Genomic DNA, 60,948 nt, shown 5'->3' on the forward strand with positions numbered 1-60,948 from the left:
CCTACTCAAAGAAATAATTGATGAGAACTTCCCAAGCCTATAGAAAGAATTGGACTTTAAAACAGAGGAAGCTAACAGAACACCTAATTATATCAATGCAAAAAACACCCTCACCATATTTTATTCAAACTGTCAAAAATGACAAAGAAAGAATTCTAAGACAGCCAGTGGGGGGAGGGGGGGAGACTGTACCCTGCAAAAGAAACTCCATTAGATTATCGTGAGATTTCTCAGTAGAAATAATACAAGACAGGAGAGAATGGAAGGAAATATTCAAAATATTGAAAGAGTGGAACCATCAGCCAAGGATAACATATCCAGCAGTTATCCTTTAGATATGAAGAAGAAATAAAAGCATTCTCAGACAAACAAAAGCGGAGAGAATTTACCACAATACCTGTATTACAAGTGTTGAAAGGAGCTCTTCTACCAAAAAGAAAAAGAAAAAAAATGTATAAAACTTTCAGTAAGATGACTAACCGACAGAGGAAGGAAACTGCAAATCTACTTTGGAACAGGATATTAAACAATTGTATCATAAAAGCTAAAGGAGGAAAAAAGGGATCATCACAAAATAACTATAAATACTACAATTTGGTAACAAAGGCACAACATAAAAAAAGGATAATTTGTCACAACAAAATAATAAAAGGGGAGGAAGAAAAGGACTGAATGGGCACAAGTGAATGAAGAGAAAAAGGAATATTGTATGTATGTGACATTTTACACAACCCTAATGTTAACCACAAAACAAAATCCAGAGCTGACACATGAAACACTAAAAAAAAAAAAAAGGGCGCGAGGGACAGAGAAAAAAAATCATAGAAAACCACCAAACTAAAATGTCAGACAGAATCACAAGGGAAACAATGGAGTTACAGAGCAACCAGAAAACAAAAGATACAATGGCTGTAGTAAGTGCACATATACCAATAAGCACCCTAAATGTAAATGAACAGAACTCACCAACTGAAAGGCATAGAGTAGCAGGATGGATTAAAAAACAACACCCAATTATATGTTGCTTACAGGAGACTCATCTCAGCTCCAAAGACCAACAGATCCAAAGTGAATAGGTGGAAGATGATTCCTCAAGCAAATGGCAAGCAGAGAAAACAGGTGTAGCAGTACTTATATCAGATAAAAGAAATGTCAAGATAAAAAAACAGTAACAAGAGACAAAGATGGACATTTTATAATGCTAAAGAGAACAACTCATCAAGAGGATATAACACTTATCAATATATATGCACCCAACCTGAGAGTACCAAAATACATATATAAGCAAATACTAACAGACCTAAAGGGACAACATGACCAAAACACAATTGTAGGTGACCTGAATACCTCCATTGCATAGATTATCCAAACAGAAAGTCAATAAGGAAACAGCCTTAAATGACACATTAGACCAAATGCACTTAATCAACAAATATTTTCCAACCTCACTAGTATTACACTGGAAATTAACTACAAGAAGAAATCTGGAAGAACCATTTCACTCATGTGGGATATAAAACTGAAAGCAACAAGCAAACAAACTCCTAGGCACAGACAACAATATGGTGGCTACCAGAAAGTAAGGAGGGGAGGGGGAAAGTAGAAAAGGGTAAAGGGGTCAAACATGGTGATGGACTGACTCTGGGTGGTGAATCACAATGTGATATATAGATGATGTAGTACAGAATTGTACACCTGAAATCTATGTAATTTTATTAACCAGTGTCACCCCAATAAATTTCATAAAATTTAAATTAAAAAGGCACTTGGCACATAGCAGGTGCCCGATTTTTTTTTAATGTAAAGAAAAAAGCTTACAAATTTTAAATTGAGTAGTTTAAAATAACATTTATTAGCTCACAGTTTCTGTGCATCAGGAATCCAGGTCCTTAGCTGGGTCCTCTGGTTGAGGGTCTCTCACAAGCTACAGTCAGAGATTAGGTTAGGGCCGCTGTCATGTGTCTCGCTGAATGAGAGGAGCATCCATCTCCCAGCTCACTGTAAGGCTGCTGACAGGATTCTGTCCACTGTGGGCTGTTGGACTGAGGCCCCCTCAGTACCTTGCCATGTGGGCCTGTCCACCAAGCAGCTTGCTTTATCAGAGCAAGCAAATGAGAAGTGTCAGAGTGTTGAAACAAGATGGAAGTCAGTCTTTTGTACCCTAATCCTGGATATCCCATTACTTTTGATTTTATCCAATGAAAGCAAGTCTGTACTTCCAGCTCACACTCAAGGGAGAGGAATACACAGAGCCTGAGTACCAGAAGGTGGGATAACTGGAGCCATTTCAGAAGCTGCGCCAAATACCCACAAAGTATACTTTTCATTTTAGACACTGTAGTTTGCATCTCTATAAGTTTTATATGGGTCATTTTTATATTTTCCATGTCAAGTTAGTATTAAAAATCTTTCCTCTAGCTTTGTGAACATATGGAATAGTTACAACGTTTAATGCCCTGTGTACTAATTCTATTATCTGGATCATTTCTGAATCCATTTGGTTTCTTTTTTTCATTGAATCGTATTTTCCAGGCTCTTTGCTTGCCTGGTAATTTCTGATTGGATGTCAGACATTGTACTTTATTGGTTGCTGGATACTTTTTGAATTGCAATAATTAGCTTTGCTCTGGGATGGTGTTAAGTACTTGGAAACAGTTTGATCCTTTCGGGTCTTGCTTTTAGACTTCATTCGACAGGACCAATGCAGCATTAGGTTAGGTCTACGTTTCCACACTACTGACGCAAACCTTCTGAAAACTACAAGATACCCTGTGGTTTATGGGGTTGTTCACTCTGGCTGGTGGGAACAGGAAAAGGCCAGGCCTTGGGTAAACTTCCTGATCCTTGAATGCGGTTTCTTCCCAGCCTCAGGTACTTCCTTACATGCATGTGCTAACCCGTGCTCAGGGGAAGAATCGAGGGACTCTAGGCAAATCTCTATAGTTCTTTATGCAGGTCTATTTGGTACTTTGTCCCTGCAAAAATCTTATATAGGGAGGAGGAAACAAGTAGAAAGAGGGTTTCAGGAAGTGGGATGAACGGGAATGGCATGGTCAGTCAGCAGATCATACAGTATTTTACCCTGAGTCTAGCCTGTTGTCAGGAGGGGCTGTCGGCTAAGGATGAGCCAACCCGGGGAACTGGGGGAAGGAGAATCTTAACCAAGGTTTGGGTAACAAGCATTTTGTTCCAACTGATCATGTCTTCATGACCTACGCCTGTGTGCCTTTCTTTTAGGAAGCAATCCTGCTTTGTCTCTTTTCCTTAACACCATTTTTTTCATATCAGCAATAATAGAAAAACAGTCCAAAGACATTTTTCAGAGTAAAGAAACTTACCATTAAAGACCCAAGGGTCTTTAGACTAAGGAGCTATTAGAAGAGGAATCCAGTCTCCCAGAAATACCAGAAACGTGTTTTAGAAGAGAAACAAGAGGTCATTCACTCAGAGATTATCTACCAGGAGCTATGTGCACTGGTTTCCTAAGGAGGCGATGAGCTTCAGGTGACCGACAGGACTAAACGCGGTGGGTGCACACAGTGAAGGCAGCACTACAAATGCTCAAACTCGTCCCTCTGTCTGGACTATCCACCCCCAGCTCCCAGGGCCTGGCCCGTCAATACCTCCACCAAGTGGCAATTCCTCTCTTCTCGTCGCCCGTCACTCCTTTGGGGACATGTGGGCTCCATCTCACTCCTCCCCTGCTACAAAGTGGGGCCTCGATGGATGGTTGTCATCCAGACATGACCCATGCATATGACAAGGTACAAGGACATCGATAATGAAGTGTGGTTAAATGGTCCATTTGTTAATTCAGGAGAACATTAAGATAAATATTCCTTAAATATTACAAATTTTTATATACAGGAATGAACTCCCCTATGACTACTCAAGTTTGAAAAGACCAAAAAATACAGTCCCACCTACTTTTTAAAACCAAGTTCTTGATGCATTTTATTCCACACAGTCAACAGATATTGAATCTCCATCAGTTTGGCCAATGCTAGAGGAAAGCACATGGATATAGAAATGGAAAGAAAATGTTACACTGAAAATCCCTTTTCCAGTGTTGGTCTGAGCACCCAGCCTTCACCTGCGTGACTCCATGGTCATCACTTCCGGAAGCGCTTGAACAGTGGGTGCACGTGCTTGGTGGCAGTCCTGCTCCGAGCCGAGTGGTACTCCATGTACACGGTATCGTCGGCCCCAGACATGGAGCTCATTGTACCAAAGCGCCGAGACACCTGTGGGGGACCCGGCCCACTGTCAGTTTCCAGGGGGAAAGACATTCCTTTTATAACATTCATAATAAGTTTATAAAATTTGTAAGTTTAACAAATTTTATTATTTTTTGAGTATAGTTTATTAACCACTTACTATGTCTCAGGTATGGTTCTAAGCAGTATTTACAATGTATTAGTTTATCTAATCCTCACAACCGTTGTAATCTCCATCTTACAGAAGAGAAAACGGAAACACAGAGAGGTTAAGTAGCTTGTATAAGATCACACAGCTCTTAAATAGATGGGACTTGAACCCAGGTGGTCTGGCTTCTACCTCTCTTAATGACAGTTTCTGGAGAGAATTTTTTAACAATGAGGGCAGAAGCCCCTCAAAATTTCTCGAGACTCCACCATAAGTTTTTGAATCAGGTGGAACCTTGGGCACATAATGAATGCCCACACCTCAGTGACGTCAGTTGTGAAGTGGGGAGAGCCACATCTGCCTGGACACAGGCTGTGAACAGAAACCCCTCAAGTCGAGGATGTGACCCAGAGCCTGGCACAGCACTCACACCAGATCACAACGGGTACGCAGGCAGGCACTGAGTCAATGCCTGTGACAGCCTGACTAGGTGACCCCCTGTGATGTGGGACCGACCAACCGCACCTCAGAACGCGGTCAGAGGCAGAAAGTTTCTCTGGGGCTTCCGTGTCGGGTGCCAGAGAGAGATCGAGCCCCCAGCCCAGGTATGAGAGGAGAAAGGTGTCAGGGAGGAGGAATGGCAGCAGCCCCCAGGTGATGCTAGCTCTCTCTCCTTGCTCCAGTCATTGCTCACCTTTTGGCTCTAATACCGATTCATTTCCAAAGCACCTAACTAAACTATATTTTTCTCCTTGGAGGGTCTGATAACTTCTCATAATGACACTTTCATTAATTATACCATATTGTACTGGCCTGGCACATAGTAGGCATTGAATAAGTATTTGCAGAATAAATGAGAAGTTGAGTTTTTCCAGAGAACTCTAAATTTTTCCAAGTGTTGAAACTACAATATGAGTTGATCATCAGACCCGTCTTACAAGCTGGAGGCTCAGCCCCATGACTGAGGAGGAAATCAAGATGCAGCGAATTGCCCAGGCCCCAGCGAGAGCGGCAGCCCAGGCCCATCCCAGCCCTTCCTGCAGCCACCCCAGTGAGAGCCTGTGGTCATATTTGTCCTCCTGGGCTCCTACATCATAATACTAACACACTTACACCAGACTGTGACACGAACAGGGCAAGAGTCCATTTAAGAAACCGTGGGCTAAGCCATGTGAAACAGTATGTACAGAAGCAAGGACACACACGAACAGTTAACAGGTTGTTACTATCCTCTTCTCCACAGTTGCCTGTGTTTTCCAAGTTTTTCAGAAAATTGCACAGATGCACGCACACGCACACACAACTGCACGTCTGCGTGTCTAAGAATTCGGTCCTTCGGGAGAACTGACACCTGGAGCCACAGCCACTCACCTGGTTGGATCTGGAGCCAACTTCTCCTGCCAACACCTCTTCTTCCGCATCCAAGTCGGTGGCTGCCAGGACTTTCTGTAAGAGCTGCTGTTGTTCCTCTTTTGTTGAAAATGCCAACTCTTCCTCCTCCATGCCAGCAAGCTTTGTGATCACCTGTGAAGCCAAAACCAGCAGGCGACATGTCCTCTTGTTTTCTCTCCCTTGGCCCTACCCCCTCTCCACTGGGTTTCTTCCCTTAGGCCCGCAGAGCAGGGAGCTGACAGTGGAGAGCTCCTCTGGGCAGTCCAGAGACCAGTTTCAGCAGCCGCTGTCAGCAAGGAACATTGTCAATGACTGAGAGGCAAGAGGTCACAAAGATGCTAGAGAAATCTGCTCCCAACACACAGCCGCTAAATGACCGCTTATGGAAGATCCACAGGGATCTTGGTGATTTTGAAACACCTACTCTGGTAGTTTTCCCATCTTGCACCAGGGAAAGGAAGGTACCAGAGGTTAGATGACACAGCCTGCTGCCCCCAAGAAGGGGCTTCCACCTCCGAGCTTGGACCCAGCGCTTCCAGCAGGAGGGAGCACTTACGAAGAACAAAATGACGAGAACGAACTTACAAGGTTTTTTCTAAAAGAGTAAGATGACGAACGACCTGGTTTTCATTTCTTTGAGCATAACTTACTACTACAAGGCCTACTTATCCATGCAGAAAGCTTGGATTAATTGTGTAAAGGGAACTTTTTTCCTCTCTTTAATTTTTCTCAGAGTTTTAATTAAAAAAATATTCCTGAGAGGGGGAAAAAAAGGCGGCGTGAGGTGAGCCTCTGTAACGCTCCCCTGGAATTTACAACGAATCGGACAATAACTCCACAAAGGACTCCTTGCACAGCAGACAGGCAAGACGAAGAGGCCCACTGCTGAATTCACCTCCAGGTGGGTGAATCGCGCGAACGGGGGAGGAGGGAAGGGAGAAGGGTGGAGACGGAGCCGCGCGGGCGCAGGACGCAGACCTAGCTCAGTGCTCAGAGCTAGCATTCACAGCTCCCGGATCTTCCGCAGCTGTGGGAGAGGGAAGGACTCGGACTGCTAGGGCTCCGCTTACGGCCAACAGGGCTGAGGGGGCAGCATACAAAACCGCTGAACCCAACGCTCACGGCAGACTTCGGAGCAAAGACTGAGGGAAGAGGGCTGAAATCAGTGGTTTAAGCCCTCACTGCCCAGTGGAGAACGGAAGCCTTAGGCACAGAGACTAGCCGCCCCCTCCCTACCCTCCCAGAGCTCGCCCCACCCCCACCTGCCTGGTACTAGAAGCGATAAAGTAGCAGTGTCAGATCAAAGGACAGAATATTTGCTGCCCTGAGAACTGTGGACCGCAGACACAGATTCGCAGCTCAACTAGTTCCGGCAAAGGGGAGGGAGCTGTGGAAGCAGGACTGGCTGTGGTGGTGGTCGCCGCCATTGCTCTGGGCCACCTCTCACAACTCACCCCGCCCCTGGCCCCACCTATCTGGGCGGATCCCTGCAGGAGTAAACAGAACTGCTGAAACATACAGTCTCTGAATCTGGTGCAGAAAGAGCTTTGGAACTCCAAAAGCTCTTCACATACCTATCAACCTGTTGCAGAAGCCACTCCTGTAGATGTCTAGGAAGAGAAATAGTAAATCAGTGATTGCCATGAATAACCAAGGCAACAAGATAGCTCAGAAAGAAAGTGAAAAGTCTCCAGAAAAGGAACTTAGAGATATGGACATTTGTGATTTAAATGACAGAGAATTCAAGATCGCAATTCTGAAAAAACTGAACGAGATGCAAGAAAACACAGAAAGTCAGTTTAATGAACTCAGAAACACAATCAAAGAACACCATGAGCATTTTACAAAAGAGATTGAAATCTTGAAAAAAACCAAATAGAATTTCTGGAGATTAAGAACTCAATAGAAGAAATTAACAATAAAATATCCAGCTTAGGTAGTAGAGTTGACCAGATGGAAGAAAGAATCAGTGACATCGAAGATAGGAACCTGGAATTTACACAGAGGGAAGAAGAAAGAGACTTGAGACTTAAAAGAAATAAAAGAACTCTACGAGAACTTTCTGACTCCATCAGAAAGAGCAATATAAGAATAATGGGCATACCAGAAGGAGAAGAAAGAGGGAAGGGAACAGAGAATATATTCAAACAAATCGTCAATGAGAACTTCCCAAACTTGTGGACAGAACTGGATCCTCGAATCCAAGAAGCAAATAAAACACCTAATTACCTCAATCCCAACAGGCCTTCACCAAGGCACATTGCATTGAACCTGTCTAAAATCAATGACAAAGAAAGAATCCTCAAGGCACCCAGGGAAAAGAAGACGGTAACTTACAAAGGAAAGCCCATTAGATTATCATCAGATTTTTCAGCAGAAACTCTACAAGCTAGGAGGGAATGGAGCCAAATATTCAAACTATTGAAAGAGAGAAATCATGAGCCAAGAATAATATATCCAGCAAAGACCTTTAGATATTAAGGAGGAATAAAGACCTTTCCAGACATCCAGAAGCTGAGGGAATTTTCTAATACACGACCTGCACTACAAGAAATACTAAAGGAGGCTACTCGACCACCATCAACAGGGACAACTTGTGGCAACCAAAACATAAAAAGGGGGAGCGTAAAGGCCTGAACTGGAATATGGGAATAGAGAAAGTAAGCGTGCTGAAGAAACTGGAATACTCTAAATATCAAACTTTCTTTTACATAAATTCAAGGGTAACCACTCAAAAAACATCCAAATCTGAAATACATACTGTAATAAAAGAAGAAACAGAGGGAAACATCATAGAATACCACCACACAGAAATAATAGACAACAACAAAAAGGCAAAGAAACAATGGAGACACAGCCTTACCAGAAAACTAAAGACAGAATGACAGGAAATCCTCACATATCAATAATCACCCTAAATGTAAATGGACTGAACTCACCAATAAAGAGACACAGAGTAGCAGATTGGATAAAAAAAACTAAACCCAACCATATGCTATCTACAAGAGACACATCTCAGCTACAAGGACAAGCACAGACTCAAAGTGAAAGGGTGGAAATTGACACTCCAAGCAAATGGTACCCAGAGAAAATCAGGTGTAGCCATAATGATTTCCGATGAAACAGACTTCAGGGTGAAAAAGATAACAAGAGACAAAGATGGACACTTCATAATGGTAAAGGGGACTATACAACAAGAAGACTTAACAGTCATCAATATTTATGCCCCCAATCGGGGAGCACTGAAATATACCAAGCAACTACTAACAGAACTAAAAAGAGAAATTGACCAAAACACAATTATACTAGGGGACTTAAGTACATCATTGACAGCTATGGATAGATCATCCAAACAGAAGATAAATAACGAAATAGCAGCCCTAAATGACACATTAGATGAATTGGACATATTTGACATATATAGAGCACTGCATTCTAAAACATCAGACTATACATTCTTTTCTAGTGTACATGGAACATTCTCAAGGATAGACCATATATTGGGACACAAAATCAGCCTCAGCAAATTTAAGAGGATTGAAATCATACCAAGCATATTCTCTGATCACAAAGCTTTGAATTTGGATATCAACTGCAAAAAGAAAGCAAGAAAAAACACAAATACATGGAGATTAAACAACATACTTTTAAAGAACGACTGGGTCAAAGAAGTAATTAGAGGAGAGCTCAAAAGATACATAGAAACAAATGACAATGAAAATATATCCTACCAAAATTTTTGGGATGCCGCGAAAGCAGTTTTAAGAGGGAAATTTATATCATTACAGGCCTATCTCAAGAAACAAGAAAAATCCCACATAAATAACCTCATGTTACACCTTAAAAAACTAGTAAAAGAAGAACAAGCGAAACCCAAGGTCAGTAGAAGAAAGGAAATAACAAAAATCAGAGCAGAACTAAATAAAATAGAGAACAAAAAGACAATAGAAAAAATTAATGTGACAAAAAGCTGGTTCTTTGAAAAGATTAACAGAATCGACAAACCCTTGGCTAGACTCACTAAGATAAAAAGAGAGAAGACACTAATTAACAAAATCAGAAATGAAAAAGGGGAAGTTATCACAAACACCACAGAAATACAAAGGATTATCCAAGAATACTATGAAGGACTATATGCCACCAAATTTAATAACTTAGAAGAAATGGACAAGTTCTTAGAAACATATAGCCTTCCAAGGCTGAATCATGAAGAACTGGAAAATCTTAACAGGCCGATCACCAGTAACGAAATTGAATCAGTCATCAAAAACCTTCCCAAAATCAAAAGTCCTGGACCAGATGGCTTCACCAGTGAATTCTACCAAACCTTCAAAGAGGATCTAATACCAATCCTGCTCAAACTCTTCCAAAAAATTGAAGAAGAGTCAGTACTCCCTAACTCTTTTTATGAGGCCAACATTACCCTGATACCAAAACCTGGTAAGGACAACACAAAAAAAGAAAACTACAGACCTATATCTCTGATGAATACAGATGCTAAAATCCTAAACAAAATTCTAGCAAATCGAATACAACAATGCATTAAAAAGATTATTCATCACGACCAAGTGGGGTTCATCCCCGGGGCACAAGGATGGTTCAACATTCGCAAATCCATCAATGTGATTCATCACATAAACAAAATAAAGGACAAAAATCATATGATTCTATCCATTGATGCAGAAAAAGCATTTGATAAGATACAACATCCATTTATGATTAAAACACTTACTAAAATTGGTATAGAAGGAAAATACCTCAACATAATAAAGGCCATATACGACAAGCCCTCAGCTAATCTCATAATTAATGGTGAAAAGCTGAAGCCCTTTGCTCTACGTTCAGGAACACGACAAGGTTGTCCCCTATCACCTCTGCTTTTCAACATAGTGTTGGAAGTCCTCGCCAGAGCTATCAGGCAAGAGAAAGAAATAAAAGGCATCCAAATTGGGAATGAAGAAGTTAAATTGTCACTCTTTGCAGATGACATGATGCTATATATAGAAAACCCTAAAGACTTCACCAAAAAGCTATTAGAAACAATCAATGAATACAGTAAAGTTGCTGGCTACAAAATCAACGTACAAAAGTCCATTGCTTTCCTATATACCAACAATGAAATCTCAGAAAAAGAGATAGAAAAAACAATTCCTTTTGCAATTGCAGCAAAAAGAATAAAATACCTAGGAATAAACTTAACCAAGGATGTGAAAGATTTATATGCTGAAAACTATAAGACATTTTTGAAAGAAATTGAAGAAGACACAAAGAAATGGAAAGACATTCCGTGCTCATGGATTGGAAGAATCAACATAGTTAAAATGGCCATATTACCCAAAGCCATATACAGATTTAATGCAATGCCCATTAAAATCCCAATGGCATTTTTTAAAGAAATAGAACAAAAAGTCATCAGATTTGTTTGGAACCACAAAAGACCCCGAATAGGCAAAGCAATATTAAAAAAAAAGAACAAGTGCTCGCTTCGGCAGCACATATACTAAAATTGGAACGATACAGAGAAGATTAGCATGGCCCATGCGCAAGGATGACACGCAAATTCGTGAAGCGTTCCATATTTAAAAAAAAAAAAAAAAAACAATACTGGAGGTATCACACTCCCTGATTTTTGCTTGTACTACAGGGCTACAATAATCAAAACAGCTTGGTATTGGCGGAAAAACAGACACATAGACCAATGGAATAGAATTGAGAACCCAGAAATAAAACCACATAAATATGGACATAATTTTTGACAAAGAAGCTAAAAACATACAATGGAGGAAAGACAGCCTCTTCAATAAATGGTGCTGGCAGAATTGGATAGCTACGTGCAAAAGAATGAAACTGGACTGCTATCCGTCACCATGTACCAAAATTAATTCAAAATGGATCAAAGACTTAAGCATAAGACCTGAAATAATAAACTGCATTGAAGAAAACATAGGTACTAAACTTATGGACCTTGGGTTCAAAGAGCATTTTATGAATCTGACTCCAAAGGCAATGGAAGTAAAAACTAAAATAAACGAATGGGATTATATGAAAGTGAAAAACTTCTGCACAGCAAAAGAAACTATTGACAAAATAATGAGGCAACCAACTGAATGGGAGAAGATTTTCGCAAACAGTTCCTCTGATAAGGGGCTAATATCCAAAATATACAAGGAACTCATGAAACTCAACAACAAAAAAACAAACAACCCAGTTGAAAAATGGGCAGAGGACCTGAAGAGACCTTTCTCCAAAGAGGATATACAAATGGCAAATAGACATATGAAAAAATGCTCAACATCGCTAATCATCAGAGAAATGCAAATGAAAACCACAATGAGATATCACCTCACCCCAGTCAGAATGGCTTTCATCAACAAAACAAATAGTAACAAGTGTTGGAGAGGCTGTGAAGAAAAAGGAACTCTCATACACTGTTGGTGGGTATGCAGACTGGTGCAGCCGCTATGGAAGGCAGTGTGGAGGTTCCTCAAGAAATTACGAATAGAATTACCATATGACCCAGCAATCGCTCTCCTGGGTATCTACCCCAAAAATATAAAAGCATTTCTCTATAGAGACCCGTGTACTCCAATGTTCATTGCAGCTTTGTTTACGGTGTCCAAGACATGGAAACAACCAAAATGTCCTTCGATAGATGAATGGATAAAGAAGTTGTGGTACATATACACAATGGAATACTATTCGGCCTTAAGGAAAGATGATATAGGAGCATTTGTGACAACATGGATGAATCTTGAGAGTATAATGCTAAGTGAAATCAGTCAGACAGAAAAAGCAGAGAACCCTATGATTTCACTGATATGTGGTATATAAACCAAAAAGAACAAGACAAACAAATGAGAAACAAAAACTCATAGACACAGACAATAATTTAGTGGTTACCAGAGGGTAAGGGGGTGGGGGGAGGGTGATGAGGGTAAAGGGGATCAAATATATGGTGATGGAAGGAGAACGGACTCTGGGTGGTGAACACACAATGGGATTTATAGACGATGTAATACAGAATTGTACACCTGAAATCTATGTAAATTTACTAACAATTGTCACCCCAATAAATTTAATTTAAACAAAACAAAACAAAAAGAATATTCCTAGAAGGAGGATCTGGCTGAGCTCTTCTAGTGGCCGCACATCTGGAGTACAGACATGGGATACCTCTGCCCTGACCAGGCCTGGTCACCCCGCTAGGGTCATGACTCTGGGAATTCTAACCTGGCAGCTCTCAGCGGCACCACTGAAGGGAGGAAGGTCAAAGCTGCTCCTGCAAACACAGACAGCTGGTGCTCAGGTGTCTTTTGTCGAGCTCACCCTTCAAGAACCCACTGCACTTCCTGACTCTGTGCTTCTCCCACGACTGTGACTGCCCGAGGCATCAGGAAGCAGGAATGCTGTCATCAGCACCCACTTTTATACAGAAAGGTCACAATGCAAATCCTGCAAACACTGCCCCAAGAGTCCTATCCTTTAGCCCAGCATGAGGAGTCTGAGACTGTCACTGCCTCTGGCTAAAAGATGAGGTATCAGACAACCAGCCTTGTCTAAGGCTAACAGGCTCTCGTTAACTTACAAAAAGACCCACTCTGAAGTAGCCAACAAGGCAGCCCAGTCTGCCTCAAATCAAGAATCCAGGAATCTTTATACACGAGTTCTAGTGAAGTTCTTTCAGTCCCCTGCTTCCAGCATCCTCCACCCACCCTCAAAAAAAAAACCCTTGAGAACCAAATCCTGATGTAAACTATTTGTGTCAGCAGGAAAGAAAGCAAAAGCCCAGCCAGTAAAAGCCAGACAAAGATTTAAAATTTCACAAGTCATTCAAATACCTAATTTGTACACTGAATAGCTCTAATGCCTGTGAGGCCCGGGCTTACCACCTGGGAAACACTGTCCCAGCCGCCTGGAGTGGGCACCCCCTGACAAAGTAACCCCAGGGGCTCAGACTTACATAGTGAGGGCCACAGTTCCTTGGCACCTCAAGTCCTGCGAGGCTTGCACATGACCCCCAACATCTAATGGTCTTTGCACAGGACAACTGTACCAAGTTCACAGGCAGAGATTCCTGCCTCTTGCGTCAGAGGATCTCTCCTTTGACCGTTCACTGTGGGAAGCTGGAGGCAGGAGGAGATCCTGCACTATGTTCTCCCTCAAATCGCCCTGCAATCATGCAAAGGGAGTCTGCAGCAGGTCCTCCAGCCCCCTCACGTGCTGTGCCTGCCCAAGCTCCATCCCACACTGGTGCGAACAGTGGTCCCACTTCTGCTGGAGGCCTGGGTACCAAAAAAAAAGCCATGGTCCTACTCTGACCAGACACCAAATGGACACATACCTTAAAGCTATAGCCCTGGTCTACCAAGAACCTCTGCCGCTTGGTTGAGTAGGCCATTTCCTGTGTGTCCTGGGATACCAGCGAGTAGAAGAAGGCATTGTACTCCTCTGCAACCATCCCTGGGAAGAGAGCAGAAAGGACAACATTAGCTGTGAGAATGCGGGAACTAAGGGTCAGGACTCAAAAGCAAGGAATGCAGTAGGAGAGCTTTGTAGTCAGGGGTGACTGGCCTGACTTTGTAGAGGGACTTCATCAAAAGGGAAAATCTGTGTGCTTCAAAGGACACATCAAGAAAATGAAAAGACAACCCCATTATAAAATGGGTGAAGGATCTGAATAGACATTTCTCTCAAGATATACAAACCCACTCCAACTCAAGCCCCTGCAACAGCTTCCGAATCGGCCTCACCCCATCAGCCCTTGCCCACAGTGTACCTAAGGAGTGGTGTTAAAAACGCAGCCCTGGGGAGGTGAGTCCAAGATGGCGGATTCGGTAAACACTATGCCTGTTGCCTCCTAGGATCACAGCAAAACTACAACTAAATTACACAACAATCCACCTCAAGAATCATATGAAGACTGGCGGAACAGAATCCCTACAATTAAGGATATAAAGAGGCCACATTGAGACTGGTAGGAGGGGCAGACACAAAACGGGCTGACCCTAAACCCACAGGTAGTGGTTGAAAGCTAGGAGGGACACGTCAATGGCAGAGGGCCCCCCTGGATAGGGCGGGGCTCCCTAGACCAAAGGTCTTGCGCCAGGAAGAGGACTTCCCACAACATGTGGCACTGAAAATCAGAGAGGACTCTATCTCTCCATGCTGGTGAGATGGAAGGCAGCAGGAAACCCTGACACTCTCTTATAGAGCCTGGACACAGACTCATTCGCCTGCAAAGACTCACCTGGTCTCTGGTGGAGGGATTGCAACTCAAGAGGCCCAGAGACATACAGGGAAAGACTGAATTGTGTGACTTAGGGGAAAAGGCTGGAAGGACAGGAGCGATTATTATCTCTGTGTGGAGCCTGACACACATGTAGCCTACAGAAGCACGCCATCTTTTCTGTGTTGAGCCCAACCCAAAAGGGCAAAACCTGGGACTGCATTGGTCTGGCGAAACTTGCGTGTGTGCACTGCCTTGGGGATGCCCTGAGTCCCCAAGCCCCACACAGTTGGTGCTGCATTAACTGGGACACTCTTCATTGCTGGGCTGCTGGCTCCACTCCCACAGGCTGCAGAAGGCTTTAGGCAGTGATGAATGGCCCATGCAGGCCTGGGAAACATTTGGTGATAGGCAGTAACACAAGACCTGCACTGCAGCCACTCTTGGGCAGCTCTCAGGGATTTGTGAGCCTGTAGCAAGCGGTGGCTGCCTGCAGTGTTCTAAGAGCATTTTGCGAAGTGATCACAGGTCAGGAAGTGCTCCAAGGAGAGCAGCAGCTGGCTATGGTGTTCTAGGGAGCTGTGCAAAGTGATCACAGGACAGGCATTGGTGAAAGAAGTGACCTTGCATTAACTCTGTAAAAACTACCACTAGCATTTTTTGACTCCAAGACTCCACCCCCCCAGGTAGGGCTACATCACAGAAGGATACTCTCGATTCCGGGTCAAACAGGCAGCCCGCGCACCAAAGGGTACTCTTTCAATAGCTGAGCCTTACAGGTTCCTGACAGGTGGCAATAGAACTAAGGGACCCTGAGCTTTTCCTAAGTGGCCCCACGTCCAATATCGGTGGCAGCCAGCCTCGGTTCACATCGAGCCCACCACACATGACTCCAGGTCCAGCACAGGCAGCAGTCAACCACATACAGTTATTTGGCTCCTACAAGGTAGGCACAGGTAAGTCACAACATGGCTGAAATTGCCCTGCATGGAAGCCCCAGAAAACACACACACAGAGGCCAGAGTCAGAACATACCACAGCACTGGATGGCCCCACAAGCAGCACACCCAAAGGGGGTCTCAACAGGCATAAGAGCCCACAGAGGTGAAGCCTCCTCTGAGGGGTCAGCGCCCACACAGCAGATCATACACTGTGGGCACAGCCAGTCAGACTGGGAGTCAACCCCACCCACTGATGCGCCAAAAGCAATCAAGGCTCAACTACAACAGAACACACACAACACACTCAAGGGACACTCCTGGAACACACACACAGGAGATTAGGGAGATTGTGCCATTGGAACACACAGGACACATACTACACAAGGGCATCCAGCAAAGACTTGAGAGACATAAATGACCTACCTAATACACAGAAGGAAACACAGAGCAGCAGCCAGAATGAGGAAAGAAAGACACATGTCCCAAATAAAGAACAGGAGAAACCTCCAGAAATACAACTAAATGAAATGGAGGCAAACAACCTACAAGAGACAGAGTTTCAAACACTGGTTATAAGAATCCTTAAGGAACTTAGTTAGAATTTCAACAAAGAGATAGAAAACATAAAGAGGACACAGAAACCATGAAAAAGAACCAGTCAGAAATAAAGAATACAATAACTGAAAGGAAGAATACACTAGAAAAAATCACCAGCAGATTAGATAAAGCAGATCAAATCAGCGATTTAGAAGACAAGGTAGCAAAATACACCCACTGGAACAGCAAAAAGAAAAAAAGAATGAAAAAAACAAAGATAGCTTTGGTGACCTTTGGGACATCAAACGCAACAACATTGATTATAAGAGTACCAGAAGGACAAGACAAGAAGCAAGGGATTGAGAACCTATTTGAACAAATAATGACCGAAAACTTCCCTAACCTGATGAAGAAACTTGACAAGCCCAGGAATTGCAGAGTCCCAAACAAGATGAACCCAAACAGGCCCACACCAAGACACACCACAGTTAAAATGGCAAAGGTTAAAGACAAAGAGAGAATCCTAAAAGCATCAAGATAAAGACAACTAGTTACTTACAAGGGAGCTCACATATCAGCTCAACTTTGCAGGCCAGAAGGGAGTGGCAGAAAATATTCAAAGTATTGAAAAACAAGGGCCTACAAACCAAGACTACTCTACCCAGCAGGGCTATCATTTAAAATCAAAGCACAGATAAAGCGCTTCCCAGGTAAGAAAAAGCTAAAGGACTTACCACCAACCCAGTATTACAAGAAATGTTAAAAGGACTCCGTTAGGCAGAAGAAAGGAAAAAACAAAACACCAAGATCAGAAATATGAATAATAAAATGGCAATAACTATATACCTACCAATAATCACTTTAAACATAAATGGATTAAATGCTCCAATCAAAAGACACAGGGATAGCTGAATAGATAAGAAAACAAGACCTATGCATATGCTGTCTACAAGAGACTCCCCCCACCCCGAGATCAAAAGAAACATACATACTGACAGTAAAGGGATGGAAAAAGATATTCACACAAATGGAAACAAGAAAAAAAAGCTGGGCCAGCAATACTTATATCGGACAAAACAGGCTTTAAAATGAAGAATATAGTAAGAGACAAAGAAGATATTACATAATAATAAAGAGATCAATCCAACAAGAGGACATCCTCCTAGTAAACATTTATGCACCCAACATAGGAGCACCTAAATATATAAAAACAGATACTGACCAACAATAGAGACAGAGATCAACAGTACCGCATAGTAGGGGAATTTAACATGCCATTGACACCAAAGGACAGATCTTCCAGATAGAACATCAACATGGAAACAGTGGCCTTAAATAACACAATAGAGCAGATGGATTTCATTGTTCTTTTTAGATCATTTCACCACAAAGCAGCAGAATATACATTCTTCTCAAGTGCACATAGAACATTTTTCCAAGACAGACCACATGCTAGGCCACAAAACAAGTCTCAACAAATTTAAGAAGATTGAAATCATATCAAGAGTGTTCTCTGACCACAGTTCCATGAAACTAGAAATCAATTACAAGGAGAATAAAAAAAGAAAAACACACAAACACATGAAGACTAAATAACATGCTACTAAATAATGAATGGTCAACAATGAGATCGAGGAAGAAATCAAAAGATACCTTCTGACAAATGAAAATGAAAACACAATGACCCAAAATCTATGGGACACAATGAAAGCAGTCCTAAGAGGGAAATTCATAGCAATGCAGGCTCATCTAAAGAAACAAGAATAGTCTGAATTTACACCTAAAGGAACCAAAAAAAGAACAAACAAAGCCCAAAGTGAGTACAGTATAAAATAAATAGAGTGGAAATAAATGAAATATAAACTAAAAAAAAAAAGAAACCAACAACAAAAAAAAACAATTCAAAAGATCAATTAAACCAACAGCTGGTTTTTTGAAAACATAAACAAAACTGACAAACCTTTAACCAGACTCATCAAGAAAAACAGAGGGGACCCAAATAAATGAGAAGTGACAACCAACACCACAGAAATACAAAATTTTTTAAGAAAATACTACAAACAACTATATGACAACAAATTGGACAAACTGGAAGAAATGGATAAATTCCTAGAAGCATACAATTTTAGAAGGCTGTATCAAGAAGAAACAGAAATCTAAATAAACCAATTACTACCAATGAAATTGAATCAGTAATCAACAAGCTCCCAACTAACAAAAGGTGAATTTTATCAAACATTAAAAAAAGAATTAACATCTATTCTCCTCAAACTATTCCAAAAAATCCAGAAGGAGTGAAGGCTCCCAAGGTCATTTTACGAGGCCACCATTACCCTCATTCCAAAACCAGACAAAGACGTTATACAAAAAATTATAAGCCGCTATCCCTAATGAATATAGATGCAGAAATCCTCAACAAAGTATTAGCAAACCAAACTCAGCAATACGTTAAAAAGATCACACACCATGATCAAGTGGGATTCATGCCTGGTATGCAAGGTTGGTTCAATATCCACAAATCGATTAATGTGATACACCACATAAAATGAAAAATAAAAATCACATGGTCATATTAACAGATACAGAAAAAGCATTTGACAAGATCCAACATCCATTTATGATAAAAACTCTCAGCAAAGTGGGAATAGAGGGAACATATCTCAACATAATAAAGGCCATATGTAACAAACCCAGAGCTAATATCATAATCAATGGGGAAAAGCTAAAAGCATTCTCCTTAAGATCAGGAGTAAGGCAAGGATGCCCACTTTCAATTTTACTCAACATACTACTGAAAGTTCTAGTCACAGCAGTCAGACAAGTAAAAGAAATAAAAGGCATCCAAATTGGAAAGAAGGTAGGAAATCTGTCATCATTTGCAGATGACATGATACTATATATAGAGAACTCCAAAGATTCCACCAAAAAAACAAGTAGAATTGGTAAATGAACTCAGTAAAGTAGTAGAATACAAAATTAATACTCAAAAATCGGTTGCATTTTTATACACCAGTAACAAACTATCTGAAAGAGAAATTAAGAAAACAATTCCATTGACAATTGCATCCAAAAATAAATAAATACTTAGGAATAAATTTAACCAAGGAAGTAAAAGACCTGTATTCAGATAATTATAAGGCATTGAAGAGATAAATTAAAGAAGATACAAATAAATGGAAATATATACCATGCTCATGAACAGGAAGAATTAATATAGTTAAAATGTCTATTCTACCCAAAGCAATATATACCGTGTTTCCCCCAAAATAAGACCTAACCGGAAAATAAGCCCAGCATGATTTTTCAAAATGACATTCCCTGAACATAAGCTCTAATGTGTCTTTTGGACCAAACTTTAATATAAGACCCAGTCTTATTTTGGGGGGAAACGCAGTAGATTCAAAGCAGTCCCTATCAAAATACCAATGGCATTTTTTACAGAACTAGAACAAATAACCCTAAAATTTACATAGAACAATAAAAGACCCTGAATAGCCATGGCAATCTTGAGAAATAAGAACAGGAGGTTCTTATTTCATCAAATTTACTACAAGGCCATAGTAATCAAAACAGTTTAAAAACAGACACACAGATCAATGGAACGGAATAGAGAGCCCATAAATAAACCCATGTCTATTTGATCACTTAATCCATGACAAAAGAAGCAAGAATTAACATTGGGGTAAAGAAAGTCTATTTAATAAATGACGCTGGGATGACTGGACAGATACATGCAAAAAAATGAAGCTGGACCACCTTCTTACGTCGTATACAAGAGTAAACTCAAAATAAATTAAAGACTTAAATGTAAGACCTGAAACCATAAAACTCCTAGAAGAAAATATAGGAAGTAAACTCTCAGACCTTACTCTTAGTAATATTTTTACTGATCTATCTCTCCTCGGGAAAGGGAAACAAAAAATAACAAATGGGACTACATCAAACTAAAAACTTAGTGCACAACAAAGCAAACATCAACAAAACAAAGACATTCTACTGAATTGGAGAAGATATTTGCCAATTGTACATCTGATAAGGGATTAATATCCAAAATTTACTTTAAAAAATCATACAATCCAACACCAAAAAACCAAACAATACTAAAACTCCAAAGATTCCACCAAAAAATAAGTAGAATTGGTAAATGAATTCAGTCAAGTAGTAGAATACAAAATTCTACTACAATTTAAAAAATGGGCAGAGGACCTGAACAGACATTTCTCCAAAGAGGACATACAGATGGGCAACAGACATATGAAAAGAAAGATGCTCCACATCACCAATCATTACAGAAATGCAAATAAAAACCACAATGAGATATCACCTCATTCCTGTCAGAACGGCTATCATCAATAAATCAACAAACAAGTCCTGGCGAGAATGTGGAAAAAAGGGAACCCTCATGCACTGTAGGTGGGATTGCAAATTGGTAAGCCACTATGGAAAACAGTATGGAGTTTCCTTAAAAACTTAAAAATAGAACAATCTTATGACACAGCAATTCCACTCCTGCCTAATTTATCCAAAGAAATCCAAAATACTAATTCAAAAAAATATATGCACCCCTATGTTTACTGCAGCGCTATTCACAACATCCAAGACATGGAAACAACCAAAATGCCGATGACTAGATAAAGAAATTGTGGGGGTGGCCAGATGGCTCAGTTGGTTAGAGCATGAGCTCTTAACAACAAGGTGGCCAGTTTGATTCCCACATAGGCCAGTGAACTGTGCCCTCCACAACTAGATTGAAACCAATGGCTTAAGCTTGGAGCTGAGCTGCCAGTAGGCGGCCAGTTGGCTCAGTAATTAGAGAGCAGTGCTCATAACACCAAAGTCGCTGGTTTGAGTCCCAAATGGGCCAGTGAACTGCGCCCTCCATAACTAGACTGAAGACAGTGAGCTGTAGATGAGCTGCTGGAGGAGCGGCCAGATGGCTCAGTTGGTTACAGCACGAGCTCTCAACAAAAAGGTTGCTGGTTCAATTCCCACATGGGACGATGAGCTGCGCCCCCCACAACTAAAGATTGAAAACGGCGACTAGACTTGGAGCTGAACTCCACCCTCCACTAGACTGAAAAACAATAATCTGGACCTGATGGGCCCTGGTGAAATACAGTGTTCCCTACTACTCCCCAATTAAAAAAAAAAATATATATATATATACATAATGTCACGAGATGTCAAGTTCAGCATAGGGAATATAGTCAATGGTATTAAAACAGCTATGTACAGTGTCAGAGGGGTACCAGACTTGTTCGGGTTATCACTTATGAGGGTTGTACATGTCTACTCATTATGTTGTTTTATACACCTGATAAATTAAAGAATAAAAATGTTAAAAATGTTTTAGAAAGGGCCAATAAGAATACGAAAAATGCCCAATATAATTAGTCATCAGGGGAGATATTACCTGGTACACATTAGGATAACTAGAATTTTTAAAAGACAGATAATTATAGCTGTTGTGAAGGATGTGAAGAATTGGAATCCTCACACGTTGCTGGTGAGAACGTAAAATGGTGTAACCACTTTGGAAACAACCTGGCAATTTATTAAAATGTTAGAGTTAGGCTGTGACCCAACAATTCCACTCATACTGTGTTAATGAAAGACCAGATTTTACATTAAGTTTTGCTCCAAAAGACACATTAGGGCTTATGTTCAGGGGATGTCCTTCTGAAAAATCATGCTAGGGCGTATTTTCTGGTTAGGTCTTATTTTCAGGGAAACAGTAGATACATGCCATAGAGAACTGAAAATACGTCCACACAAAATTTGCACATGAATTTCATAACAGCATTATTCTAAGAGCCAAAAGTAGAAACAATCCAAATATTAATTTATCAGATTATTTATTAGATGAATGGATAAATAAAATGTAGTGTGTTCATACAATGGAATATTATTCAGCAATCAAGAACAAAGTTCTAACACATGTTGCAATATGGATAACCCTTTTGAAAACACTGTGGTAAATGAAAGAAGACAGAAGAGGCCCAAATTATGATTCCATAGATATGAAATGTCCAGAATAGGTACATTTATAGACTAAAGATTAATGGCTGCCTGGTATTGGGTTTTGGAAGGTAAAGGAAAATGAGTTATTGCTAATAGGTTAAGGGATTTTTTTGGGGGGTGAGGAGAATATTCTAAATACAAATTGTGGTCACTGGTGCAGATAAGCTAGCATGGTGACATTAATTCTAAAAAATGTTTTTAATTTTCAGTCTGGTAGGCATAATATCTGTTTTCTTGTTTCGGCACAGTTCTTTGGGGCACAATGTTGCTTTAGGTTCAGTCCTAAGATTATTTTGCCCCGCTTTAACATTCCAAAGTTTTCAGGCATAAACCGTGCAAGGCAGCTCTGGGAAGGCAGCTCCGACTCCATTTTAAAGTAACTCCTTTTACATTATTTTTTTACAACTACGATCATCATGTTGTACATTACATCCCCAGCATTTATTTACCTTGTAACTGGAAGTTTAACCCTTTTGAACACCTTTATCCAATGACCCTACAGCTACCCTGTGCCTCTGGCAAGCACAAATTTGAACTCCTTTTCCTATGTGTGTTGTTTTTTTTCTTTTTTTAAGATTTCACATGTGAGATAAGGTATATGTCTTTCTCTGATTTACTTCACCTAGAATAATGCCCTAAAGGTCCATCCATGTTGTTGCAAAGGGCAAGATTTCATTTATTATTGGTAAATAAAAAAGGAAATTGTAGTAACATATATACCACATTCCAGTGTAATGTATACCACATTCTCTTTATATAGTCACGTTTTGATGAGCACTAAGATGGTTACCATATCTTGGCTCTGGTAAATAATGCTGCAATTAACATGGGGGTGCAGATAATCTCTTTGACATAGTGATTTCATTTCTGTCACACATATACCCAGAAGTGGCACTGCTGGATGATATGGTAGTTCTATCTTTTTGAAGAATCTTTATACTGTTTTTCATAGAGGCTGTACCAATTTGCAATCCCATCACACGAGGGTTGTCTTTTGTTCACATACATGGCACCATTTATTTCTTGTCTTTTTGGTAATACTCATTCTAACAGGCATGTGATGGTATCTCATTGTGGTTTTGATTTTCATTTCCCTCATGATCTGTGATGTCAACAATCTTTTCATGTACCTATTGACTGGCCATTTGTATATCTTCTTTGGAAAAATATCCATTCAGCTCCTCTGCTCCTTTTTATTGGATTATTTGGGCCTTTTGCTATTGAGTTGTGTGAGGTTTTTATATATTTTGGATGTTAACCCCTTATGATTTGCGAATATTTTCTCCCATTCCATACGTTACCTTTTCATTTTGTCAATCACTTCCTTTGCTGTGCAGAAGCTTTCTAGCTTCATGTAATCACAACTTGTTTATTTTTTATTTTTTTATTTGTTGCTTTAGGTGTCATATCCAAAAAATCACTGCCAAGACCCACATCAGGGACCTTCTAGGAAGAAGGAATGTTTTCTTGCAGGAGTATTATATTTTCCAGTCATACGTTTAAGTCTTTGATCCATTCAGAGTTAATTTTGTGAGTGGTATAGGATAGGGGTCTAGTTTCATTCTGTTACATTCAAATATTCAATTTCCCCAGCACCATTTACCGAAGAGACTATCTTCTTTCCATTGACTATTCTTGGTTCTGTTGTCAAATTAGTTGACTATATGCTTGGGATTCTTTCTGGGCTCTTGATTCTGTAACATTGGTCTATTTCTGTTTGTTTGCCAGCACCACACTGTTTTGATTACTATAGCCTTATAACATAGCTTGAAATCATAAAGTGTGATGCCTACTTTGTTCTTCTTTCTAAGGATTGCTTTGGTTATTTTGAGGACTTCTGCGACTCCATATAAATTTTAGGATTGTTTTTTTCTACCCCTGTACAAAATGTCGCTGGAGTCTTGATAAGGATTGCATTAAATCCAAAGATGGCTTTGGGTAGTATGGACATTTCTACAATAATAATTCTACCAATTCATTTACATAGAATATCTTTCCATTTACTGGTCTTTGATTTCTTTCATCAGTGTCTTGTACTTTTTAGTGTAGAGATCTTTTCACCTCCGGTTAATTTATTCTTAAGTATTTTACTGTATTTGATGCTATAGTAAACGGGATCATTTTATTTACCTTTCAGATAATTGTTAACGTATAAAAACACTACTAATTTTTTTTCTTTAAAGTTTTGGGGGGAAACAATTGTTAGTAAAGTTACATAGATTTCAGGTGTACAATTCTGTAATACATTAACTATCTCTCACATTGTGTGTTCACCACCCAGTCAGTTACCTTTCCATCACCATACATTAGACCCCATTTACCCTCTTCTATAACTCCCCTCCACCCTTACCATCTGGGAACCCCGAAACTATTGTCTATGTCTATGAGTTTTTGTGCTTTCAGTTCTTTGTCTTGTTCTTTTGTTGTTGGAAGTTTATATACAACGTATCAGTGAAATCATACGGTTCTCTACTTTTTCTGTCTGACTTATTTCGCTTAATATTATAATCTCAAAATCCATCCATGTTGTCACAAATGGTACTATTTCATCTTTTCTTACCACAAAATAGTATTCCATTGTGTGTATATACCACAACTTCTTTCTATCGAAGGACATTTAGATCGTTTCTATGACTTGGCCGTAAATAAAGCTGCAATGAACATTGAAGCACACATCTTCATAGATAAATGTTTTCATTTTGGGGGGTAGATACACAGGAGAGAAATTGCAGGATCATATGGTAATTCTATTTGTAATTTTTTTGAGGAACCTCCACACTTCCTTCCATAAGGGCTATACCAGTCTGCATTCCCACCAACAGTGTATGAGGGTTCCTTTTTCTCCACAGCCTCTCCAACACTTGTTACTATTTGTCTTGTTGATGATAGACATTATGACTGGGGTGAGGTGATATCTCATTGCGGTTTTTATTTGCATTAATCTGATGATTAGTGATGTTGAGCATTTTTTCATATATCTATTTGGCATTTGTTTGTCCTTGTTGGAGAAATGTCTCTGCAGGTCCTCCGCCCATTTTTCATTGGGTTGTGTTTTTGTTGTTGAGGTGTATAAGTTCCTTGTATATTTTGAATATTAGCTGCTTATAAAAGGCGTTGTTTGCAAAAATCTCCCATTCAGTTGGTTGCCTCTTTGTCAATGGTTTCTTTTGTTGTACAGAAGCTTTTAAGTTTGATCTAGTTCCATTAATTTATTTTAGCTTTTACTTCCATTTCCTTCAGAGTTAAATTCATAAAATGCTCTTTGAACCCAAGGTCCATAAGTTTAGTACCTATGTTTTCTTCTATGCAGTTTATTGTTTCAGGTCTTATGCTTAAGTCTTTGATCTATTTTGAATTAATTTTGGTACATGGTGACAGATAGCAGTCCAGTTTCATCCTTTTGCACGTGGCTATCCAATTCTCCCAGCACCATTTACTGAAGAGGCTGCCTTTGCTCCATTGTATGTTTTTTTGCTTATTGTCAAAAATTATCTGTCCATATTTATGTGGTTTAATTTCTGGGTTCTCAATTCTATTCCACTGGTCTGTGTGTCTGTTTTTCTGCCAATACCATGCTGTTTTGATTATTGTAGCCCTGTAGTACAAGCTAAAGGCAGGGAGTGTGACACCTCCGGTATTGTTCTTTTATCTTGGAATTCCTTTGGCTATTCATGGTCTTTTGGGGTTCCACACAAATCTGATGATTTTTTGTTCCATTTCTTTAAAAAAATGCCATTGGGATTTTGATGGGGTTTGCATTAAATCTGTATATCGCTTTGGGTAATACGGCCATTTTAACTATGTTGATTTTTTCCATTCCACAAGCAAAGGAGTATCTTTTCATTTCTTGAAGTCTTCACTTTCTTTTAAAAATGTGTTATAGTTTTCAGCATATACATCTTTCACATCCTTGGCTAAGTTTATTCCTAGGTATTTTATTATTTTGCTGCAATTGCAAAAGGAATTGGTCTATATAATTTCTTTTTCTGAGATTTAATTTTTAGTATAAAGTAATGCAATGGACTTTGGTATGCTGATTTTGTAGCCGGCAACTTTACTGTATTCGTTCATGTTTCTAATAGCTTTTTGGTGGCGTCTTTAGGGTTTTCTATATAGACTATCATGTCATCAGCAAAGAATGACCATTTAACTTCTTCATTCCCAATTTGGATTTCTTTTATTTCTTTCTCTTGCCTGACTGCTCTGGCAAGGACTTCCAACACTGTTTAAAAGCAGAGGTGATAGGGAACAGCCCTGTCGTGTTCCTGAACATACAGCAAAGGGCTTCAGTTTCTCACCGTTAATTATGATATTGGCTGAGGGTTTGACATATATAGCCTTTATAATGTTAAGGTATTTTCCTTCTAAACCTATTTTATTAAGAGTTTTAATCATAAATGGATGTTGTATCTTGTCAAACGCTTTTTCTGCATCAACTGATATAATCATATGCTTTTTGTACCTTATTTAGTTTATGTGATGTATCACATTGATGGATTTCCATACGTTGAACCATCCTTGTGCCCCTGGAATGAACCCCACTTGGTCGTGATGAATCATCTTTTTAATGTATTGTTGCACTCTATTTGCTAGAATTTTGTTTAGGATTTTGGACTCTGTATACATCAGAGATACAGGTCTGTAGTTTTCTTTTTTTCTGTTGTCCTCACCAGGTTTGGGTATCAGGGTAATGTTGGCCTCATAAAATGAGTTAGGGAGTACTGTCCCTTCTTCAATTTTTTGGAAGAGTTTGAGCAGATTGGTATTAGATCCTCTTTGAAGGTTTGGTAGAATTCACTAGTGAAGCCATCTGGTCCAGCACTTTTGCTTTTGGGAAGGTTCTGGATGACTGATTCAATTTCGTCACTGGTGATGGGTCTGTTTAGATTTTCCAGTTCTTCATGATTCAGCCTAGAAAGGCTATATGTTTCTAAGAAGTTCTCCATTTCTTCTAGGTTATTGAATTCGGTGGCATATAGTCCTTCATAGTATTCTTGCATGATCCTTTGTATTTCTGTGGCATCCGTGATAACTTCCCTTTTTTCATTTCTGATTTTATTAGTGTCTTCTCTCTTTTTATCTTAGTGAGTCTAGCCAAGGGTTTGTCGATTTTGTTAATCTTTTCAAAGAACCAGCTCTTTGTCACATTAATTTTTTCAATTGTCTTTTTGTTCTTTATTTCATTTAGTTCTGCTCTGATTTTTATTATTTCCTTTCTTATGCTGACCTTGGGTTTCATTTGTTCTATTTCTAGTTCTTGAAGTTGTAACGTGAGGTTATTTATTTGGGATTTTTCTTGTTTCTTGAGATAGGTAGGTAATGATACAAATTTCCCTCTGAAAACTGTTTTTTCTGCATCCCAAACGTTTTGGTAGGATGTATTTTCATTCTCATTTGTTTCTATGTATCTTTTGATCTCTCCTCCTATTTCTTGTTTCATCCAGTCATTCATTAAAAGTATGTTGTTTAATCTCCATGTATTTGTGTTTTTTCCTGCTTTCTTTTTGCAGTTGATATCCAATTTCAAAGCCTTGTGATCAGAGAATATGCTTGGTATGATTTCAATCTTCTTAAATTTGCTGAGGCTGATTTTATGTCCCAATATATGGTCTATCCTTGAGAATGTTCCATGTACACTAGAAAAAAATGTATACTCTGATGTTTTAGGATGAAGTGCTCTATAAACATCAATTATGTCCATTTCATCTACTGTGTCATTTAGAGTTGCTGTTTCTTTATTTGTTTTCTGTTTGGATGATCTATCCATAACTGTCGATGTATTTAGGTCCCCTAGTGTAATTGTGTTTTGGTCAATTTCTCCCTCTAGTTCTGTTAGTAGTTGCTTGGTATATTTCGATGCTCCCTGATTGGAGCCATAAATATTGCTGACTGTTATGTCTTCTCGTTGTATAGTCCCCTTTACCATTATGAAATGTCCATCTTTGCCTCTTGTTACCTTTTTTATCCTGAAGTCTATTTCACCTGATATCAGTTAGGCTACACCTGATTTTCTCCAAATATCATTTGCTTGGAGTGTCAATTTCCACCCTTTCACTTTGAGTCTATAATTTGTCCTTTTAGCTGAGATGTGTCTCTTGAAGGTAGCGTATGGTTGGGTTTAGTTTTTTGATCCAATCTGCTCCTCTGTGCCTTTTTATTGGTGAGTTCAGTCCATTGACGTTTAGGATGATTATTGATATGTGAGGATTTCCTATTATTCTATCATTAGTTTCCTGGTAAGACTGTGTCTCCATTGTTTCTTTGTCTTTTTGTTGTTGTCTATTATTTCTGTGAGGTGATATCTATGATTTTTCCCTCTCTTTCTTCTTTTATTACATTATATATGTCAGTTCTGGAGTTTTTTTGAGTGATTACCACGATGTTTATGTAAAAGAAAATTTCATATTTAGAGTATTCCATTTTCTTCAGCATTCTTACCTTTTTCCATTCCCATATTCCGGTTCAGGCCTTTACTCTCCCCCCTTTGTTTTGACTGCCACAAATTATCCCTATTGTTGCTGGTCCAATAGGCTCCTTCAGTATTTCTTATAGTGCAGGTCATGTGTTAGAAAATTCCCTCACCTTCTGTATGTCTGGAAAGGTCTTTATTCCTTCTTCATATTTTAAAGGATATCTTTGCTGCAGATATTATTCTTGGCTCACAATTTCTCTTTAAATAGTTTAAATATTTGGTTCCACTCCCTACCGGTTTGTAGAGTTTCCGCTGAAAAGTTTTATGATAATCTAATGGGCTTTCCTTTGTAGGTTACCGGCTTCTTTTCCCTAGCTGCCTTGAGGATTCTTTCTTTGTCACTGATTTTGACAGCTTCAGTACAATGTGCCTTGGAGAAGGCCTGTGGAGGTTGAGGTAATAGGTGTTCTATTTGCTTCTTGAATTCGAGGATCCAGTTCTTTCCACAAGTTTGGGAAGTTCTTATTGACTACTTGTTTGTATTTATTCTCTGTTCCCTACTTTCTTTCTTCTCCTTCTGGTATGCCCATTATTCTTATATTGCTCTTTGTGACGGAATCAGAAAGTTCTTGTAGAGTTCTTTCATTTCTTTTAAGTCTCAAGTCTCTTTTTCTTCCATCGTGTCATTTCCAGGTTTCTATCTTCGATGTCACTGATTCTTTCCTCCATGTGGTCAACTCTACTACCTCAGCTGGCTATCTCATTCTTAATTTCTTCTACTGAGTTATTAATCTCCAGAAGTTTCATTTGGTTCTTTTCTCTAAATTTTAATCTCTTTAGAAAAATGTTCATTTTTTTCTTTGATTGTGTTTGAGTTCATTACACTGCCTTTCTGTGTTTTCTTGCATCTCATTGAGTTTTTCAGAACAGCAATCTTGAATTCTCTGTCATTTAAGTCACATATTTCCGTATCTTTAAGTTCATTTTCTGGAGACTTTCCATTTTCTTTCTGAGCTGTCTTGTTGGTTTGGTTATTCATGGCAATTAATGGTTTATTATTTCTCTTCCTAGACATCTACAAGAGAGGGTTCTGCAACAGGTTGATAAAAAGAGGTCTTTCTTTTGTTTTCCAGTAGGTGTTGGTAGAATGTTTTATTCTCTCACACTGTAGTGTTATGTTTCCTCTATGCTATTCTGGCTTCTCACACAATGGGGTGATTCCCTGGAAGGCGGGCTTCTCCTCTGTGAACAGTTCACCTGGGTCATAGGGCACCGCCTCTGTGGGGGAATATGGAGAGCTTCTGAAGTTCCAAAGCTCTTCCTGCGCCAGATTCAGAGCCCGTGTGTTTCAGTAGCTCTGTTTATTCCTTCAGGGATCCACCCAGATAGGTGGGGACAGGGGCGTGGTGACTTGTTGAGAGGTAGCCACAGCAATGGAAGTGACCACCACCACAGCCAGTCCTGCTTCCACAGCTCCCTCCCCTTTGCCGGAACTAGCTGCACTTCGAGTCCGTGTCTGCCGACCACAATTCTCAGAATTGCAAATATTCTGTTCTTTTGATCTGACACTGCTACTATTCCGCTTTTAGCACCGAGCAGGTGGGGGTAGGGCAAGCTCTAGGAGGGTAGGTAGGGGGCAGCTAGTCTCAGTGCCTAAGGCTTCCGTTCTCTGCTCGGCAGTGAGGGCTTAAACCACCATTTTCAGCTTTCTTCCCTCAGTCTTTGCTCCGAGGTCTCTGCTGTGAGCATTGGGTTCAGCTGTGTTATATGCTGTCCCCTCAGCCCTGTGGGCCATAAACGGAGCCCTAACAGTCCAAGTTCTTCCCTATCCCGCAGCTGCGGTAGTTCCTGGATGCAGCGAGCTCGGAGCACTGAGCTGGGTCTGCGTCCTGTGCCCGCACGGCTCTGTCTCTGTAGTTCTCCGTTGCCTCCTCCCTCTCTCGCACAATTTGCCCATTTTTAGGTGATTTCAGTAGTGAGCCTCTTTGTCTTGCCTGTCTGCTGCGCAGGGAGACCTTTGTGGAGTTAAAGTTGTTCAATTTGTTGTAAATTCCAGGGGAGATTTCAAAAGGCTCACTTCACGCTGCTATTTTTTTGTTAACTTTGTATACTGAAACTTTACTGAATTTGTTGATTAGATCTAACAATTTTTTGGACTTTCTTTATATAAAATCATGTCATCTATAAACAAAGTCAATTTTACTTCCTCCTTTCCAATTCTGATGCCTTTTTTTATCCTTTTTTATCTGACTGCTTTTTTTAGAACTTGCAGTACTATTCTGAAGAAAAGTGATGACAATGAGCATCTTTGTCTTGTTCCTAATCGTACAGTAAAGTTTTCAACCTTTAACCATTGCTTGTTTGCTATCATTTGGTCCGCCAGTATTTTATTGAGAATTATTGCATCTACATTCATCAGGGATATTGGCCTATAATTTTCCTTTCTATACTGTTCTTTTCTGGCTTTGGTATCAGGATAATACCGGCCTTGTAAAATGAGTCAAATGATATTTAAAAGAATAAGAGTCTAATCAAATTTCAAAGGGGTTTTCCAATTATATTTTTATCTTTTTTGGTGTGTGGTGAAGAGTAAGGAATAAGTGATGTATTACTTTCACATATGCTACTCGGAAATTACAAGCTTGTCAGTTTAAAAAAGCTACAATTTATCCAGCAGCCTTCTATATTTTGTTATGCAAGTCTCGTTCCTCATAATAATCCTGCAAGGAAGGATTGCCACTCCTACATTAGATAGGAAACCAAAGGTCAGACAAATTACTTGCCCAAGGTCACACGGTTGGTCTTGTGCCAAATTCCATGCTTGTTATTTATAAGTTACCCTGTCAGTATTTTAAACATCAATGAGCTGCTTCTTAAGCATATTTGAATACAGCACGATTCCAGCATGTGCCTTGTCATTTTCAAACATCCTAGTAGTCCAGATGCCTCCTAAGTGAATTCCTTGAGGACAGGGCCTGTGTCCCTGGAGAATGCCTTATCTTAGCAACCATGTCAGTCTCTGCCATGCCCACAATTGAGGTGTGAGCCTTTACCACAGTTAACAAGCAGAGAATCCACGCCTTTTGCTTCCTCATTCACTGGGCCTGTGATGCCCCGTTGCAAGCTATGTCTCAGCGCACCACGTTTCACAGGCGAGAAGGGAGGTATCTACCTGTGCTTGCCCAATCTGTTCCTAGCAGGCCCTCCCCTTACGCCTAACTGGAGGTCCAGGGGACTGCTTCCAGGTCTCACCCTTCCACTGGAGGCCCAGCTCTGCTTTCTCCCTTCTAGGTCCACATCACTAAGCACTGCTAACCAGGCTCCTCTTACTGTCTACCAACACAAGTGCTCAGCTTAGAGAATATTCATGTGAGTTCCAGGCAGCTGCCATGGAAAATACCCACATAGTCACCCCCAAGGCATGAGAAATAGCACGGGCCCAGGAGACCTCGGTCCTTGCTTTGGGACCCCCTCCCTGAGAGTATACCTAGCCCAGGAGCTCAAGCTTGCCGTCATGAACGCACAAGCAGTTTTTCCCTACCCTCTTCCTTTCTGAGATGGACCAAAAGGAGAGACCTCCTGGAGCAAAATGGGGAAGACCGTCTTTACCTTTTTTGGCTCGGAGCACTCGCCCTAGCCTCTGAGCCTCCTGTCGCCGGGAGCCACCGTGAGATGAGATCTGAATGAGAACATTTGCTTCTGGGAGATCAAATGATGTATCACCCACCTACAGAAATGAAGCAGCTATGTGTCTGGGAAGGTTTTTACATATGAGACAAACAAAAAAAATTCAACTGGCCTCAAACTTCAAATTTAAATTTAGAAAAACAATCATCATCCTCTTCTCTCTGTACCATGGTCTTTTGGAGGCATGAGGCCTCCAAAGTGTGAATTCTCCTGAGAGCTGTCCTAAAGCTGTCAGGAGCCACAGTCACCACCATCTGTCTCAGCCACATTTCCAGTGTGGCTAGGGGCCCAAAGACAAGAGGACCCTATCAACAGAGGCTTTGTCAGTGATTCTTATTTTTTGCTATAAAATTAGGACTGCAGAAAACCATCCACACTATTAACTGGAGACCAGCAGCACATGTCAGACACATGACCTAGTGGGGGCCACTGCCTGCACTGGGTTGGATTCTGACTGGGAAGCTGCCTTAGCTTGGGGGCTCCAACCATCTAGGTTCCCCCACAGATGTCCAAGTTTGGTGCTTATAGACACAGCCATGATCACCTGAGGTAAACCTCATTTCTTTTGGACTCTGGGTCTGTTTTAATCTGAATGACTATTCTAAACAGTTGGGCCACAGCTTCTAATTGCACATTAAAACCATCACCAAGCTGGCCATATACGAGTTTGCACTATGCTTAGCTTCACCACCACGAAGGCTCACCGGGAGACTGGGCAAAGGCTGCCCATGACCCACAGGAATCTCCCAGCAACACAAGGAGAACCTCATCCAAACACCTACTTCGGCGAGAGTAGGTAATGAACTATTTTCCCTTTTATAAAGTAAATACAACTTAAAATTCCTGTACCCCAAAGAAGGGTGGGAAAAACTTTAGTCAAGCAAAAGGACTTTATAGATTATGCATAATACATAAAACCCTAAATGTGATTCTTCCATTCCCCAGATACTGAACATGTGAAATGAAAACTGACACATGATGCTTCTTCAACAAACACCAATTCACTGCCCAGAAATTATCCAGTGTCCCCCAGATCCTGGGGTTGCTGATACCTCACCACCATCCTGCATGCCACACGGACCTTGGATATGAAGATGGTGTTGATTTTGGGATTGTGCTTGAAATTCTGCAGAATCTGCATCCTTTCTCCCTGGGAGGTAGGACCATAGATATAGGGTCTAGAGAAGAACAAAGCTGTATTAGGAAGACCAAAGAATCATTCCTCAATTATCCTGAAAAACACATCAGGGGAAAAAGAGCTCCTACAAAGTTCTCTCTCCCAGGAAGTCCCCAGTCATGCAAGAATATCAGGAGACCCTTAAAAATAAGTGGCAATACACCCTCCCAACCCCCCTTCCAACACACACACACGCACGTACGCACACACACACACTTCATCGCCTTCCCACTGAGCTGAGGTTCAAGTTACCATTCCCTTTGGGATTCCCTTCTTTACATTTTTGTTTTTGGACTGTGCTCTTTCCTGCTTCAACGCCTTTAGCTCTAAGCTCAGCGTCTATAAAAAGAGAATCCTCCAGATTTCATGAAGCCCAATGGGAGTGGCAAAGGAAATATTGTTATTTGCAAACAAGTTTGGAAGCAACTGTTTCCTAATGACACAGGCATTCCTCAAGGCAGGAGCAGATAGGAACAAACTTTTCCCCACTGACCTCCTATAACACTAAGTTCACAACTCTTTAATTCCCAGCTCTCTGCCAAAGGGCACAACCCTACCTGACGGCCTCACTGGTCATCACCTGTTGGCACCTGGCAATGCCATTCTTCTGCTGTTCATGGAATGACCTGGTTTCTGTAGCTTCTCAGTGGTAATAACAGTGATTACGATGACAACGAAAAGAACAGCTATCAGGTGTACAGGTCCCATCCACAGCAAACAGTGCCCAGGGAAGGATCAGAAGGCTCAAGTTTTGATCCTCCAGTCAACGCTTCCCACCACTGTGCCAGAAACTGCTAATGGATGTACCTGAAATAGCGAACCCCTTGCCTGTGGGGAAGTTGGGCAGGACCTTGGGATAGCTGGAGACAAAAGGCTGATGTCCTCCTTCAGTCACCCCAACCACTGCAAGCCTATTACACGAGTGTTCAGGACACCACACTAATCTTATTATTTTCTATGTGTCTTATACTGTGAAAAAGGTTGGGAAACTCCACTCTTCAGAAGAGCCTGTCTCTCGATACCCAGGTTTTCAGGTGTTTTTTTCACCCCCTCTATCATCAGGAAAACAAAACAGAGCTCTCCGTTTCTGAAGGTTTCCCAGACAGGAAATGAAACAGAAGATGAATTCTTCAGAAGAGCACCTAACATTTGTTGAACACCTACTAGATGATAGGCACATGATCTTCCAAGGTAGGTGGTGGTAAGTGCACCTGACAGAGCAAGAGGAGGCTGAGACAGGTGAACATTACTCTCGAGGTCACACAGCTAAGAGGAGTTGCTGGGAGTCACACCCAGCATGTCCGACTCCAAAGTAGGTGTCCCACCCACTGCTTTACATACCACATCACCTAACAGGCCCTCCTGTGAAGTACATTAGTGACACCTATTCCTTCTTATTAAGACCGGGAGGAAACCGAACCTCAGAGACTCCCTGCTGCTCAGGATCCTCAGAATCATTTTAAAGCAAGAAAACAAGACAGATAAGAACACTTCTTACATTTAAAGACCAGAGGTACACAAAACAAAGGTAAGTCAAAGCTGTAATTCTCTTTCCGGCATCCATGAGACTGCCACAACCCACTGCCCTTCACTATCCAGATAGGCTCAGATTCCACAGTGCTGGTAAAATCGCTGTCCCTGACCAGGCAGACACTCAGGAGGCTACAGCCAAGGTGCAAGCCTCAGGCGTGCTCAAACGCAGGTGTGGGGATGAAACCTGAAGGGGGCTCCAGGAAGAATCTGGACAGAGTACTAAAATGGGGGGTGTGCTGAGGGGGGTAAAGAGGGAATAGGACACAGTAAATATATGCACTGTCTTACTGTCCTCTCGAATTGACACTAATGTGGCAGTAAAGGACTAAAAAGACACAAATTCATTTCCGGTCAAGATTGCAGAGTAGGTCCATGCTGTGCTCACCTCCTCTCAGGACATCAATCACAACTAAACTACAGAACAACCATCACTAAGAATCACCTGAAGTCTAGCTGAACCAAAGCCCTACAACTACAGACATACAGAAGAAACTACCTCAAGACTGGTAGGAGGGGCAGAGACACAGAACAGTCTGGTCCCACACCCGCATGTCACCATTAAAAATCGGTACGGATGTCTCAGCTGTGGAGGTTCCCCCCAGAAAAGAGAGGGGTTCCCACCCCATATCAGGCTCCTTGGCCCAGGGTTCCAGTGCTGGGAAGAGAAGTCCCCACACTTCTGGCTGTGAACACCAGTGGATACTGTGGCTGAGTGACACAAGAGAGCAGCTGGAGTCCCAGGCCCGCCTGTTAAAGGGCCCGTGTACAAACTTACTCGCTGACAGACTCACTCGCTCTGACCTACAACGCTGGTGCAGTAGCTCAAAAGGTGCCAGGGACACACGGGGAGGAACTGAACAACCTGGCTTTAGTGAGGGCTGAAGGAAAAGCTTTCTTTAAGACGGAAGAGATGGCAGGAGTCATTATTTCTTTGTTCAGCCCTCTCCTCTCCCGGTATGCAGATGCAGGCAGACCCCACATCTGACTCTCCATTAAACTGGCTATCACCTTTCATCTGTCCTGCCCTAGTGATTCCAGGAGACCCCACTCCACCCAACTTTTGGGCAGCCCATGCCACTTCCAGTGACTTTTGCGTACAAGCAATCTGTTTTAGCTCATGCTGCTAACTTTCATAAAATCTCTCACAGGTTCGCAAAACCCAAAGCAGCAGCATCTGGCTTCAGCATGACCCATACCTGTGGTGAGCAGCCCTAAGCCTGGCACTAGCAACAGGCAGACTCGCTTCTCAAATTGGTCTCTCAAGGCACCTCTAAGCCCAGTGTGGGCAGTGGCCATCTGCGGGTTGCTATGTGGCTCATATCAGGTGGCCTCAGGCAGGGCACAGACTGCTGCTAACCTTGGCCTGCAGCAGGCTGCTCCCAGGAGGCTCCAGGGCTAGCACACTGGGTGGCGACCTTCAGAATAAGCCAGAGCATCACCTGGCTTATTCTTATTACACACCCAAAGAGCAAACGGCGTAGGCACCAGCACCCTGCTAAAGTGAAGCCTGCTCTACCTGTAGAGTCAGCCCTTGCACTACAGCTTTTCCACTGTAGTCACAGCTAGTCCTCACAACCAATCAGCCTGAGGGCCAATCCCTCCCACTGACGTACAAACACTGAGCAAGGCACAACTATAATAGGAGGGCACACACAACCCATACAAGGGATAAACATGGAGTACTCGGCTCTGGTGACCAGAAAAACTGTGCCATTGGTCCCCACAGGACACCTACTACATAAGGCCACCTTGCCAACACTGGGAGACATAGCAGATTTATCTAATACATAGAAACAAACACAGGAGGCAGCCAAAATGGGGAGACAAAGAAACATGTCCCAAATAAAAGAACAAAACAAAGCTCCAGAAAAGAACTAACCAAAATGGAGACAAGCAATCTACCAGACAAGATGGGGAAAGGATAGTTCATGAAAATGGAAACAATAGCTGAGGTAGCAATGCTCATACCAGACAAAATAGACTTTAAATCAAAGACTATAACAAGAGACAAAGAAGGACCTGGTAATCCCACTTCTGGGTATTAATCTGAAGAAACCCAAATGCTATTTTGAGGGGACATGTGCATCCATATGTTCATTGCAGCAGTGTTTACAGTGGCCAAGAGGTGGAGGCGGCCTGGGTGTCTGTCAATAGAAGAACAGATAATGAGTAGGTGGTACATATGTACAATGGAATACTGCTCGGCCATAGATGGGAATGGGTTCTTGCCATCTGCGGCGGCATGGATGGACCTGGGGGGAGGGTGTTGTGCTCAGTGGAGTATGTCAGACAGAGAAAGACAGATGCAATGTGATTTCGCTTATATGCAGAATCTAAAGAACAAAAAACAAAACAGAAACAAACTCATAGATACAAAGAACATTTTGATAGTTTCCAGACTGGAGAGGGGTTGAAGGTGAGTGACAAAGGGAACGGAATTAAGAAGTGCAGATTGGCGGTTATACAGTAATCATGGGAATATAAAATACAGCATAAGAAATACAGTCAATAATATTGTAATAACTATGTATGGGGTCAGATGGGTGCTGGATTTGTTGGGGTGATAGATGGGAGTGGCTTGGGGGTCAAGGTGAAAAGGATGAAGGGATTAAGAAGTACAAATTGGTAGTTACAAAACAGTCATGGGGCTGTAACTAAAGCATGGAGAATATAGTCAGTAATATGTTAATAACTATGTACAGTGCCAGGTGGATACTAGTCAGGGGAATCACTTATTAAATTATACAAATGACTAACCACTATGCTGTGCACTTGAATTAATGTAATATTTAATGTCAAAATAAATAAATAAAGTGTGAAAAAGACGCAAACCCACAGGGCAAAGATAACAGGAGAAGAAGTAACAGCAGAATAGGCAGTAACACCAGGGAAGTCAAGAAGCATGGTAAATGAGCTAGGGACTAGAGAAAGCAGAAGCCCAAAGCTGGCAGGAGGGAAGGCCAATAGAAACCAGTGCACCTTCTGTGCAGCACACCAGATCATTTGGGAACTATTCACCAGCTTCCTCTAAAGGAACATGGTGGGGAGCCTGAAGACAGAGCACTGGCAGAGTGTGTGTATGAGGAATAGCAGCCAGGAGTACTTCCTCGCACCTGGAAACAACCTAGAGGCTCACTTCCTGGACTCTGAGCCGGAGCGCTGTACTTAGGGATCTCAGGCATTGCTAAGGGCAGAGGCAATGAAAGTAATGCAATGAAAGAATGAAGAGGACCTCCCACCACCACCAAATGAAGAATGAAGAGACCCCACCCACACATAAAGAATGAAGGGGACCCTCCCCCACCACATGGAGAATGAAGGGGATCCCACCACATGAAGAATGAAGGGAAGAAAAGAAAAAAAAAAAGGATGAAGGGGAAGAAGGGGATCCCCCACACACATGCTGATGGCCAGGAGACCAGAAGATACATGTCTGGAGAAAGTGTCCCCCACAAGAGAAAAGACCCAGAGATTTAGCACTTGGAAGCTCTTGACCAGTTGCCAGGTCCCTGCCCAGTCATGCCACGGTGAAGTGCACAGGTCCGCAAACCCGCAAAGCTATGCAGGAAGGTCAATCAACTTTCTAGTGACTGGCTCTTAAACAAGAAAATACAACCAAGGGATACCAAAAATCCAAAGGGCTCTGAAGGTGAAACAATCAAAACAAACAAAAATTTGAAAAAAAGACAGACTGTGTAGGGAACAGAAGAAAGCTTTAAAAGCTTTAACAGCCCCCACCCCAGAGAAGACACTGTACTCATGAAACAAGAACAGTTAGCAATAAACAACACTTGGAAATTCACAAAAGCTTCAATAGAAGGGTTGGAAGACAAAAGGGTAAAAAATAGGGGGAAAAAGATCAATTTGGAGAAGTTGTTTAGAAGATCTAACACCTTACCAGCAGGGATTCAAAAAAGAGAGACCAGAGAAAACAGAAGATGAGTAACAAAGAAAAGATAAACTGTTGACTGAAGCACATGAGTTTCCATACTGAAGGGGTCTACTGAGGGCCCACCACAAGGGGAAAAAAAGACAACACTAGGTAGACAATGTTTTGAAATCTCAAAACAGAAAACAAAGATTCTGAAAGCTTCCTGAGAGGGGAGTGCACAGGCACAAGCGACGACATGCAGAGAGAGGAGTCAGCAGGGCAGCCAGCTTCCCAGCAGCTGCACTTGGGGTCCCGAGAGAAATGAGCTCTGCCTGGAACACTTGGAGGCCCAGTCAAAGTACTGATCAAGTGTGATGCTGAATAAGGACATCTGCAAGCAAAGTCTTCAAAAATTTTCCTCCTACATAAGTTCTCTCCGGAATCTACTGGCGAATCAAGTCACTCATCAAAATAAGTGACCAAAAAGGAGGAAACGGGAGATATAGAAACAGGGGCGGGAGCACAGGGAATTCACAGGACGATGACAGAGGGGAGCCCAAAGATGACGGCTGGGCAGCATCTCTAGTCCTAGGGCCAGAGCGGAGCAGGACCAAGTGCGGCAGGGATCCGACCAGGGAAACAAAGAAGAAAGGGACTGAGAGACTAGCGGACAGGTCTGAGCCAACTGAGAGGGAGTTTATGGCTGCATGAAGGGTCTGAAGAGGAGTAATGAAGTGGAGAGAAAACCAAACAGAAGCAATAATGAGGCAATTATTAACTCCAGAAAAAAACAAATGTTTACAAAAAAAGAACATGTAACCCTAGTATGCTTGGTTTGAACAATGTGTACACCATAAAACAGTGTAACATTGAATACTAACTTAACCCCAAACATATTTGGGAACACAGGGGTCAGAGGAATGGTGTATGTAAGAGCTAAATTCTCAACTGCCGTAGTAGGAAGTTAACAGGTCGCTTCTATAATTAATAATCAAGAAATTGCTATATAAATTATTACTTAGCAATACGAAGGTAAACAGAGAAGAGTTGAAAGTGGCTGCCTCTGGGGAACAGGAATTGTGGATGGGAAGACAGGTACAAAGAACTCCTGTTTTTCATAATAATCTGTTACTTTGATAAAAAAATAAAATCTTTTCTAAATTAAAAAAGGTGCAATTTCAGAAATTTAAGAAACTTAATCTTTCTGTGTCTGTTTTCTCATCAATAAAATGGAAACAATACAACGACCTCATACGCTGAGGTAAGGATTAAAGCACAGCTTGCTAAAGAGAAGGTAGTCTAAGTGCATTCTTCCCTCTGCATCCTACCCCACAAGAACGAAGGCCAGTCTCCAGAGGGCCGTGCCTTCTGCTCACAGCAGCTGAAGCCCTCTGTCAGTGCAGCAGAAAGGTCGGTCCTCTTCCTCCTCACCTGGTGGGGCTGCAGGCTGGCGAGGACTCTGGTGGGTGTTTCCTAAGGAGCTCTTTCTCAACGCCAGGCCACACCTGGATGCTGGCCCAGTCTGCCTTGCCTTCCTGGTCCCTGGCCCACCTAGAATGCTCACTCGGCCTTTACATTCCCAATGACAACTCGTGGCCATCTTTGGAGCCCAGCTGTAAAGCAGCACGACTCTAGCCCCTGGTCCCTGGGCTCAGGGTGACCAAGCTCCCATATCTACATGCTCTAACCTGACTCCGACCACCTGCTCCTGTCTTGCCTGGTTTCTGGAAAGGGGGCCACAGGACCAGACCTTTAGATCCTAGGAAGTTCCTGAGAGCTTCGAGAATAAAACAGGCACCTTCTACACTCTCACATGAGGAGGTAAACTGGCTTTAGAAGCAACACCTAACTTCTCCACCCTTACTTGTTCAGCCGAATGGCGTACTCTTTCAGGGCAAACACGTTATCAGCAAAGACAATAATCTTGTCGTTCCTCCTTTCATGGAACTTGATCAGAAACTGGCAAGCTCTGAACTTGTTGGGATTCATGGTATACAGCAAGATGCGCTTCTTCGTTTTGATTGCCACGTACTCCCTGTAAAACTCAGGAGACATCGGGCACCAAACCTGTGATACAATAAGAACCAGGGATCAGTTTGCAAGTTTAGACATCACCTGATTGGAAACTTCTGAAGACCATTCATTTAGCAAAATTAACTTTAAAACAAATTAAAACAAAACCAATGGTATGTGAATTATCTCAGTATAACTGCAAACACACACACTCACAAAACCAAACCTAGTACCTAATGCTGAACCAGTACACTCTTTCGTGTTAATCGGGTCACAAAGATTTTCAAATGTATCAATATCCAGGGAATTATTTTCACAGCAGCTCCAAGTAAGGGAAACCAGAACTCAACCAGTGATGCAAGCAATACTTACCACTTAGATCACACCCCACACACAAGTCCACACACAGCACTGCATGGAGAACTGCACACACACATCCTAGCTGTCTAGGCTGAGTGAGCCTGGCAATGAACACACCTAGCACCCAGATCCTGGTGTGTAAATTACATTCTCTACTGAAAAGCTCCGCGGAGAAATGGCTGATTCCAGGGCCATGGCAGGGCAAATACCAGTTGAGTCAGAAATATTTTGCTAGGCCAGAAAGCAAGGAAGTGCTCAAAGAAGGATGGGACATAGAAGCCACCTTGAAAGTAGTCCCCCCACTGGTCACATCTGAGACAATCTGAGCATCCAAATCAGAATGGCAGTAACAACACTCCAGAGGGTCTCCTCTGTGCCAGGCTCTATGCTTGGGCTGCTGACAAGCTCCAGGAAGCTCAGGAAAATATACAGAAGTGCTGTGAGTTGTAAAGGTCTCAAGGCTGTGTACACATGTAAAGAGCCCTCTGGGAGCTTTGCACTGGCATAGGCCACAAAGCCTCCACCGACGGACTCCAGTGCCACTTCTGTGTGATCACCACAAACCATTTCTTCATGCTGCCACCACTGTGGAATTATCTGCCATCACTATATGCCAAACTCAGTGCTGAGCTCAAGTCATTAAGTTTTGCTGTGAATGTTTTCTGGTTCCCTCTGGGTCATACCCTGTAATGACTCCTACTTCTTTATAACCAAAGCAATTCTCTTTCTACAGTAAAATCCTGCATTTCACAGACTATGAAACATAAATGGCCAGAAAACATATAAAAAGATTCTCAATGTCATTAGTAAAAAGGAAAATACAAATTAAGACCATAAAGGAATACCATTTCACATTTACGGGGTTAACAAAAATGAAAGGAAAACAATTCAATATTTGGTACTAGAGATGAAGCGACCTCACTAGCCAGTGATCAGTGTTAATTGGTACCATCACTTTGAAAAACAGAGTTTCCCGTGACGTGACTAGGAAAGTGGACATCTGCAGAGTCTCCGACCCCACAATGCTATTGCTAGGTGTACCTGCCAGAGCAGTGGCCTTCAAGCTTGGATCACTCTACATCATAAACTAAACATTCACACACACACTTTTAGGAGATAACATATACCCTTAATACATATTATGCATTCTGTTAGATTCTATTTATCCTGATCATGACCCACCAAAGTGATGTCACCACCTACTACAGGGTCAGTCCACAGTGTGAACAAGTTTTAGAAAAACTCTGACACAAGGGTCCCAAGAAACAGATACAATATTTGTAGCAATATTGCCATTACAGCAAAAACACTAAGCTCCAAATTTATAGAGACAGAAAATAAATCAGAGGCTAGCGAGACGGGAGTAGAGGTGGGGACACATTGCAAATGTTCACTTCTGGGATAACGGAAATGTCCTAAAACTGGATTGTGGCGATAGCTACACAACTCTACATTTAATAAAATCACAGAAGTTATAAATCACCGTACTTACATAGGTGAATGTCATGGAATTTAAACTAAACCTTGGTAAAGCTGTTAAAAAACTTACCAACCCAAATGTCTGTCAACATTAGAAAAAATTTTTGTATTTTTACTGCTGTGTAATTTCCATTACATACCAAATTGTGGTACATTTGCACAATGGAATAATACAGAGCAATTCAAAGGAATGAATTACAGCTATGTTCATCATCAAAAAAATATAATGCATTATGCAAAGAATAAAAATATTGAGCAAACAAGTCACACAACATACATAACCCGTTTCTATTTGTACGAACAGAAAGATTTAAAAAAGGCAAAGCGAAACAACATATATTTACGGAATTATACACAGGAGGTAAAATAATAAGGAAAAGCAAAAGAATGACAAAGCTAAGCTCCAAGACACTGGTACCCTGGAAGGGGTCACGCAACTAGAGAGGAACAGGGCCCCCAAGGTTCTAGCAGTGCTATCTCCTAAGATGGGTGGTGACTACACAGACACAACTAAAGGGCAGGGACGCTTTACAACAGAGCTAGTCTCCTGTATAGGGTCCTCACACTCAACTTTACCCACCCTTTCAGGACAAAGGCCACCCTACTGTAGCCATCAAGTGACAGGCATTTTAAGGTGCGAGAAAGGACTTCTGTTGTTGTTGCTTCTGAACATGTATTTTTAACATATACCTGTGCAGGCATTCATTATACAACAATACTGAGAAAATGTCTTCTCAGAAATAATATGATCAAGGTCATAGGCACCTTCTGGGTGAATCAAAACCAACAGCTTTTGGCGCCTGGGCATGGCCTGGGTGAAGGTGGGCAGGAACACGCTAAAGAGCTCACTTTCAAAAAGGAGAAGGAGCGTGGCCTTGGAGCTGGCCTAACCTGGATGAGCAACTTCCCTTCACTGTTAACTGGGTGTCCCGACAGGGTTGTTTCATGTCTGGGCAGTGGCAGAACACCGCCACTCACAGGGGCCTGAGGGGACTGCATGAGGGCCTGACCATGGGTCTGAGTCACGTCCCGAGCTACCTCCGCACACTGGACTTTCGCGATGTAGCCGACGTTCTGCAGCTCCATCCAGTTGGCTTCGTAGAGCTTGGGTCCGATCAGAAAATTTAAGTCGACAATTTTGTCGTCTTCCCGGACAAGCGTTGCAGTCAATCCCAGCTTGCAGTGGGCCTGCACGATGGTGAGCACCCGCCGGAACATCTTGGCTAGGGAAACAATTGGCGAGTCACACTGTCACTTGTTTAAATGCTCAAGCACTCCACATAGCCTGGCAACGTACACTGGCCCGTGACATTACATGGGCTAAGCCCTGGCTTTCTGGACCACAGGAAGCTGGCTCTAGAAAGGAATGACAGTATGGGAATGCCAAATCATCCCTGCTAGACCTCAGCAAAAGAAGGCAAGAAAGAGCAAGAGGACAAGAGGGAGAAGCACCACGTTAGTGAAACAAAGTTAGAGCTTCCAGAAGCTCCAAGTTAGTGAATTCCATGCTCTGCCCACCACTGAATCCCACTCCGCCGACCCCCATGCTCTCCCCACCACTGCAGACCTGTCAGCAGGAGTACCAACAGCACCTTGAAACACGAACTACAACACTCAGCATGCCACTGAGCTCTGAATTATGCAAGGGATTTGTTCACCCTGAAACCGGCACCTAGGACACCCGGGAGATGGCTGGGTATCTGGGGGGTCAGAGGAACAAAATGATCTGCTCAGCTTCCTACCTTCCCAGAAACCAAGAAGAAAACAGTGAGAGTTGAATCCAGGCCCCCCACCCACTTTAGGAAACTCCCTTCTCCACACTCCTCCAATTAGTTTCATTTTGGTCAACTGGCAACTTCCTGTCTTCATTTCTTTTGAAATGTTCTACTTCTTTTGATTTATAAAATTAAATAAACACATGAAAGTGCATGAGACGTTAATTTTAAAAGACCTAATTTATGAGTTACCATGGCTCACTTTTTAAAAATTCTAATACTTGAATCTTGAACAACAGAACTTTGAACTGCATGGGTACATAAAGGTTAACTGTATTTCTGATCCAAGGTTGGGAATCTGCATGATTCATAGGCTCACTGGTGTCCCTCACCCCCGAGTTGTCCAAGGCTCAACTGTACTCTGAAGGAAGGTTAAAATGTTTACCTTGCAATACAATTAAATAAAGGTAAGGTTAATGATAACAGTGATTAACAATCTGACGAATGAGAGGTCAGACTGCACCAAAACACAAACCAAAAACATAAGAACAGTGAAATGAGGGCTGGCTAACCCCAAGTAAATGTCCAGGTCTCCTGGAGTTTCACATACTGAGGCCTAATATGGTTTGCACACATGCTTGGAAGACAAACAAAAAACCAGTGTCAGGGCTATTTCCAAGGATTGTGCCAGTTCCAAAAAAGGGTAGCCAACGACCCCAGACCAGGACCCCATCAGAAAGACATGGTAGGCACAGCCCTGGAGACAACGACCTAATGTGGGTCCAGGGAGGCAGCACTGGAGAAAGCCCAGGGATCATGAACCCCAGGGAAGCACAAGTCAGACCCTACCTGGTTACTGCAGACAGAAACAAGCCCTCCCTGGGGCATCACCCTGACGACACTACACTCTGACAGCCATGATGGCCATCACAGGCAAAGAACATACATACAATGAAGGGCACAGCTTGATAAACATTTCCAGATACATATGCATTACTTGTGGAACCACCCAGATAAAAAGGAGTGTTCTTAACACCCAGAAGTCTCTGCTCTGACTCCTGTCAATACTAGCACTCTCCTTCAAGGACACCATGACTAACTTCAGGTATCAGGACGTCTGCCTCCTTTTTGAATTTCATAGAAATGGCATCACAGTACATACATTTTGTGTGTCGTTTGTTTCACTGGACATGTCATGGTTGTCACCTGACATTTATTTGTGTGACTGTTTGTCCCTCCCACTTTTGCCAAGCACAGTGCCTGCTACTTAAAAGGCTCTCGATAAATACTTGTTAAAAGAATGAAATTGGCACAGTGCCTCCCATGCATTAAGTGCTTAATATATGCCAAGTGCTTCTTGCCAATACATGCCAAGAACTTCTTATTAATACAATGGCCTGACAGCGCTCCTATTGGAAGATCTGTAAAAGAACACAGTAGTCTTTATCTTTTGAGATAAATCTCAACAACGTGGTAAATATGTAACAGTCCAGGACCTTATTCTGATTTGCTAGAATTCCCTTATTTCATATCTGCTCTGGTCTGGTGAGCGTGACCAGGCCACGGGGCTTACAGGGCCTGAACTCAAAATCCCTTCAGAGCTGTTTGCTTTCACTCTGCTATCCAACCAGGGACAAGATGACCCAGAGGGCCCCAGGGAAGACATAGACACACATGGCGAGTGTGGACTGGGGGGCACACTGCTATCACTTCACGACCAGGTAACCAATCCCAAGCCTGGCTGCCACCTTCTGGGGCCTGGGACCCAGGTTAAAGAGGAACACCGACATATACTACCTACAGCCTCAAGCCTTCCTAAACTTCAAACACAGATGATACGATTTTCTGTATCATCAATTTCCAATGCAATCAGACCTAATATTCACCCTCTTCCAATTTATTTTTCTTTTAGTTTTTAAATTATTACACAGTAAAATTGACCTTTTCCTGGGGTGGGGGGTGGGATCGGTTTTTTAAATTTTAACACAAGTATAGATTTGGTAACCACGATTATCAGGATACAGACCAATCCATAACCCCAAATCCTCCTGCATGCCCTCCATTTATAGCCACACCCTCCTCACCCCACCCCTGGCACCCACTGATCTGTCCCCATCACTATAGTTTTCTTTTCAAGATGCCCCATCCAAGGCATCACATGCTATGTAACCTTGGGGACTGGCCAACCCCACAGCGAGCGACCTGAGATTCAGACAGGCGGCTGCACACTAGTGTCTCCCTTCTCACTGGGGAGCAGCGCTCCCAGGGACAGATGCGCCATTCAGTCACCCACTAACAGGCATGCGCCTGCTGCTAGGTTTTGGAGATTATGATTAAAGCTGGAATAAACATTCACAAACAGGGTTTCGTGTGAACTGATTTTTCATTTCTTTAGGATGGACACCCAGGGGTGTCCCGGGGTCATGTGGTAATTTCCCAATAAACTGTCAAACTTTCCCAGAGCAACTGCACATTCTGCACTTCCTCTGGCAATGGTGCAAGTTCCAGTTGCTCTGTACTCTCAGTACTGGGTATTGTCCATATTTTTCATTTTAACCACTCTAATAGGTGTATACTAGCATCTCACTGTGGTACTAATTTGCATTTACCTGAAGGCTAATTATGCTGCCGTCTTTTCAAATACCTATTAGCATCTGTATATACTTTTTGGTGAAATGTCTATTCATGTCTTCTGCCCATTTTTTAATGTTGTTGCCATCGCCTGAATGTCTAATAGGCCATCAAATTAACATGTCGAAAGCCTAACTCCTCAATATCATCCTCCAAACCTACTCCTTCTGTACTTTTCCCCGTCTCTGTTAATGTCCACTCCCTCCTTCAAAGTGCTCAGGCCGAAAACCTTACAGCCACCCCGTACTGCTGTCCCTCAGCTCCCACAGGCACCCTGTCAGCCTCATCTTCACAACACATCCAGAATTAGATCCCCTTCGTTCTTACCGGGTCAAGCCTCTTCTTGGGGTTCCAACCCATGTAGCAGCTACTACCCTTGCTCCCTTCAGTCTATTCCAGCACAGCAGCCAGGGTGATGGTTTTCTAGCACTAAGTCAGACCATGTCACTTCTGCTCAAATTCCTCAAATGGCTCCCTACCACTCAGAGTATAAGCCTTACCATGACCTACGAGGTCCAACAGGATTTGCCCCAACACGCTACTCTGCCTGCCCCTCCCAACCTCGGCTTTGCCTGCTCTCCTCTCTGTTCCCTGCTAGTCAAAGGGCCACCATGCCAAGCACTTTCCTGCCTCAGAACCTTGCACCCTGTTCCTTCTACCTGAGAGACCACTGATCTCTACCTGTGGCGTAGACATCTAGGTATACTGGGGACATCTAGGTATCTTCAGACACCCAGATGTGCTAGAGGAGCTCTCGTTACACAGAAGAAACCAGATGCCAGAACCATTTCACAATATTTTGAATACTCCATGTGAAAATGCCTCTGATTTCATTTCATTCACAGTATCTCTAACTGACACTTCATTTACCAACAGTTTGTCTGACCAAGAAAGGTTTGCCTGGAATAAAAGTGTCATGCGGGGTGTCATGCGGGGTCTCAGCTCCTGCTTCCCACATAAGAATGCAGGACCTGGTGAGACCCAAAAGGAACACTCATGGCGCCATAGGTAGGGGAGTCACACCACTGTAGTCTCAGTGGAGGCTGGGTTGGAGATACAGGAAGCAGGAGCCACACTGTCCGCAACCCGCTCTCCACCGCTTACTAGCTCAGCCCCCATCTTCTTGCTAGCCCCCTCGTTCTGCTAGCATAGCCACGGCAGTTATATTAGTGGCCAATGGCTCACTGGTTACAGCTAACGGCCAACTAGCCACAGCTGATGGCCATCCAATCACAGCTATCACAGCTAACGGCATCTACTACCCAAGCCAGCACTTTTCCACGTGAGGCCGAGAGCCTGGAAACCGCACTCCTGGCTCTGTCCCCATAAAAAGAAACACAGTATACATGCACGTTACAACCATGCATGTATAGTGGATGAACCATTATGTGAAGTGAAAGAAGACAGATACGAGAAAATACAACTGATTCTGTTAATATGCCGGATGTTCCCACAAACGGTTATGGAGCGAGAAAGCCATTCGTGGCTGCCTGGGGCCAGCGAGGAAAACAAGAACTACAAATGAGTATGAGGGAGAGATTCTAAAACCAGACCACGGTGACCGACGGCTGCACAACTACATTAACTTACTTAAACTCTTGAGTTGTATCCTTACAGTCGGTGGATTCTAGGGTATATAAATCACATCAATGCAGCTGTTTTAAATAAAAGGATTGCCTGCAATACTAGAAGTAGGGCTTCTGTAATATATTAAGAATCAAAACTACAGCCTTCAAATAAAACAAACAACACTACCGCAAGGACTTTACAGTCGTTTCTGGAAGACTATAGGTTAAGGGCAAGCTGAACTGCAGCAATAAGACAGAAAAAGAAAGATACCACTTTCTGAAGGACCACCTGGGCCAGTGATTATGGAAGCAGAGAGTGCACACCTGCCCACACCCCCCTGACCGAGCCCCACATCTTAGGACTCATTTAGAAGCTTTACCCAGCAGGCCTCTCCAGCGAGGTGGGTGTACTGCCAAGTCCCTCCCTCACCCCCCACTGGAAATCAGTGCGAGTCCTCACTGAGTGGGCAGCTCAGCTCCCACCCTGCTGACCTGGGATGGTGTGTACTTCGTCCAGGATCATGAGGCCCCACTCCTGAGTGCGGAGCCATTCCATGACCCGCTCCGCCTCCCAGGACCGCTTGGTGGTGTGGCCCAGCATGGAGTAGGTACTAATGGCAACAGAGCAGCCTATGGGCTTGTCCTTGGCGTCCGAGGTGAAGCGGCAGATCTGGCTGTCGTCGATGGTGGACCACATCTTGAACTGGGCTTTCCACTGCTCCACAGACACAGCTGAGTTGCCCAGCACTAGACAGCGCTTTCTGACAGTGCACGCAGCTGTCACACCAACCAGGGACTTGCCAGCACCTACGAGAAAACAGAGAATAATCCCACCCAAGGGGGACATGAAGGATGGAAACACAGGGACTAGCAGCCCACAAATCTGAGCAATTTGCACTGATCACAGCTGACACTGTGGGGTGTTTACTGCTCCAGACCATTTCTTCTCTATAAAAACGAGACTTACATACAAATATAACAAGGAAAAGAGACAGGTGCCAGGCGCTGCTGTGGCATTTTACATGCATCTTGTTCAAATGCTAGAATCTCAAAATTAAGCAGAGATGAGAGACACTCCTATTGTTGCCATCTTCTGTGGGAAACTGAAGCCACAACATAACCTGCACAAGACCGTGAGCAGTGGTGCTGCTGGGTACAGTGTGCCCAGCACACAGATTGCAGAAACGAGGGACCCAGGAAAAGACAGCTGTCATGACTGCACCACAAACTGGGCCGAGGCCAGAAACGCAGGAAGTGCATACACTACTGACAAAGACAGACAGGCTGAAATCCCAGGAGCTTCCGTGTTTACTGCCATCCACCATTTGAAGATCAAGATAAAAACCAAGCTACTTCTTTAAATAGCAATTCTTCCTTTATGCGTCAAACAACTCATGGAGCTTTAAAAAAAAAAAAAAACAGGAGACCAAAGAAAGTAGGGTGGGGCCATCAAGGAGAGAAAAAAAAAAAAAACAGGAAGAAGAAAAAGGTGAAGGCACAGGCCCCTTCCCTGGAGACTGTGCCTCCTTAAATCGGGGACGGGGCCACTGGTGAGTCTGTTGTCAGGAACGTAGGACAGGAGCTAACACGACTGGTATCAAACAGGCGCCAAGGGGCCTACTACTGCCCTTCTGTGGCTGTGCACAGTGTAAGCAGCTGCCCAGGAAGAAGGACCCGCCCACGCAGACTCCCAAGCCTGACTGAAGAACAACCTCCCCGGGCTGTAAAATAACACCACCCCACAGCTCTCATCCCTCACAGTTTTCCTTCACGGCCCTAGATTTTCACCTTGCTGAAGTGACTCGTTTACCATGTGTCCCCGCCTCAGCAGGACGAGCCTGAGATCAGGAGAGTTGTTCTGTCTACCACTACACCCCAGTGGGGGGGGGGGGGTCAGGGCCCTGCAGACAGCAAGCACTCAAGTTATCTGTCCAGTCATGAGTCAGAGTCGCCTGACCTTGGCCGTCCCATGGTGTCATTTAGAGTGTGATCTAGAGAAAAGCGCAGAGCAGGAGGCAGCCTGGACATCCTCTTCATTCGGGTGTCACTTACCACAAGGAAGGACAATGACCCCTGACCGTGCACGCCCATTCCCAAACATCTTCCGCAAGCTCTTCTCCTGATAAGGTCTGAGGACAGCTGTGGGTTTCAGATCGATGTTGATATCAGGGTTGACAGAATCATTCCGGAAGTCGTACTCTGCCAACAGAGGGTACTCCAGGTGGATGCACCGTTTCTGGAGCTCCTCTATCATCTCCTGGGGGGGAGCACAAGGGCGTGTTACAACCTTGTTCACCCAAATGCGTGCTCATCAACAGAACACATTCTAAGGGATGCAGTGCTCAAAAGAATGGCAGTTTTATCCACACTTATGCAATTTCAGATCTTGCTTGATAACAGCTGGGTTAAAGCATAGAAAAACAACCCAAATTAAGGACACAGACAAAATTAAATCCAACCAGCCACCAAAAACGCCCCCCTGGCACCATTTCTCACACTCCCCAGGAGCTTGTGAAGGCTGACTCACCAGCCTATTAGAAAAACGATGCTGCGGCCCAGACACCAAAAAGGAGAAAGCACTTCAGGAGAGCAGCAGTACTTCCTCTGGCACAGACTGCAGAGTACATGCAGCGCTGGACCACCTTGCCACTGGCGTACAGAGGGAATCGAAAGGGGGCTCATTCACTAACCTGCTTGACTTCAAAAGAGACTGTCTGTGTCTCCTCCTCTTCTTCCTCCTCCTTGTCCATTTGCTCATTGAAGTCCAACAGGTCTGTGGGGATGTCAGACTTGCCCTGTGGATCTGTCGTCCGTGAAGTGGAGGGCCCTGCACTGCCCTCAGCACTCTTAGTAATCTATAACAGAAAGACAAGGTCTGAGTGCACGTATTTAAGCCCTGTTACCAACATGAGCCAAAGGTGTAAGAAAGCTGGGGGACCAACAGGCTGCCAATGCTGGGCCAAAAGGCTGGGAGCTGCAGTCCTGACTGACTCGGGAGCCACATACAGCAGATCTGCTTGTGAACGTCTCTGTGATGAGTTCAGTCGCCTCCCCCTCAGGACTCCTCAGGCGGCATTCCCGAATCACTGGATCCTGAAGAAGATGCTGGATGACATCGGGGTGGGAGCTTTCAACGAAATACCTACAAGAGATGAGGAAGGAGGTGCCTACTGACTGGTACACCATCTTCAGAAGGTTCCACTGCTCAATTAGATAGTCTGGAAACTGTGGCCTCATGCCTCTCTTCTTTCTCATTCTCCCACAACCCTTTGCCAAATGTGAGCCCTAGCTACTGGCCATAATATGACACATAGGAGTTGTGGGCAAAGACCAACTTTGAAGACAAATAAGCAGGGGTCTGAGCCCCAGCTCCACTGCTCAGAACACAGTGGCCAGTGAACAAAGTTCCAGATTTGGCCATATCACTTCGCTTATTCCTTTTATCACCTTCCTCAGGAGTAGGTGCTGGTGCAGAGCAGGCAGTTCACAAACATTACCATCGTAACGCCTGGTGTGCAGAGGGTGAAAGAGCCTCAGATGGGCCTGTCACAGAATCCCTTACCTGTTGTGCTTCAGGACCAGCTTGACCTTTCCGTAACTGACAGTACACAACTGCAAGGAGTGACAAATCAAACGGCAAAATTAGCAGCATGCAGCTCACTCGTTCATGCATTACTGGGCACGTCCCACAGCCTACCAATGAAGCCAAGAGTTCTGTTACGGTAAGAAAACCTCAAGGGCCACATCTGCCTAACTGAGCTTTTCTATTAGCCTTTTCTTTTTGAGAACAAAAGCTTCCTCTTGCCTGGCCAATCCCTTCATTAATAAAACACTGCTTAAAAGTCTTCATTCACCCTTTCCCTTTCTTCACTATCCCCACAGGTTCATCCTGACACACCAGCATTACTCCAGCTCCCAGCACAAAACTGGCCAGAGTGTGTGTTCAGTAATGGTTTGCTGCGTACATCAAATGCAAAGCTTCCTGGCCTCCTCACAAAGTCCCCCAACTGGCATGTGAACTTCGTGATGGTAAGGAATACAGCGTACATCCTCCCAGGCTCCCAACAACCTCTAGGATGGAACGCAGCAAGGTCGTGTGATGGTGATGACAAGCCACCACTCAGCTCACCATCACGCTATATTCCTTACCATCACTCTGCTGCCCCCTCGACATGCCCCTGCACCTACATCCCTGCAGGAAGCTCCCAGCCAGGACTGAACACAGAGGGAACTGACGCAAGGTGCAGGTCCTTGTCCTCGGTGGTCTTCCACAGCACAAGGTAGGGGAACTCTGCAAGACTCCTGCCAGGTTCTCTGAGATGGGATGCCTGGCTGTACTGCACGCCTGTGGCACTCATCTTTTGCCATTCCAGATTTGGGGGTCCGCACAGGACCACAAAAGCCATTGTCCATCTGTTCTGAAAGGCATTCACCTATCTCTCAGAACAAACCCAAGCATGTTCAACTGCTCTTCACATGGAATGCTACCTACTTCAACATTAGAAGCTCCTTTTCACTCCCCATAGTGGAAATTGTTGACTATTATCTGGTACAGGTATTCAGCCTTAGATCGAGTTTACTGCATTAGTCTACTTGGGCTGCCAAACAGAACAGCATAGATTGGGTGGTTTAACAACAGAAACTTATTTCTAGAAGTCTATGATCAACGTTTCTAATAAAGGATGTCTTTCCGGCTTGTAAAGGGCGACTTTCTCGCTGTATGCTCACTTGACCTCTTCCTTGTGTACAAAGAGAAAGAGCACACAGGCCTTCTGATGTCTCTTCTTACTAATCCTGTTGGATCGTGGGCCCACTCTTATGACCTCATTTAACCTTAATTACTTCCTTTCTCTAAATACAATGCATTAGAGGTTAAGGCTTCAAGATATAAATTTTGGAGAGAACACAATTCAGTCCATAACACCATTCACTTTGGGCTGCATTCCCAAATAAGCGTGGCCAGAATGGACCGGAATCACTACCCCCACTGTGGGAGTACCCACTGGCTAAGAGCAGCTCATGACAAGTGTGGCCTCGGAAAGAACACAACATTGGGTCCAGAGAAGCATCTGGGGAATCGGTTAGTATGCTCCCCACACTAGGCCTGAACAGCATCTTCATGATGGCCACAGGTAACAGTGTGGAGTACCTGTCCCCAATAATACTACATTAGGAAGGACGACCAAAGAGCCAGTCTTTGCCCCACTTGCCTTAATAAACTGAATAATCCCATCGGGGACTCCCGTCTTGCTGAGCTTCCTGAGGTACTCAGTGATATCACTGGTTTGCAGCCCGACGCTGACAGCTGCATACAGGGAGTAGGCAGTCAGTTTGTACTCATGCACATGGGTTGGTCGGCACACTGGCTCTGCAATAGCTACCAGGAAGTCTTGAGCGTATTTGTAAACTGGAGAGAAGGCTTCTAAGAAAATGTGGCCATCAGGAGCCTGCGAAACACCACACAGACACAACATACATGGAAACTAATGAGTTGCAGAGACTACTAGACTTTTTCTCATACCTTTATCTGTAAAGGATAAGCTGCCCAAAAAGTGATCTCTTAAGCTATCCAAGCCCAGGTCTATTTTTGTAAGCACTCCTTCAGCTAACTGTGGGGCCTGTTACTTAAATCACATAGGAGTGGAGAAAACAGGTTTCCAAAGTCAGGGAAAGCCACCTTCCCAGCCAGTAAGTCACCTTTAGGCTAGATTTCAAATGAACGCAGAACATTAATTATACCTCACGCTGAGCGAAAAAAGCTGCCTAGCAAATGTGTCTTCCGTTAATTTAAAAAAATGGGGAATTAAAATGTTACATAACAAAAGCCATTTATTCAGTAGCTAAAAGTATTCCAAACCTGTGGTGGTGACAAAGGGGAGGGAAAGGGCGGGTCAGAGCTGTAGAGAGCTCCCCAGCCAGCTCTGACGAGCAGCCCGCATTTGTTTTGGCTCCAGCAGCTGTGGCCGCCCGTCCGCTTACCACCCAGAGCGGCCTGGACACGTGGTCGTCCTTCAGCGGCATCTGCAGCCTGTAGTCCTTGGCTCCGTACTCGTCCAGCTTGGTGCTGGACTCATCCACCTGCTTCCCGGCCGCGGAGGGGACCGCCTCCTGGGAGTCGTTGCCGGGGCCGTCGTCTTCATCTTCTTCCTCATCCTCGTAGTGCCGCTTCCTGGACCTCTTCTTGTCTGCAGACAGCGACACGGAACTGAGCCCAGCAGGAGCCGGCTCCCCCGCGCCCGGTGCGCACCCCGCAGGCTCCACCTCCGGCCGCCCCTCCGGCCGCGCCGCCCTCCCTCGGGGCCCACCCGGCCCAGGACGCAGGGCTGCCCAAAGGAAGAGGACCGCCACCCGCCGGCGGCGCGTCGCACCGACGCGGAGGCCGCGAGACACCGCGGGGCTGGCCAGCGCCCAGGAGCCCGGAATAGCCCGGAGGGGACGAGGGCACGAGCGAGGGCGAGCCGAACGCGCGCACGCCGCCTCTCACCGCGCTCCGCCCGCTCCCGTTTGCCCATGGTGGGGTAGCCCCTGACAGCCCGCGCCGCCTCCCGCCGGCGGCAGCTGGCGCACTTCCGGGCGGAAGTCTCCCATCCGTACAGGAAGTCCCGCCTCTGGGCTTCGGGCGCAGCTTGGGTGACTCAGCCAAGGCCCTTTTGTCCCCATCCTTTCTTTTAGGCAGTGAGAGCTTGTTTTGTTCGGCGGGCACAGTTTTAGCCGCTGTGGTAGGACAGAGAACGAAGTAAAGGCCTTGGATTCCTGGGACTTATATTCCACCAGAGAGATGTGTTAAGTAAACAAATTTGGTGTTAAGAAATAAAACAGGGCCCAGAGTAACAGGCAATGCCATTCTTAATAGATGGTCCAATAATACTTCTTGCAGTGGTGTTGACCCAAAGATCTGTGAAACTGTGTCCTCTGTAAACATTAAGATGGTGCGGTGTGGGTGGGCCTAGACCACAGCCAGCACAAACATGATGGCAACACAGGTTTGGCAATTAAGAATGTGGACTGACAAGGGGCTACAGGTTAAACCTGGCAAGTTCAGGAGACTAAAAGTAACCATATAGGGTGGTGTGAGCATAAAAATTCCTAACTAAGGTGGGCCATGGTGGGAAGCCACATCCTTGGCCTGTAGCTTCCTTGACAAAGGTCAGTCTTTACCTTAAGTAAGTCTGTCTGTCGTCTTTTTGCATCTAAGATAACATACCCTTGGCATGTCACAGTACTCCCTTTCCAGACCCTCCCCCCCATGGGGCACAACCCACCACACCAGAGCAGGAAACTACAATATCCCTCATTGTTACCTTGTCCCCCAAATACTACTATCTCTACCGTATGTGCTGTAAAATGCTAACTATCCTGTACCACCAATGTGAAAAAAAAGTGTCTCTCCATTTTACTTTTTATCCAATCCCAGAGATTTCCCTGCTTTGCTTTATCCCACTCTCTTAATCTACAACCAGTGGATTTCATGTAATCTTCTTTGATTCAAATGTATAAAATAAGTTGTGCAATGGCGATTTTCTGGAGCATTTTCTCAATCTGTTGAGATTTTTCTTCTCGGCCATTGTCATCAGTTTGACTCAAACTTTTACAAGCTTTCTCTAAAGCTGGATGATTTTTCATCAACAAGATGAACAAAAAGGGGGATCTTTAATAAATACGACAAATATAGTGACAGAGAGACCTCACAGAGTGGTATGATCATAAATTCCTAACTGTACATCATGATGGGTAGTCAGGCCTCAGGGCATATAACTTTTTTTCAGTAAAATGCTTATTTTTGCCTTAAGCAAGTCCTAACGATTATTCTTTGTTTTTCAGAAAATTTTTTTTTTGGGAGGAGAGGAACAATGTGTACTTCCAGGGCTTTTTTCCAAGTCAAGTTGTCCTTTCAGTCTTAGTTGTGGAGGGCACAGCTCAGCTCCAGGTACAGTTACCGTTGCTGGTTACAGGGGGCGCAGCCCACCATCCCTTGCGGGAGTTGAACCGGCAACCTTTTGATTGATAGGATGCACTCCAACCACTGAGTCATCCGGGAGGCAGCTCAGCTCAAGTTGCTGTGTTCAATCTTAGTTGCAGGGGGCGGAGCACACCATCCCTTGTGGGACTTGAGGAATTGAACTGGCCCACTGGCCCATGTGGGAATCGAACCGGCAGCCTTTGGAGTTAGAGCATGGAGCTCTAACCACCTGGGCCACCAGGCTGCCCCCCTAACCATTATTCATATGCATCTAGGTTAACACACTTCTGAAAGCCTCTTTTTCAGACCACGTGGAGAACCACCCTAAAGTAGAGCACATAATCTTGTTAACTATCCTGTAATCTAATCCCCAACTTGCTTTCTCCCACCTTTATGTAATCTTCCTTACATTCCCTCACTAATCTCCAATTTAAAGAAACTGTCATTGTGGGAAGGCTTTTTTTCAGTCTGTTGATAAGTTGCTTCCAGGCACATCGTCACTTTGGCTCAAAGAAACTCATAAAAATTATCTACATAGACAAGTGGGGGAGCAGTGTGGCTGGGACAGTGGGGAAGAGGACACAGTACAGTATGTGCAGAGTAGTGGTTCTCAAAATGGGGTCCCGTGGCTACAGCAACATCATATGGAAACTGGTTAAAACTAATTAGAAAGGCACAAAAGCAAAGTATCCGACACCACCCAGACCTACTGAATGATGAAATTCTGCAGGTGGGACCCAACAATCTTGCCCTCCAGAAGATTCTGGTGCTCAAGTTTGAGAACCACTGATACAGAGCCTTGGAGGCCATTGCAAAAACTTTGGATTTTATTATGAAATGGCAAACTACTGGAGAGTTTTGAGCAGAGAAATGACAATCTGATTTAGTATTAAAGGATCACTCTACACTAGCTGCTCTATTGAAGATAGATTTTACAAGGTGAAGGGCAGCTATTGCACCACTCCAGTTGAGAAATCATTGGCTTATCTACCCAAAGATGCCAACACTGAGACACATAATAATTAAAATGCCAAAGGTTTAAGACAAAGAGATAATCTTAAAAGCAGCAAGAGAAAAACAATTAGTTACCTACAAGGGAGCTGCCATAAGATTGTCAGCTGATTTCTCAACAGAAAGTATGCGGGCCGGAACAGAGTGGTACGAAATATTCAAAGTGATGAAAAGTAGAGATCTATAACCAAGATTACTCTACCCAGCAAAGTTGTCATTTAGAATCAAAGAAGAGAGAAAGAGCTTCCTATATGAGAAAAATATGGAGTTCATCACCACCAAACCAGTATTATGAGAAATATTAAAGGGACTTCTTTAAGATGAAGAAAAAAATAAAAAATATGAACAAGAAAATATGACAAAGAAAACATTCTCACTGACAAAGGCAAACACATAATAAAAGCAGTGGATTAACCAACACTAAAGCTAGGGCAATGGTTAACAGATAAAAGTTGGAATATCATGTACAATTACAATAGTAAATTAAGGGATACAAACACATACACACAAAAAAGATGTAAAAATGACAAAAATATAAATGTGGAGGGGGTGAGTAAAAACTGGAAGTGATTTTAGAATGTTTGAACTTAAGCAACCATCAACTTAGAATAGACTGCTATAAACACCTTGGTATATACGAAGCACATGGTAACCACAAATCAAAACTCCACAAGAGATGTACAAGAAAGAGAAAGGAACCCAAACACAGCACTACAGAAGGCCATCAACCTACAAGAGAAGAGACCAAGAGAATAAGAAAGGTACAGAGAACTACAAAAAAAAAAAGAAAAAATCAGAAAATAAAGCGGCAATAATGACATACTAATCAATAATTGCTTTATATATGGATCAAATGCTCCAATCAAAAGACAACTTGATAAAGAAGTCGTGGTACATATATACAGTGGAATATCACTTGTGCATAAAAAAAATGAAATCTTGCAATTTGAGGCAACATTGATAGTCCTAAGGGTAATAAGCTAAGTGAAATAAGTCAGACAGAGAAAGACAAATACCATATGATTTCACTTATATGTGGAATCTAAAGAACAAATTAAAACAAAACAGAAACAAACTCATAGACAGAACAATCTGATGGTTGCCAGATGGGAGGAGTTAAGCAGCTGGATGAAAAAGGTGAAGGGATTTAGAAGTACAAATTGGCAGTTACAAAATAGTCATGAGGACATAAAAGTACAGCTTAGGGAATATAGTCAATAATATTGTAATAACTATGTATGTTGTCAGGTGGGTGCAAGACTTATGGGGGGGTCATTTCATAAGTTATATAAATGTCTAACCATTATTCTGTACACCTAAAACTAATATAATATTGAATGTCAACTGTAATTGAAATTTTTTAATTTTTTTTTTTAAATCACTGGCTTTACTAGGGAATTTTGGGTGTAATGACCTCTAGTCTCATTGTGAATATATTTTAAAGACAGAACTGGCTTTGCTGACTGACTAGAAAATGAGAGAAATGAATAAAGGATAACTCCAAGATTTTTGGCCTGAGCAACTGCAAAAATGACATAACTTAGGGGACGTACAAATATGAAGGGTGGTTTTAGACACCTTGAATGTGAGTGGCTGTATTAATCTGCTCCAGTGTAATAATAAAATACCACAGGTAGTGTGATTTAAACAAAAGAAATTTATTTTCTCACAGTTATAGAGGCTGGCAGTACAAGATCAGGATCGTGTTCTCTTCCTGGCTTGCAGATGGCTGCGTCTGGCTTTCTCACTGTGCCCTCACACCGAGGTTGGGGAAAGGGCAAGCTCTCTGCAGCCTCTTCCTCTTCACCTAAGGGTATCAGTTTTGTCAGATTAGGGCCCCACCCTTATAAGCTCATTTAACCTTTATCACCTCCTCACAGGCTCTATCTCCAAATACAGTCACATTGTGGGTTAGGGCTTCAATATAGGAATTGTAGAGAGGATGCAATTCAATCCATAGAAGTGGCTTATTGGACAATCAAATGAAGTGTCAATAAAGAAGTTGGATAACCTGAAGTTCAGGGACCTAGAAATATAAGTTTGGGAATTGTCAACATATCTATGGTGTTGAAGCTGTAGAACTAATTGAGGTTACCTAGGGAATGAATGTAGGTAACAGAAAGATCTGAGAACATTTCAGTGAAGAGGCTAGAGGATGAGAGAGAACTGGGCAGCATCAGTTGGAGAGCAGTGAGACAGGAAAATTAGGAATCCTGAAAATCCTTATTTCATAACTTCATTTCAAGATGGAGGAACTTATCGACTGTGTAAGATGCTAAGCAAATCGAAGACTGAGCCACAGGATTTGCAATTTAGAAATCAGTTCTCAGCTAAATGGCCTTCGGTATATTGGTTTGTGGTCCCTTCTCTAAATGAATTTCACTTACTCAAGAAGTAGAGGAACCACAACTTTAAAACTGGCTTTTGCATTTTATTATTTTCTTTGATTAAAGTAATACATGTCATTCAAAACTCTTGGACACAGAGAAAAGCATAGCAAAGGCTATTTAAATCGTACATAACACCACTAGCTATCTACATTTTGGGTTATTTCCTTCCAGGCTTTTCCCCCCCATGAGTAGGTATTTTTACACCATGAAGATGTTACTTGGACATGATTTTATGTGCTCCTAACATAAGCTTTTTCACCTCTCATTAAAATGAATGTTTAATGACTAATTTGCCATTGCATGTCAGTATTATAATTTATTTACTGAAACCCTGATTTGGGGGCATCGGGATCATTCCAATTTATCTTATTATAAATAGCTCTGTGATGAACAGCATTGAATATAAATGTTTAACTGTATCCTTCCTGGTTATTTTCTTAAGGCAAACTCCAAGAAATAGAAATACTGGGTTAAACACATGTCCTTTTTTTTAAGCTATTACTGCCAAATCTGGTTAATTTTACTGAAGAGTGTGATGAGGAAGAATGGCTAACTAATATTTGCATAATTAAAAAATATTTCTCTTCAATAAACGTGTTCAGAAAACTGGATAAACACATGCAGAAGAACGAAATTGGACCTCTACCTTACACCACTTC

At 42.8% G+C, this 60,948-nt stretch overlaps 1 protein-coding gene across 2 annotated transcripts; it reads right to left on the reverse strand.

Annotated features, from left to right (window-relative positions):
- Positions 1 to 1,821: 1,821 nt before the first annotated feature.
- On the reverse strand, positions 1,822 to 55,506 carry ERCC3 (ERCC excision repair 3, TFIIH core complex helicase subunit). Of its 2 annotated transcripts, none has more exons than XM_081052733.1 (15): positions 55,413 to 55,506; positions 54,908 to 55,113; positions 54,139 to 54,375; positions 52,491 to 52,540; positions 51,935 to 52,070; positions 51,619 to 51,783; positions 50,981 to 51,185; positions 49,421 to 49,735; positions 44,053 to 44,237; positions 41,027 to 41,229; positions 33,663 to 33,759; positions 32,504 to 32,621; positions 14,099 to 14,217; positions 5,737 to 5,889; positions 1,822 to 4,244 (listed from the first exon to the last, which is right to left on the reverse strand). In XM_081052733.1, exons 1-15 carry the CDS (start codon positions 55,438 to 55,440, stop codon positions 4,113 to 4,115), a joined length of 2,349 nt encoding a protein of 782 aa, XP_080908859.1. In that variant the 5' UTR covers positions 55,441 to 55,506; the 3' UTR covers positions 1,822 to 4,112. The 2 variants fall into 2 exon arrangements, with proteins under 2 accessions (XP_080908859.1, XP_080908860.1); XM_081052734.1 differs by having other exon boundaries at positions 55,297 to 55,429.
- Positions 55,507 to 60,948: the final 5,442 nt, after the last annotated feature.

Source organism: Rhinolophus hipposideros (genome assembly GCF_964194185.1).
Source record: "Rhinolophus hipposideros genome assembly, chromosome: 6".
Taxonomy (NCBI): Eukaryota; Metazoa; Chordata; class Mammalia; order Chiroptera; family Rhinolophidae; genus Rhinolophus; species Rhinolophus hipposideros.

Coding starts and splice junctions, on each gene's coding strand:
- ERCC3 (XM_081052733.1), bottom strand. CDS start 55,440: ATGGGCAAACGGGAGCGGGCGGAGCGCG. Junction 51,784..51,934: donor CGTTCACAAGCAGATCTGCT/GTATGTGGCTCC, acceptor TTTCTGTTATAG/ATTACTAAGAGTGCTGAGGG. Junction 32,622..33,662: donor ACACCATCTTCATATCCAAG/GTCCGTGTGGCA, acceptor TCATTTCTGTAG/GTGGGTGATACATCATTTGA.